Source organism: Triplophysa rosa, linkage group LG4 (genome assembly GCF_024868665.1).
Source record: "Triplophysa rosa linkage group LG4, Trosa_1v2, whole genome shotgun sequence".
In the NCBI taxonomy this organism is placed as follows: Eukaryota; Metazoa; Chordata; class Actinopteri; order Cypriniformes; family Nemacheilidae; genus Triplophysa; species Triplophysa rosa.
In genome coordinates, this window is record NC_079893.1 from 9584639 (window position 1) to 9656727 (window position 72089).

General features: G+C 37.0%; 2 protein-coding genes across 4 annotated transcripts in view; both read right to left on the reverse strand.

Moving 5' to 3' along the window:
- Window positions 1-3692: 3692 nt before the first annotated feature.
- On the reverse strand, window positions 3693-46285 carry mtnr1aa (melatonin receptor 1A a). Of its 2 annotated transcripts, none has more exons than XM_057331704.1 (2): window positions 46060-46285; window positions 3693-5648 (listed from the first exon to the last, which is right to left on the reverse strand). In XM_057331704.1, the coding sequence occupies exons 1-2, from the start codon at window positions 46091-46093 to the stop codon at window positions 4780-4782; spliced, it is 903 nt and encodes a 300-aa protein (XP_057187687.1). In that variant the 5' UTR covers window positions 46094-46285; the 3' UTR covers window positions 3693-4779. The 2 variants fall into 2 exon arrangements, with proteins under 2 accessions (XP_057187687.1, XP_057187686.1); XM_057331703.1 differs by lacking the exon at window positions 46060-46285 and adding an exon at window positions 44202-44514.
- An 18236-nt stretch (window positions 46286-64521) lies between these two features.
- klhl5 (kelch-like family member 5) overlaps window positions 64522-72089 on the reverse strand; it is a 53453-nt gene continuing 45885 nt past the window's right edge. For both annotated transcript variants that reach the window (XM_057331167.1, XM_057331166.1), the window contains 2 exons: window positions 69279-69450; window positions 64522-68644 (listed from right to left, as the gene is read on the reverse strand). In XM_057331167.1, the coding sequence (XP_057187150.1) occupies window positions 68588-68644; window positions 69279-69450 (229 nt within the window). In that variant the 3' untranslated portion in view covers window positions 64522-68587. The remainder of the gene's footprint in view (window positions 68645-69278; window positions 69451-72089) is intronic.

Consider the following 72089-nt stretch of genomic DNA (forward strand, 5'->3'; position numbering starts at 1 on the left):
CGCACATCAATCAGATCACTTTATTTACCTTTCATGTAAAAACTACATTCAGATTGCATAATCTGAATAAATTCAGTCGGATGTGTCCATGTAAATGTAACAACTGACAAATGTAGATAATAAATCATGTCATTTCTTTCACATTTCATTCAATTTAGCTCTAACTCTGCCGTCAATTATTCTAAGGATGCAATTAGACTCTATTTATGGTTAATAAGGATGAATAACTCAGTACAACGAGGTAAACATCAAAGAAATTTACCTCTACTATTCTGCTATACTTGGACAGCAGTGCTGTATAAGGTCAAGTTCAACACGTCACACATCCAGAAACACACAAGCATGGCTACACTGTAGTGCGCTATACCACGTGCTTTAAACTTACCGTCGTGAATATCGATAGTAGTGCTTCAGAAACCGTCATGTCTGAATTCCACAAATGACTTAATTCTCCGTAGCGTTTATGCACGCATGTAACAGGGGAGTTTTTTTATCTTTAAAACACTAGCGCGTTTTCAAAGGTAAACCACAACACAGTAGTTGTGTATGATTTTGTGCGGCGCTGCGCAGTCCTATCAGCGTATGACATCAACTACTGCGAGACTACTCCGTTTCATCGGACGCACGTTCCTGGACCGCCCTTAACTTCCAGTCTGAGTTCTTTTAGAGTAATTATTATTGTAAGCTCAACCTGAAGTTGGTTATATGTACATTTAGAATTGTTATCTATGCCTTTTCTTTGTTTGTAATTGTTAAAGCAATGAATAAAAAAACTGTATGTGTTTGTTTATCGGTCTGGCTAGTGTCTAACAACTATTTATATTTTATTTTATTTTATTTATGTTTATATTCATTAATATTACTATTTTATTGTATAATAATTGTATTAATAAACGATTTGTTGAATTTTGTTGTATGTTCATTTTATTAAAAAAAACTATTTGTTGAATGGGTCCTGAATTTTTGTCGCATTTAACGAAAACGTATGAGACATTGAAATCTAGCAGTTGAGCTTGGTAGTGCAGTCTAAACATAAAATATTAGAGAGACAAGTTTAGCCAAGTAACGGTTGTTCTCGGTTTCTTTTGCTTGTTATCAGAAATAATCTACAGGTCCTCTATTATTTGCGAACGTGTACCGGAAGTTAAGGACAGTCCACGAACGCACGTATGCACAGTAATGTTTGTTTATGTTGTTGCTTTGAAACAATCTATAATTTAGAATCTAAACTTGCTGTACTTTGATTTCATACGTTGAATGGTCTGTGGATCACAGCATGAAGTCGGACTGGTAAAGAGCAGTTGTCAATGGTAATTACACTGAAAAAAGGGTTTCATTCAACCAATTAAAATATTTTAGGGTAAGGATTCGTTTCACATCTATATTTTATAACTTGAGCCAATGAAAAATAAATAACTTTTCTTTATTATTTTTCATTGGCTGAAGTTATAAAATATAGATGTGAATCCTAAGCCCATTGCACATTGAGTCCGAAATTTGCGTCCGAAATTTCCGCACGTTAAAAAATAAATACGACCTCACGTTGTGTCAATCACATTTACACACTGCTTCCGATATTTTCGGACTGTTTGATTTTCTGCGTTTTTCGCATGCGTAGCGTAGCAAGCATTTTGAGTTGCCTTTTTTAACAATTCAGAGACACCGTACAAACGAGCGCCAAATACGAAGAAACGCATACGAAAATTTCGGACTGTATGTGCAAAGCCTTAAGCCTTTTAACCTTTTTTCAGTGTATTTTTTGCCCAGTCATTTTATTTTTATTTTTTAAATTACGTTTCAGAGCTATTGAGCAACGCGTTAACTTTACCAGCATTCAAATTTATGTTAAATAAATGAATTATTCATTCAAGTCCACAGGAAAGCATGCTTTTGTAACATTCTCCATAGTTTTGCTTGGTTTACATATGCTACTTTCATATTATTTTCCAGCAACATGTATGAACTCAGAGATATGCTTGCACTTGAAAGCATTTAAATGTCATTTTACATGCAAAAAGTATCCTATACCTGTCTCCAGCAAACAACAGCAACTCTTAGATAAACTATACAAAATTTTGATTAGGCTACACTTAAGTCATATGAAAATCATTCTCTAGCAGATAGTCAAGTAGCCTACACTAAATAAAGGTGCTTCACGATGCCATAGAAGAACCATTTTTGTATAAATGAAAAAAAATAAACCTTTAACATCCGAAGAACCTTTCTGTCTCACAAAAGGTTCTTTGTAGCAAAAAAGGTTCTTCAGATTATAAAAAGGTAAGAAAGAGATGGTTCTTTATAGAACCTTTGACTGAATGGTTCTTTGTGGAACCAAAAATGGTTCTTCTATGGCATCGCTGTGAAGAACCTTTAGTGAACTAAAAATCTAATCGGTCCAGTGTTCTTTTTTGTGTCAGGCAATTTTTTCCATTTACACAAGCAGGACTGTGTGCAAACACAATATTTTATGTACACATACTAAAACCAGACATCTATCAAATTTTCACAAAGTTGTTTGTGTGGGTGTTGATTTCAATTTTCAACAGAATTTCTTATAAATATCTTGCTCCTTTAAACTACGAAATTTAGCTTTACTGTTTTGGAAATTATGGCTATAATGGCAACCCACAAGATAAAGACAACACACAGGTTGAAAGGAATGTGAAATGCCTGAATTCTATAGTAGATGCGTTTGGTTGCAAAAAAAAACATAATAGACATCTGGGGCTGGTTGCTTAGACACAGAATAACAGAACTGGGTCAAATAATTCTTGCACAGGTGATTCTCCAATGGAAATCCTGCAGTCTAGGAACAGTCCTAATCTGTGTCTGGGAAGGCAGAACTCGTCTGCAAATCACCTCAAATTAAACATACTGTTTCTGGATCAGCTCAGATATCATCAAATAATAACAAAGATAGGCTAAAACCCTGATCAGGCTGTAGCCCACTGTGAAACAGTTCATTCTGTATATACCATACAGCAAATCGACACTTTAAATTGCTGTTCCCAGAAATACACTAAATTACAGCCTTTACCAAATTGAACACAGAGGGTTATAAAATCTCTGGAAGGTGCAGATTAGTGCACATGTATGTAAATCCTGGCATTTTTATGTTGTCTATTCATTGTCACGCAATCTTTTAATCGGTTGGGTTTGATTAAACAGAATGATGTCATCACGCGTCATGATACTCAACTGGACCTATTGCATAAGCTTTAGTCTATAATTCTGCACTTTAATACTTGTGTTTGAGCATTGATAATAATGTAAAGTTCTGCCCTATTTTTCGAATGCAATATTTAATAGATGAAATACAATGATGGTTGGTGATTATCCTTCAGTATTTTGGTTTATCAGTTCTTATTATGTTTCATTTCATGATTCTGTATCCTTTGCGATTTTATAAAGTGCATGAAACACTAACAAAACGATATATATTCGACTGTAGTCGTTTTACATTATAGAGCAAATGTTATATTATAGTTGATTTTGTTTGTATTACAGTATACAAATTGTTTGAATATAAGACTTTATTATATAATGCCACACACAAAATAACATTTTTGTTTAGCATTTTTAAAGTTCTTTTCCTAAAACTATTTTGTTGTTGTTGTTGTTAAAAGTAGTCTTTTATTATGCAATATTATTTTTAGTACACTTCACCACAATGAGCCTAACAGTTTTTGCTTTATTTTGAGTTGTATTTAACCAAAAGAGCAGTTCAGCGTGTGTCACACCCAAAAATGAAAATGCACTCAATCTGTGTGTTTATGTAAAAAATGTTTATGTTATTCAAAAATTATTCATTTTTTCTTTAAACATTTCTCATTTCATTATTTTTAGTTTGCATATGAACTCATCATTGGAACCATGCACACAAAGAACAGAGAGAAGAGAGATAAGGGAAAAGAAAAGGAGAAAAAACAGATTTCTAAAGTGACACACAACAGACAAGAAGAGATTAAAAAAGCAGGTGGAGAAGACAAAGATTTAACAGAGAGCAAAGGAATCCCATACGTTCAAACATATTTTGCAAGGGTTTGTGGGAAAGCAGCAATGCAGGTGTATTGCTACCTCAAATGCAGAGTAACAGTGTCAAACCGGGTGAGGTCATTTCAAAGCAGTAAACTCCATATAGCGAGCTCTTTTGGTAGAGTATTCGTAAAGTTTTGGTCCCATTCATGACCATGATCAACATTGAAGAATTAAAATGCTGATGTTCATGGCATCATTTTGATAGTGTTCTTTCTTCACTGAATTATCAACATCAGTGAAACAATATATGTACAGTATATACAGTACTGTATATCAATCATACCTTCACATATAATAGATAATTCATAGAAAAGCATTACATAAAGTATGTCTTACATAGATTTGTATAATCACTGTAAACATTTAAATTCATAGTACATTTGACCAACAATGAAAAAACAAAGAAAGTGCTTTATAAAAGACATGAAAACATTTTCCTGTTCGTTTGATTGTTTTGAGGCAAAAGATCACAGTTTTAGGACAAGACACATATTTGGTAGTGTTATCAGATTTTTCATCATTATTTATTTTTTAAGTTTGCTTAGCTGTAAGCAAAAATTCATTTTATTCATGTTTTCGTCATCTTATAAATGTGTACACACACATACAAACCCCTGCTTAAACTTAAGCTTTTTTGGAACTTGGCATTTGGTTTCTAGTGGGTCCAAGCTGGTAGACCAACTTGGACCAGCAATGAACCAGTTACCAGTTGGTGTATGCTGGATTTTCCAGAATGGCCGTTCACACAGAGTCCACCTTGACCTGATTGTTGTTAGTCATGAGTGGTGAGGGTTTGCTCTTGAGTCTCTCTTGTGCCTCATTAGAACTTTCCGGAAAAAAGATCTTGGCAGTACATACCGACACCACAATACGCTTGTACTCGCGACGAAAGTTCTGGTTCAGCACTCCGTAGACTATTGCATTGAGGCAACTGTTAAAGTACGCCATGAAATAACTTGCCACAAAGAGCCACTCGGGTATCAGAGGAACCACACGCTCTGGAGAAATCGCCACTGCCAACCCGATGAAATTTAAAGGTGCCCAGCACACGGCAAAGAGCACGAAAACCACAAACATTGTGACGAAGTTTCGTATATCATGCGGCGTGAGCTTGGGCCGATTGTCAGGCTTGACGCGTCGCCTCACCTGTATGACCAGAACCCAGATTCGCAGGTAACAGTAAGTAACGATCATGATGGGAAGAATGAAGTGGAAGAAGACGACGGCGATTGTATACGCCGAGCTAGCCGATTGCTCAAACGTACAGGAATAAACCCGAGGATCATATTGCAGTGAGCCCACGAACAAGTTGGGCACGATGGCGAGCACAGTCAACGCCCATATCAAGAGCACATAACACACTGAGTTTTTGTCACTGTATAGCTTATCATACTTGAGGCTGTGGCATATGTAACAGTAACGGTTAATTGCGATGCCGGTGATGTTGAAAATGGAGCCAATTACGCTGACGCCCATTAGGAAGCCGCTGATCTGGCAATGCATGTATCCAAGGTTCCAGCCCCGGTGAAATATGGAAGTGAGGACAAGTGGATACGGATAGATGGCCACCACCAGGTCCGCCACGGCCAGACTGACCACAAAGATGTTACCTGAGAAAGAGAGAGAGCAGAGATGAGTTAAGGAGCCTTTTTAAAATATTGCCACAACGTTGTGATTGTGGTACGCGAAGAGACCCCAGTGGTACGTGACTCGACAGCAAACTATATATTAATTTAGATATGTGATTTAAATACAATATTTAATGTTTAATATATGATTGATAAATACGGAATACATCTCAGCCTATGTGCAATTTTAAAATAGTTGTATGAATTATTGTTTACTTATGTCGATGTAACAGTTAACACGTGACGGGCAGCTCAAACACAGAGCGGGAGCAGACAGGCGCTTGTGAGTCCCTCTCTCTCTTCCGACGAGCAGGATGCAAATTAAGTTTCTTTTGTATTTCTGCACTTGAACTGCTGTTTAAAACTGTTGTTATTGCTGTTAAGTGCCAATTCAACACGCGTCTGCATCTACTCGAGGTTAAATCAATGAAGCGAGCGTTGCAATGTATTTTTGACAAGAGCCGCTGCAGTAAAGTGTCTCTGTTTGTTACATACAGCTGTTCTCTTGATGTTTAAGTACACGTATATTTATTTATCTAATGTGTTAAATATTCTTTCCGCATTGTTTGTCTTTAATATAAGTTTGTAGTTTTTCTGAAAGTCCCCATGAAGTCAATAAATCCCCCATAAAAGTCAATTACACAGCCCTGTTTACTGCACTACAGAAACGTGTTTTGTGTCCACTACTACTGCTGACTAACTTGAAAAACATGAAAAAAAACATGTTCTTTAGTTTGAAAACAGCTGGTAAATAAAAAAATGTTTGTTTTATTAATAATACATTAGAATCGGAGGACGAGGTGTAAAGATAAAGATTCACAGCTCTTTTTATGTTATCACAGATTTTATGTTATGTTTTATTATGTTTGTGTGACCGGCAGTCGACCGTGAGGGAGCTGTCGGCACTTTACTTTCGTTTTGTTGTTTGTTTATTTTATTAAAAGTGTGGTTGAGAGTTCGCCGGTTCCCGCATCCTTCTTCCCGTTTACTTTGAACATTGTTACATTGGTGCCGAAACCCGGGAAGAAGGAGGTGGGAACCGGCGAAGGTATAAACCAAACTTTTAATAAAATAAACAAACAACAAAACGAAAGTAAAGTGAAGAAAGACAGCTCCCTCACGGTCGACTGCCGGCCACACAAACATAATAAAACATAACATAAAATCCAGGCCTGGTTCTCTCTCATCCTTCACTGCTGTCGCTCCTCCTTTTATGCTTCCGGAGCTCCTCCGTGAGAAATGCAAGACCGGTGCAACGCGCAGCTGAGTGATCGTGCCGTTCCCTCACGGCCCTCGTCCCGCTCTGCTTGTCACAATAGCCTACCAAAACAACGACCACGTAAAAACACATTTCTATTAAATTCAAATCAAAACCACGTGATTGAAAACAATCTTTCAGTGATCTTTTTTTTTTTTTAAAGATTTATTTTTTAGCGTTTTGCCTTTATTTGACAGAGAGAGACTCTTTTCAGAGAGGACAGGAAGCAAAGTGGATGAGAGAGAAGGGGTAGGGTTGGGAAAGGACCACGAGCCGGACTCGAACTCGGGTCGCCCAGGACGCACCGGCGAAGTACCGGCGAAGTATTTCTATTTCAGAAATACCAGATATTTCAGACTGTGGTATTTCATAAAATAAAGTAAATAAAATGATATTTAGGCTATGTAATGTGGTCAGCCATTATAAATCGGGGTATTTTATAACGGCTTAGAAAATTGGCTCAGCCAATCAGAATCAAGGACCAGAACTGACCGTTCTATAATTTTATTTTTGGGTGACCTATCCCTTTAACATTAGTAAATAAATGCATTAGTTAACAAATAAGCAATCATTTTCAGTATTTGTTCATCTTTGTTAATATTAGTGAAGTCAATACTGTTGTTCATGTTAGTTTATTGTGCATCCATTAATGTTAACGCACAGTTTTTCACAACAAAAAGCAGCCAATAGGAGTCCAGCATATTGAAATTCTTTCAATACTGTTTGAAAATCTTCCCAGGTTGAGACCTCAAGGAGCTGGATGATAAAATGCCAAGTTTACAATTTTGCTAATTCTAGGCAAAGGGTGACTACTTTGAAGATCATAAAATAGCACATTGATGTTTTTAGTCACAACACAACTCCCACAACTAACAATTATGTTATTCCATGTTTTTGATGGGTTTTATAATACTAAATTAAATAATTCTGTATCAGATTCAAGTCACTAATGCTTGCCTACTACAGGAGTCGGACTATCACTGGATCTGCACCGGCATACTTTCACACCCTCCTACACTCCTACACCCCATCAAGAACCCTGCGTTCAGCAAACGAGCGGCGTCTTGTATTGCCTTCTCAAAAGGGCAGTAAATCACTTTCCCGCTCATTCTCCTTCACAACTCCTTCCTGGTGGAACATTCTTCCCAACTCAGTCCGGTCAACCACTTCTCTCACAACATTCAAAAAACTACTTAAAACCCATCTCTTCTGTGAATACTTGACAGGCAAAAAAAACACTAACCCTCTCTCTTTCTCTCAACAGGTATTGTTCTGGCTTTTGTGGAAACTAGTAACTTTGTATTAGCACCTATTGTATTGCTCCTGTATGACATATCGCTTTATTGCTCCCTGAACTCCCTTGTAAGTCGCTTTGGATAAAAGCATCTGCTAAATGACTAAATGTAAATGTAAAATGCGGAAAAAAACATAAATAAAGAATGTGTAAGTGATGCTAAACTTTTGACCGGTAGTGTACATCATCTTTAAAGTCTGTAACGTTTTTATTTTTCATTAAAGCAAACACCAAAAAATCAGGCTTCTGATACTGCAAGTCAATGTAAGATACAGGGACATAAACCCATGTTGCTGTGTCAGCTGCCTTGCAGACCCATGTCAACATGTGTCAGAAGTGTTGTCAAAGAGAACAGAAACAGAAGCGCTAATTTGCGGACAGTGCGGTCTGACTTGCGATTAGCTTGTGTTGGCCTGAAGTGGGGCTGTCACTCACACATCCCCTCAAGCACCGATGACACATAAGTGCACACACACACAGGCAATATTCTCACCATTTACACAACTATCGCCCAGGCAAATAACCTTGGCTGTTCTTAAATACCAGAGGTCATTTTTCCAAGCATCCTTCTTCGAAGGCAGAATACAGGGCACGTCTCCTGAGCTCCAGAGGCGGCTGCCACGATTCTTTAAACCATCAATACACGTTCCAACCTCAAAATAAAAACGTATTTATGATTATGACTTTTTCTTTATGAGAAACACAAGGAAGATTGTTAGAAAAACAAGCAATGAAAGTGAAAGGAGACTGAGGCTGACATTCCCTAATATTCTGCCTTTTGTGTTTCTTAGACGAAACAAAGTGCTACGAGTTTGAAACAACATAAGGGTCAGTAAAAACTGTCTATAAACCTATACCTGCATGGACCCATTAAAACATTCAGTAAACATGTCATTTCAGAATCTCCCAGCAGTTATCGCTCGTCCAAGGCTGAGGAACTCAAACGGGGCCATTACAGGTTAAGTCCTGATTCTAACTGACAGCAGAGGTTGCACGGGTTGTCTCCATGACAACTTGTTCGGCACACTTGAACATGTTTGTGACTAAGAGGAAAAGATGATGGAGGCCAGGAAGTCTTCTTTCTAGTGGATGCACGGAGGATTGGAAGAAAGCAAAGACTCGCCCTTGACAAAGTCAAACTGTTAAATCCCTTTAGGGAATGTACAGTAATGTCATCGGCTTAACTTTGCTTTCAATCTGTGAGGTTGGGTTATCACAGCGATTAAAGAAAAAGTTAATCTCAAAATCAAAATTGTGTTATTTTTACTCACCCACATGACGTTCAACATGTTTTAAGACCTCCTGGCGTCTTCGGAACACAAATAAAGATATTTTAGTTGACATCCGAGAGATTTCCAGGCCTCCTCATAGACATCATGGTTATAGTTGTTGTCAAGGTCCAGAAAAGTACTAAAGACATCGTTAAATTGGTTCATCCGCTCATAGTGGCTCAATTGAATTTTTTTTGAAGCGACGAGAATAATTTATGTTCGAAAAACAAACCAAAATACCGACTTTAATCGATATATTCTCCTCTGTCTTGTCAGTCTATGGTGCGTGTTCACGAGAGCACTTCGACGCATGCGCATTCGGTGGGGGCAGACGCCGGCGTTCTGACTGACAACCCTGAAGCGCAACTCTGTGTTTACAAGCAGACGCACACTGTGTGTAAGCTGATCTTCGCAAAATGTCTGATGATTTCGATATTGAGGAAGACTTGCACTTTTTTGCCCAACCGTACAAACCGAATGCGCATGCGTTGAAGTGCTCTCGTGATTCGTGAACGCGCACCATAGAGTGCGCCGCGAGCTCTTAAAACATGTTGAACGTCATGTGGGTGAGTAAAAAATAACACTATTTGGATTTTGAGATTACATTTTTCTTTAAGGTGTCACTCAAACAATTACATGTAGTTTACAGGAAGATAGAACTTTGGGTTAGGAAAATTATTATCCTTATTCCTTATTACTTTTTTCCAAATTCCTCCCAGCATGTTTTCCCTTGTAAGAATATTGAGAGAATATTACCGGAAAGATAATTTTATATTAGACATAAGGGCATTTCCAGTGTAAACAGTTAAGTTGTTTGTGATGGAAATTATGTAGTTTTGTCTCTACAGGGTTTAAGAAAGAAGTCTTCAGGGAGGACCCGACCTGGGACCCGTACGGGTTCGGGTCTATGTTTTATATGGTCAGCCGGGTATTTTCAGGGCGTTTTCAGATTGAGCTCGTTTGCTGCGGTCCGAACTTGAGTGCAATTGTTCCCGGCGCCAACCGCACCGTTGGTTTGATTTCAGACTCAACTTGATTCTGTCGAACCCTGGTGCGTTTGCGTTCGTCTTACATCATCAAAAATGTGCACTGCGCATGACAGAAAACAGAACACGGATCAATATATTGTTTTTATTAATTTGGTGCTATTATGCGCAGCAGAGTAAATGACATTTGGGTTTACTGTATGCGCGTTGCATGCAGACGGCTTTCTGCTGCTTGCAAACAGACTATTTTGAGGAAACGGTGGATTACCATTGACCTGCCGCTCTGATTCCACTCGCAATGCTGAGATACGATGCAGCTTCAGATTCTGCACGGTCCGGGTCCAACTTCAAAATTATTAGACGGGTCCGTGTCGGACCTGTGTAGCACATTCACGGGTCTCTTCGGGTTTGTGTCCACATTTTTGGACCCGTGAAGACCTCTAGTTTAAGGTTCATTAAAATATTCCAAAATGCCTAAAACATTTAATTGTATTTTTAACAGTGAATTTTTGGCAACAACAGTGTACTTTTAACAGAGTTCTTTTTATGAGACTAAATTCCTTACAGGGCTTCTTAAATTCCCGCACACCACTAAACACTTCCAGCCTTAGTGATAGTTCACCCCAAAAAAACTGTCATCATTTACACACCCTCGTGTCATTTCAAACATATATGGCTATCTTTATTCTGCAGAACATAAAAGAAGATTGGTCACCAAACAGCTATTGAATGAACACAAAAGACAAAATCAATGCAATCTTCTTTGGAGTTCTGCAGAAGAAAGTCATAGAGGTTTGAAATGACAAGAGGGTGAGTAAATAATTTTTGGCGGAACTATCACTTTAAGGAAGTCATATTAAAACGTGCATAACATCTTCTCTTAAGCGTCTTCCATCCATTGTATGGAACGGCCATTCTAATGTTAAAGGTCAGGGTTGCCTCAAGCACGGCACATCCCATCAGGTACAATATATCCAATAAATTCTTACGTGTGGCATGTTGCCTCAATTAGGCAGGAATGTCTAAAGTCAAAGCTCTTTTGCAAAGTATGGGATCAACAGGTCAACTGGTTACTGTATTGACAATGTCAAAAACTGATTACAGTCTTCCTTCCTTGCTTCCGGCAGGCCATTATGCATAACCTTCCGGATAATATACAGTATGTTAATGAATGATAAACGCCTATCGAATATGAATATATTTCAATATGTCAAGGCGTGCCATTTTACAGATGCGTCAACAGAGGAGGACAGACGTGTAATTGCAGGCATACATTGCGTTTGCGCACAACTAACCCATGACTAAAATTCTTAATACAGTTTTAGTATACACCTAACCGTTAACATAAATGAATCAGCAAAGGTCTTTGTGCTACAAGCTTGAAGTGAAATGACAATTATTAATTGAGTGGAAAATAGCTAATGCACAGCTTTGAATGTAACGTTCACAATTAATTCAATTATAGTCAATAATTTGAAAACCTTTTTTCAGCTAATTATCGATCAATAAATCTCTCTTTTCAATACCCAGATAATGAAATAATTACAGTCCTTCTAAAATAGAGGGAACTAAAACAAGGAATCTGTGACCGAAATAGCCTTTTAGCTTTTTTCTGATTATCATGTCAGCAAAAGCTGAGGTTATTACATTTTGACTGACACTGATATCATGTTTATGAACAAAAAAGGCAATAATGAAGGGTCACTCTCTCTTCCTCGCTACAGAACTCTGTTTGAAAACAAAAAGATCACTTTGATGGCTGTTTATGAATATTAATAACAGTATTCTGCCACAGAGCTTCATAAATACAGACTAAGGAAAGGAAAGTATGGACAGAAACTGATTTTTATTCAGATGGTAAAGGCTTTCTTTTACTGACACCTCCCCTATAAACACAGAAAAAGAGCCAAGGTCACCTAGCCAGTAATGCACTCAGAAGTACTAACAAAGTGTTACATGGAGTCTGAGTGAAGACAGTAATCTGCTTGGTTAAGTCAGCAAACACAACTGATATGCAAAACATTAGACACACACACACTCACTCACTCACTCACATTTGCGTGACACTGCAGATGGCAGATACTCTGCCTAAGTGACAATATTTAACCTCATCATGGTTCAAGATATGACAATAATGATTTCGCATGAAACGCCAAAGTAAATACAGATGATTTGTAAGAAACATGCAATAGCAACACAATATTGTATTTGGAATGCTGGTGGTGACACAACGTGAGGTAAATTCATATTACGGTACAGGTGATGTCTTTGTACTTATTTTTCATATTCATATTTGCAGATGCACACACAGACACTGACCAGCGTTGAGCCCGAGGCTTTTTCTGCATCAATGGTTTTAAATATAAATTATGCATCTATTTATTCATCTGTGATTTAAATATATAAAATATGTCCCAAACTATGTTTACATAAATATTATTTATATTTTATACACTATTTTACACACATTTTACAGACAGTGGATGTGAAAATAATCTGCAACTGCTCGATTGTTTACATTAGTTCTGAACAAACTCAGCAGACAGATATTATGCATGAAAACATATGTGACCCTGGACCACAAAACCTGTCATAAGTAGCACGGGAATTTTTTTGGCAATAGCCAAAAAAACACTGTATAGGTCAAAATGATTGATTTTTCTTTTATGCCAAAAATCTTTAGGATTTTAAGTAAAGATCATGTTCCATGAAGATACTTTGTAAATTTCCTACCGTAAATATATAAAAACTTTATTTTTGTGAGTTATATGCTATGCTAAAGACTTCATTTGGACAACTTTAAAGGCGATTTTCTCAGTATTTTTATTTTTTTGCACCCTCAGATTCCAGAGTTTAAATAGTTGTGTCTCGGCAAAATATATTTATTCTTTCCAATTTATTCAGCATTCAGATGATGTATAAATCTCAATTTTTAAAAATTGACCCATAAGACTGGTTTTGTTGTCCAGGGTCACATATGATTCCGATCATTACTTAAAAAAAGGGCTTACCCAAAATAAATACATATGGCAGGTTACCAATATTTGTATATACCGTAACTTGTCATTATGATCGCAAAGAAACTGCAGTCGTAACCAGTCACACCAGTCAGATGTCCTACTTCAAATATGATGCGGACCAATCTGACATAATCTCAACTTTGTATCTGTTGCCTTAACAATGATACAACTTAGCATTAATATAGCATTAGTCCACTATCATCAGCATCAGTCAACATACATTGCAGCAACTCCATATGTGTCACTTTCAAAAACGGGTGTACCCAATGTGTATTTAACTCTCTTATAACTTAACGCTGATGTGTCACACCCAAATACCTGTAATTAGATCACCTGGGACGGATCATAATAGGAGGTGTAAACAGTGTCTGTCTGTCATTGTGCACTTGTGTGCTTTATACACCGATATCATCGTTTCTGTGGAAAATGCCAACACCACTGCAAATATTTGAAATATTTTAAGTCACATTTTGTTTAGCACAACTACGAAATGCACATTTGCAATTATGTTTTTTGACCGCAAAAGGTATCATCACATAAGAGCGTGCATAGAGTCTCTGTACCTCTGCAAACTCGTTTCTGTCAATTTGTGATCATTTACAGTACATGTAGTTAAATGTAGTGGGCATTAAAACATCACATCCTGTGACACTGACTCAGTGTTGATTTCAAAGACAAAACTAGCCTAAAAAACACCTTAATTAACCAAATCAAAAAGATTGCTTTTGATCATTGACACATAGCGTTAACATCTCAACAAGACAACCTCAGACATCATATCACGTGACAAAGCAAGTGTGTTCAGAACCATCGGAGACTTCACATCTGTGAGCAAAAAAGCTCATTTTTACTGACCTTTAGACTAAAGACAGACAATTAAAGGGTGAAAGCCAAAGAAAGATGCTGCTTCGTTTGATGTATCATGGTTCTGGGACGCTATCAAGCATTTCAAATCTGAAAAAGACCAGAACTATTCATATCATCTCCCTTCAGTCATGGCTTTATCTTCTCACTCTGCCTCTTGGCAACGCATGCCTTCTTGAATTTAGGGCAGTAGAGATTGCTAGTGTGGACAGTTTTTATATTTACGATGCATGCGCACACAACATCTCTTGCTGTCTCTTTATACTGTATACGATGAATCCAACGTTGGCAGCAAATGTTGGCAAAAAAGCTTGTTGACAATTTAAAAGTGTTGTATTGCCAAAATAAAACTCAAAAGTGCATTTAATCTATACAACGAAACCATTGTCAGGGATCGCAACGGACCACAGACGAAGCTTTGAATTAAACAGGTACACTTTAATTATAAGGACACGAGAAACAGGAGAATATGACATTTAACACCAGACAATGAACAAAGGAACAGGATGTGTATAAATAGAGTCCGGTTGAAGAGGCTGATGGCTAACAGGTGCGGGGATTGCAGATGAGTGACAGGTGTAGGAGCGTGGAGGATTGTGGGAAGTGAAGTCCAGGGAGAGTCAGAGGGGAACCATGACAACCATGACTTTGCCATCTTCATTTAAATCTTTCAATAAAAAGACTACAACTAACACCTGATTTGCTCTTTTTCTCAATGCACAATCACAACCTCACGTTAACACATTCCCACGGATCATATGCGGCCATCGCGAGATTCACGACGTAACCTCGTGAGGGGTGTTATGCCTTAGCTTGTGGGATGGTGTGACGGTACCTGTCGAACAAGCTCAGCATCTCCCCTGAGCGAGCAGAGGCGACAAAATACCACAGGTGGTGTCACACTCCACGTCAGGCGAGTTCAAGGTGAAGTTGGCGAGACTGGAGCTGACAGATCCATGCCGAAGACTCATACGCGCGTATTCACACAGGCGTAGAATAAAAGGTGGGAGCAGATAGATATATGCAGGGAGCCAGTGAGGCCTTCACCTCATTAGATGACAGGTCTGAACCAAAGTCACAGAACACATGAACGCGCATACTCGGCTGACAGGGATGTCAGATCGATTTCACATTCACACGAGTGTTAAGCATTAGTCCGTCCTCTTCAAAACAAGCTTGCCCTTCAAGAGCAAAGACAGTTTGGATGTATTCACAGCTATGGGATGGGAATAGTTAGAAACTGAAAATTTAAGCTCTTAACAGATTTGGTTTCTGGTAAACAATTATTTTAGTATATTTGAGGAAGGTATATTTTTTTGTCATTTTGTCAAACAGTCATTTTGGATAAAAGAATATCTCTGCTGGCTTTCTAAAACCTCATATCTCCATATTTTTTTCATTAAAATATATATATTTTTAGCAAATATCTTACCAATAAAGTGTAAAAAAAAATGCTCATCAACTTAATACTGTCAACACAGTATTTAATCATTAAAAAGTACAGTGTTTTTTTCAATTTTCCGAATTTGGACATCCAAGGTATCAGAAGGAGAGCAATGATATCCATATTAAAATTTAATTTACTGCCCCTAGCATTCTTTTGGCAAATATTAAATATTTGATTGTGACTGTATTTTAAATAAAAATATTAAAACAATAAATAAATAAGAATAGTTACATGTTTAAAATGGAAATCCATATATTTTTTGGGGTTCACAAAGTTTTATTATTTATTACATTTTACATTTAGTCATTTAGCAGACGCTTTTATCCAAAGCGAATTACAGATGAGGGAAACAATGGAAGCAATTAGAACAACATAAGGACAACAAAAAGCATAAGTGCAATAAAAGAAAACTGGTCTCATATAGCCTACCACAGTATACAGAGCTAAGTATTTCTTTTTTTTAAGAGTAGAAAAGAGATAGAAGTCAGAACTGATCAGTCAGGTGTTGACGCAAGAGATGTGTTTTCAGACGATTCTTAAAGATGGCTACAGAATCTGCTGATCTTGTAGCAGCAGGCAGATCATTCCATAAATATTCCATAATATTAAGTTTATGTTATAATAATCATTTGTAAATGTCAAATTTCACTGGAAATGTTATTTTGACATCATTTCACCCACCTACTAATAAGTAAAGCAACTGGAAATTTGGTTTCAAACATACGTGGCGATATAGAGGAAAACGTTACGGTGGTTTAAATTTTTGTATTCATTTTAATAAATATGTCACTTATCAAAACAGAAGCACAACCATTTATCTTAACTACAGTACACCTAAACAACTAGTCATTATATACAATTCATATGGGATGAGATTTGTTTGGTTACTGACATTCTTCCAAATATCTTCCTTTGTGTTTAGCAGAACAAAGAAATTTATACAGGTTTGGAACAACCTGAGTGTGAGTGAAGGATGACAGAATTTTCCATTTTGGGTTTGGAACAACCTGAGGGTGAGTGAAGGATGACAGAATTTTCAATTTTGGGTTTGGAACAACCTGAGGGTGAGTGAAGGATGACAGAATTTTCAATTTTGGGTGAACTATCCCTTTAACTTTTCACTAAGAACAGCAGAAGAATGCAGATTTGAGAACTATTAACACCATAAGCCTACTAACAGCTTTGACAAAAGTCATAAAAATCATTTGGTTATGATATTCATTAGAAAATAAAATCAGTTCCAAACAAGAAGTGATTATTGGTTTTTAAGGCTTCAGTATTGCCTTGCTAGACTGCACTGTGCTAGACAGGAATGTTTACTGGCATAATAAACTTCATTTTCAAAGTGAAGATGTTTTTGTTTATACTGACTAAATTCAGTGTATACAAAAGCCCTGGTTGACAATCCTCATAAAGAGGCAATTTTCCTGTTCCCACTGCGCTAAGTACTCTATTAGCATGTATAAAAGCAAATAACACACAACCTCCAATATAAAGGCCATTCAACAGTTTATTGGATGGAATGAGAGGAGTAGGGAAATATGGGCTGTGCATTTTTTAACTTCTGGTTATATTTCACATCATCACTTTGTTTATGTGTTAGGCCACAGGCTAAAGACTCAAAAAGAGAATGTATTATGAGGGTCAGGTGTTCAGAGAGTATCACATGTGGCTCTATTCAGCACACATTTGGCATTTTACCCCAAATGACTTAAGAGTGCACTCAGGTTACATTTTATCAGACTGTGTGTTGTTACTGCAATGCTCTAACCAGCTGAGCAAAAGGGACAAAATGAACTATAAAAATTGATGTCATACTAACGCCCATAGAGCACACACCTCTATCCTACAAAATCTGACTCATACCAATATATACATTTATTGATATCCACAGATATATACATTTACTAATACTGCAAAGTTTTAAATGAATGCAGGTATTAATTAGATAGATTAAGGGGGGTCCACCACATAACCAAAACATTTTTCTGCATATTTGTAAAAAAATGAATGATTACCAAAAGAATACTACCAAAAATACTTTTTTAATAGAAATGAACACCTTTCTCTTTGAGGACAGCCCTAAAAAAGTACTATTTAGTCCATTTTAAAACAATTTAATTTAATTTAATTTTTTTTTATTTATTAATATAGTTAAAAAATAATATATGAACTATAACATAAAATAGAGTACACTATACAGTACACTAATTTACATGTTTTTTAAAGATGAGGTAACACGCAGTTTCTCCCAATCTTATATTAATCTTGAGTACCTATAGAGTAGTATTGCATACTTCGTATCTTTGTCTTTTATCAATTTGATCAAACTAAATATTCTTCAGATACAGCTGTACGATTATTTCTGGAAAAAGACGAGCATCTGCAGGCGTGCAGGGGGGGTGGAACTACAGCACGAGCACACAATACATCATCGCATTGATTCACCATAAATACGTGTTGTTTACATTATGCACGTACAAGCCGATTGCTAACAAAACACAGACATAGGACTTAGTTTGACTTACCAAGTGCGGTTCATGCCCGGCATCTTTTAGCGCTGAGACCGCGCCTTCTATATGTTTCAAACGATCTCCAAATCCAGCGTTATAGCCACCGTTTATTAGGGCTGTGCAATTAATCGACAATTAATCGTAATCATCAATTTTGGCCTTCAACAATTACAAAAACAAAATAATCGAAGTAAACCGATTATTGTGCCGCATTCCATTTTGCAAGGATCCTCTATCTTTTCTTGTGGTATAAATCCACAGCGCACCCCTTTCCTTTAAAGTGGATCAGCTGTGCTATTTCTTTACATTTATTTTTCAGTTGAATTCACAGTTTAAAAGCCAAGTTCTTTTATTTTTCTATGTTGTTTTAAAAATTAGTGAGTAATCCTGTTAAATAATCGGGATCTCAATATTGGCCAAAATAATCGTGATTATGATTTTTGTCATAATCGAGCAGCCCTACCATTTATATAACATTCATCACCAAAATGCAGTGAGCAAACAAACAATTAAACTTCCCTCAGCCGAGTGAAGTGGCATTGATGGGCGTACTCTTTCTCACGATAGCTGGTTGACACGTGGGCGTGCTCCATCGCTCACTGGATGATGCGTGGGCGTGCTTTTCTGGGAGAATTGTCCAATAATAAGAGCCCTTGTTACGAAACGAGAATCCATGTTCGAAAAAAAACGTTCAGAAAACGTGTAGGAAACCCTGGCAGAGTGAATTGAGCACAGAAATACTACATCATACGTTCAACTCAAGTTGACCATGTTAAGCTTGAGAAGCCAGCACGTTTAACAGTGTAAAGAAGTCTGAATGCATGAAATAGCATGTTACCTCCGCTTTAACTTCTAGTGAAGAATGAACCAAGGTCATGTGAAGTTGAGACACAAGGTCACACGAACAATGTAGTTTCTATTGGCCTTTTGTGTCGATGTGAATAACATTTATGATTTGGGTTGGATAAGGTCCTAGAAAAGCATTAAACACGTCTTTTTAAGCATGGGGCATGATCAACAAGGAAAATGCTTGTTTTCATAACATTCCCTGGTATGAGCCCATGATTTTAAGACAATAAACCTTTATGACGTATCTGACTTAGGGAAAGGTACATCATAACAGCAGTAGAAACTAGAGGTGGAAGGGGCTTAGAGACTGAAAAATGTCCATGACTCCAAGGTACTTCCAATCTCCAGCCTAAACATCAAAAGTTATTGGCTTATGATGTGTTTGCAGACAGAGTTTGTGTGCACATGTAATAAAGTGTAGGGGCTCACAAGACCTGCAAAAGATAGAAATACAATCAGACCCTTTCAGGGTGGTCGTAAAAATTCATGAAGCCCGGGCAGAGTCGTCACAGAGAGGCACAGCCGAAAGAGTTGTCCAGGGCCCTGTGACGAGGGGCGGCTGACTAAATGTGTCCTTGCACTTGAACTGGGTTCTATGAATTGTAGAAGTGACCAATTTTTATCGGTGGTACAGTATGCCCTCCCTTTCCCTAGGTCCAATGAGTAGCCTATACCACAGAAAAGTGGATCTCAACATTTTTTACTTCAATAAAACACCCAATAAAACTTTCTAGAGCTTGGCATTGGCATTGGCAGGAGGATTTGGTAGTATAACCAAACTAAGACATATTTTGATTTTTAGTTGTTTTGTCTTGACTTAAATCATTTGAAGTCATCTTGAGGCCCCCTATTAGTGGGCGCCAGTTGGTAAGTTTTTTTTATATTGCGTAGACCAAAAAGGAGATGTTCAAGCTCCTCTTTCACGAACAATAAAAGTGAATGGTGACTGGTGCTGTCTATCTCCAAAATCACAAAAAGACAATAAAAATACCTTTGTGAATTAAACATGTTTAGGAACTTTATTACTCGGAATGTGAAGGTTATTATAGTCTAACTAAAACTATTAAAACATTTCTGTTCATTAACATTAAATAAAACATTGGTGTAATTTAAAAAAACTTAAATGGAAATTAGAAATGTTGCCTCAGAAATAAACTAAGTTTGATACGAAGTATACTTACATCGCTTCGTTTGTTGATTTAAATATGTACAAGGTGCTGACTTTGTGTTATTATTATTATTATTATTATATTTATTTTTTTATTTTTTATTTTTTCGTACTGTTTATTTTATATTTTACATTTTTTTGGGGGGGGGAGATTGGGGTGGGGGGGGAAACTTTACTGTTCTCCTGTATCTGTATCTGTCATTGTGATAAAAGTTCAATAAACAGATTAAGCAAAAAAAAACAACAACTAAGTTTATGTTAGTTTAATTAAACTTAACTAAATAAAAATAAAAATCTTAAATAGCAAAATAAAAATACACTAATAAATATTTAAAATATCAAAAGCACATAGCAAAGTTATTTAATATTAAACTAAATTTAATGGAAAATATAAAATAAGCACATTCAAAATATTAATAAAACTACAAAAACTATATTTTTGTGTGTAAAAAACATGATAAAGCATGCAGAAAAGGATAATTTCTTTCTTACCTCTACCTCCCTTCTCTTCATAAAATCAATTACCTAGGCTTGGGCTTCATTATGCATTTACATTAACAGTCAATCTGTCAGATGTTACTGATTGGATTCGTGGCACAGATTGGATGAATCCCATTTCTGAAAGCTAGTTTTTCAAGTGCACTACATTTAGGAAGCACTTAACCAGAAACCACTTACAAGTCTTAACAAAGTGGACAAAGGTTCCCAAAGTACCTTCAAGCTGCTGCAAAACCAAAAAGGCAAGAAATTATAGCCTTTTCTTTTTCTTTTATAAAACACATCACTCTTCATTGAAATATTAGTAGCACAGTGTAAACTAAACCGTTTTATTATCTAACAGGAAGAGAAATGACCAGATATACAATCTATTCCACACACTGTAACACAGATTAAACGCTGAGACTTGACCCCCAGTCGTCTGGAAAAATGATAGCCAATGTCTGGAAGTTTACGTTGTCATTACAGAAGGCAGCAACTATTCAGTCGCTGCACAAATCATTTCCCGGGGCAAAATTATTTCAATGATTCAACGCTCTCACAGATGGGTTTTTTCATGACAGGCAGAAATGTGAAATAAATGAAAGTGTCTGATAGAAGACGCTGAAAAAACAATATGGAGAAACACAAACACATGCAGGCATGTGTGAAATTGAGGCCACGTGCGCTGAAACCTTCTATCTCAAATGCCTGTTATGTATTCAGAGGTTAAACTAAACCTAGGGCTGCACGCCTCGTCTGATTGGCTGGCAGGCTGATTCCGTCATTTTTGTCACTCTTTGATCTATTAAGCGGATGCGTTCGGCCTCGGTTGACCTAGAGAGATCAAAGATAATCTGCTTACATTTAAAAAATGCAATGCTGTGAGTGTGTCTGTTTTGTCCCTTACGATTTTCAATTTCAAAAGAATTCTTCTGCGAAGTTGACTTGATTTCTAGATCCAGTGAGACATCACATCTGCGTCAAGGTAAGACAAAGCTCGGATCAGCTGGCTCGACGCAGCCGGGAGCTAAAGAACCGAGACAGCAGGGAGACAGTGCTGTGGGGATGGTTAGTCTTAATAGAGGAACAGTCTTTACAAAGAATGCATTTATATTCTGAAATCACTTTGTAAAGACAACAAATGGCTCGTGGGAACTACAACAGACTTTTTCCTGTATTAGTGACATCATGAATCCCAAAATTTACATTGATCCTGCCCCCTGGAACACAAAAAAGGTAATGGGCAGGACATCTCCACACACACTCTAAGCCAGTGATCGCCAACCCGTCGATCGCGATCGACTGGTCGATCTTTGAGACGTTACCTGTCGATCCCCAAAAGTAGGCTAGTAGGAAAATGAATAGACAAATATATTGTGCCTGATCAATGTTCAGTTTTGCAAGCGCATCTCTCTTTCTCTTCATTCAGCGGTTGTATGTTTTTAAGTTCTGCATGAATCTTTTCATGGCTGTGTAAATAAGGATTCCCTGCGTGAGTTTTTAATGCGACCGTTATCATTAATCACATTTCATTGTGATGCGCGACTGTGTGTGATCGCTCCTCAGTGTTTGTCGGTGGTCAGTGATCACACACAAAATGACTGGCGCATGCAGTGGCGTAACTGTCATTTGGAGGTCACTTGACTGTTGCGGAGCATTACACTTAAAAACAGTTTATTCATGTGACATAAAAATGTCACTGGTTCGTTGGTGTACGCGTTTTTGTGCTTTGACACTGGATGCGCAGGCAAGCGCTGCGAGCGCGGATGATGCACGCATTTCATACAGTCCGCGTATCTGTCTTCGGCGAATATAACTTACGAGTGTGAGCAAAGGGAGATGGTGAGAAAGCGGCGTAACTCCTACAGGAGTTTTAGATGTTAATAGCCCTTAAACAATACACACCTTCCGCAAGCATTTCTTAATTTCTTTCAAAAAGTGGTGGGGACATGTCCCACCTGGCAATTACGACCTATGCCCGCATGTATTTTAATGTTGAGCTTGTCTGAAAGACAACAACAGTCTCTTCACAAAGTTGTAATTGTGAATGATCCGCAGGTCTGTCAGTGATGGTAAACTGCACAGTTTTCAGTACTATCTCATGCGGGAGATGACGTCCCGGCTGACATCCTATTAATGTTTTCAATTAACTAATATAGTTATTTATTTTAATTATTTTATAATTATAATTCAATTAGCCTAATATGATAGCCCATTCCATACTACATTGTCAGACCTTTAGCTATTTTGTGAAACAGATAATTATTACCAAGACATTATTAGACGGGTAAAAGTAAATAGATAAATTATTTAAAATGAATGATTGACATTGTTGTTATTATGAACGCCTATGTTTCACCTGTTTAGCACATCATAAACATAATAAAGACTTTGAAAAATAGGCACGATATTACCCCTTTAAAATTTGTTAGGCTTTTAGTTTGGGGTAAAGTCTGATCTTCAAGGAGTATAAAAGAGGGCGATTCCAGCATTGTGGATGTGACATTTTCATTTAAAGTTTGACCTTTAGCTTTAAATAATATGATTTTATTTAAAACTACTTTCTTGCACCAACAAATATGTGCAGGCACAACTTTATATCTGTCTGCATTGTTTTAGCATTCAATTAAAAAAGAACTAAGAAAATTTAAAAAATGTGCTGAATGCAATATGCACTTTGCAATTCCTTGTATTGCACTTTAGATCCGAGTGCTCATCTGAGTGCAGCAAATACTGCAATCTGACATACTTTACAGGGACTGGATAGCATCATTCCAGCGCTAAGATCCAGATCTCTGAATCGGCTCTTTAAAATGCTAAATGTATGATAGAGTGCACTGCGCATTTGTATATACTTTTCCTGTACCTCAAATGGTCGAGTATTGCATTAGCAGTGCAAAGGTCTTTAGTCTGATCCTCAGGAAATCCACATACTGTATATACCTTAATACACTATAAGTCACTTTGGGTAAAAGCGTCTGCCAAATGCATAAATGTTCACATTCCGAAGCTTTTCCTTCTGTCCATCACATAATACATTTCTGCTGTTAGTAATTTATCAAATGAAAATATCTATTTTATTTTTATTTTATTTGCATCAGGAATTTAATGATCAAGCTGCTACAAGCCAGATTTACATAGAAATGAGGTAAAATGACACAATACGTCATTAATGTCTTTAAATAACCTGATATGTATTTCATTCACAAATCAAATACGGCCTACACATGTTTGACTGCTGGGCAATCCAAAGTCTATTACACACACAGACACGCATAAAGTAACAGTGTAGAACTGCTGACTGTGAGACTCAACTCCTCTTTATGATAAGTGTCAGTGTATCCCTGTTGAACCATGTTTTGGAGGATCTTAGAATGAGATGCGGCATTCCTGTGCGATTTAACAGCATGTTAAATCCACATCTGCAAATCATACACTGAATAAACATAGATCTTTTACTGCAGCTGTGTAAAAACAAATGTGCTGTCTGGAGTATAGTAGTTAATTGTTGAAATCAATCTTTGATGCTTCTAATCTCATATTTAGTATATGAGACTTTAGCCTGGATTCCACAGTAGGGCTGTCAAACGATTAATCACAATGAATCGCATCCAGAATACAAGTTTATGTTTACATAATATATTTCTGTGCACTGTGCATATTCATTTTGTATTTATAAACACATACACATACATGTATAAATATTAAGGAAATATTAACATGTGTTTATTTATATTTACCAATAATTATTAATAAATATATAAATGTTTATTAATTTTTATATTTGTATACAGTATTTTCCTTAAAGCCACAATATGGAATATTTGGACCGCTAGATGGTGCATTTTCGAAACAACAACAAAAGGCGAAGCTAAGTGACGTTATGTAGGCGAGTGGAATTATGGGACATGTCGTTTTCACCATCCAGAGGCGTATGGAGATCGCCCATCATGTTCACGGATGAGGTAATGAATTAATTTTATTTTATGTCATCATAATGAATTAGCTTGCAAGAAACGTGGACTGTCATGCTACGTTAGCCCGCGACTGATATTGGACTTTGTCAATTGATTTGGTAGCGTAATGCTACACAGTTTTACCTGTTTAAAACAGTCATACAGTCATCGTTTAAAAAGTGTGTGTTGCATGTTGCCGTAGTTTCTACAACCGGAAACTGAGGGTAGTGCAAAGCACCGGATATTAAGTCACTGATATGCAGTGTTGTGCAAGTTACTTCCAAACTGTAATACATTACAGATTACTTGTTACTGTTATTTAAAAGTAATCCCTTACCTTGCAATATTACTGTCTCAGAATTGTAATACGTTACATGACTCCTGTATTACTTTTGAGTTACTTTCACCAAAATAACTACAGAAGTAGAACTTAACATTCTAAAATGACAAAATGTCTTTGTATTTTCGTATTTTCAAAATACAAAATACTTTTTGCCAATCAACCTCTTTATTAGACTGCTGATTTCTTAAATTAACTAGGCTATACAAAAATAAATACAAAAAATACTAAGATTAAATGCCTTTAAATACAAAATACTATTACAAAACAATAGTATTTTGTATTTCAAATGGATGTATTTGAAACACTGCCCATCCATGCAGTCTAATAAGGAGGTTGATTGGCAACAAGTATTTTAGTTTGAAAATACAAAAATACTAAGATTAAACACATTTAAATACAAAATACATTGACATTTTTTCAAAGGTATTTAAATACAAAATAGTCCCATCCCATCACTGAACTAGATTATATAGAATTCTAGCTAGTCATCATGTAAACATTAGCATACCTTGTCATTGCTGCTGGTCACAGGGATCTTGCTAACTAGCTTCCTGAAAGCAGCCCAATGAACCCTCAAAACCCCTGCCCAAAATGAGTGAAAACTAGCCCAATTATTTTCCGGTGTCAAATCAAAGTTAACAACTGCCAAAAGACGTTTCTATTGCTATATTTACCTATCTGAAGGGTTTCCTAGGTATTGTATATATTTTTTGTTCTGTTGAATTTAAAAGATGTTTTGTGGGATTTAGGAAAGCAAACAATTCTGGGTCACCTTTGACTACCGTTATAATTTTTTCTGCTATGGTAGTCAATGATGCCAAAGAATGTTCAGTTGCTAACATTCTACCAAATATCTTTGTGTTCAACCGAACAAAGAAATGTATACAGGTTTGGAACAACTAGAGGGTGAGTAATTCATAACAGAATTTTCATTTTTGGATGGAGTGTCCCTTTAAAAAATATCCCATGTGTGCTGGATGCCACGCACGGAAATGGACGATAAATGTGTGTAATAAAATTCAATAAAACGGAAGGAAGAAGGCGGGAACCGGCGAACAATCAAAAGACTTTAATCAAAAATAAATAAACAATAAACAACAGCAAAACAGGCCGGCAGCCCCTCACGGACGACTGCCGGCCACACAAACATAAACAAAACTTAACGTATGTCCGGGCCCGGTCCTCTCTCGCCATATACTCCTGCCGCTCAGCCTTTTATGCTTCCGATCTCCTCCGTGAGAGATAAGAGGCTGGTGTGGCACCCAGCTGACGCTCATTAGCAATCGCATCACCGGCCTCGCTTGCTCCTCCCACGGCTCTCGTCACGCCTCCCTCGTCACAACGTGTTTTCTCTTCGTAAGTCATGCAAAAACTTGCTTAAGAAATAAGCATGGTTAAATATATTGCATATGTATAATGTGTACAAGCACCTCAATGTTTTAGTTGTTCTAGACTGCGTATAGCGCTGCTCAAACGTGATATTTGGCAGCCGGAAGAATCAACTGTTGTACACTCACGCGTGATTTCTTTCATTGTGCAACGTGACATGCACCTTAGTACGAAACATTGGTAAAAACAATTCGGATTGTCTAATACCACCGCTATATTTTCCTCTTTGATTGAGCTGAGCTCCCGCGTCCACTGTAGCCTGCCTGTCAGACGCTCGTTCCCCACACTTCCGCTGTCGCCAGAAGTCGGGATGTCAGTTTTTCGGTTTGCTCTCACACCACGCAAAATGTCAGTGTTTACAAGATGTCTTCAAGATCTGCCAAAAATAAGCATTAACGATGTACACCGCATCGTTGATGCCTGGTCTCCTGCTCCAACAAGCAAGCGGGACAAAGGATTTAAGATCTATATATCGAGTTATATCCACAACTACGAGGATAAGTAGTTTAATCTAATGTGGTGTGCCGACAACTAACGTTTTTCCCGCAACTGCATTTTCAAAATAACTTAGCCCAACTGTGCAGGAAAACCGCGACGCTGGCAACACTGGCAAACAACAACAAAAGGCGAAGCTAAATGAATTTTATGTCATCGTAATGAATTAGCTTGCAAGAAACGTGGAATGTAATGCTACGTTAGCCCGCGACTGATATTGGACTTTGTCAATTCATTTGGTAGCGTAATGCTACACAGTTTTACGTGTTTAAAAGTCATACAGTCGTCGTTTAAAAAGTAAATTGGAACCCACAGCATTTACAAGTAACGTTATTGGCTACATATTTTTGTGCAACATAAATTGTACTTCATAGGGTAACTGCATCATAACTATTCAAATAATCTGTGCATGAGTATTTCATGTACAATAAAAAAAATGTGCTTACCTGTCTATTAAAACATGCGAGAGCGGAGTCTGTGTCGAGTCCAAGTTGGTCGCGAAGCTCTCTCCATTTAGAAAACGCTTTTATTAATATTAAAAAGGATATTAATCCTCGTTTTATTTCTTCGTTTGTTCATAAGCCTGCTTAACTCATTTGGCCTACGTTTACACTTTTTTGGGTTTCCTTTACTCGCCAAAGAGTAATCGTGATCCATAATAACAGAACAACAGATGCTGTGTCCCAGATCAACTTGTTTCGGAAAGTTTTTTGTAATTCTGGATCCCTGTGTCGTTTGTTCAGGGCATTTCAGTGATGGATGTTATATAAACGGTGGATATAACGCTGGATTTAGAGATCGTTTGAAACTGATAGATGGCGGTGGTGCTAAAAGATGCCGGTGACATTTTCATTTAAAGTTTGACCTTTAGCTTTAAATAATATGATTTTATTTAAAACTACTTTCTTGCACCAACAAATATGTGCAGGCACAACTTTATATCTGTCTGCATTGTTTTAGCATTCAATTAAAAAAGAACTAAGAAAATTTAAAAAATGTGCTGAATGCAATATGCACTTTGCAATTCCTTGTATTGCACTTTAGATCTGAGTGCTCATCTGAGTGCAGCAAATACTGCAATCTGACATACTTTACAGGGACTGGATAGCATCATTCCAGCGCTAAGATCCAGATCTCTGAATCGGCTCTTTAAAATGCTAAATGTATGATAGAGTGCACTGCGCATTTGTATATACTTTTCCTGTACCTCAAATGGTCGAGTATTGCATTAGCAGTGCAAAGGTCTTTAGTCTGATCCTCAGGAAATCCACATACTGTATATACCTTAATACACTATAAGTCACTTTGGGTAAAAGCGTCTGCCAAATGCATAAATGTTCACATTCCGAAGCTTTTCCTTCTGTCCATCACATAATACATTTCTGCTGTTAGTAATTTATCAAATGAAAATATCTATTTTATTTTTATTTTATTTGCATCAGGAATTTAATGATCAAGCTGCTACAAGCCAGATTTACATAGAAATGAGGTAAAATGACACAATACGTCATTAATGTCTTTAAATAACCTGATATGTATTTCATTCACAAATCAAATACGGCCTACACATGTTTGACTGCTGGGCAATCCAAAGTCTATTACACACACAGACACGCATAAAGTAACAGTGTAGAACTGCTGACTGTGAGACTCAACTCCTCTTTATGATAAGTGTCAGTGTATCCCTGTTGAACCATGTTTTGGAGGATCTTAGAATGAGATGCGGCATTCCTGTGCGATTTAACAGCATGTTAAATCCACATCTGCAAATCATACACTGAATAAACATAGATCTTTTACTGCAGCTGTGTAAAAACAAATGTGCTGTCTGGAGTGTTGAAATCAATCTTTGATGCTTCTAATCTCATATTTAGTATATGAGACTTTAGCCTGGATTCCACAGTAGGGCTGTCAAACGATTAATCACAATGAATCGCATCCAGAATACAAGTTTTTGTTTACATAATATATTTCTGTGCACTGTGCATATTCATTTTGTATTTATAAACACATACACATACATGTATAAATATTAAGGAAATATTGACATGTGTTTATTTATATTTACCAATAATTTTTAATAAATATATAAATGTTTATTAATTTTTATATTTGTATACAGTATTTTCCTTAAAGCCACAATATGGAATATTTGGACCGCTAGATGGTGCATTTTCGAAACAACAACAAAAGGCGAAGCTAAGTGACGTTATGTAGGTGAGTGGAATTATGGGACATGTCGTTTTCACCATCCAGAGGCGTATGGAGATCGCCCATCATGTTCACGGATGAGGTAATTGAATTAATTTTATTTTATGTCATCGTAATGAATTAGCTTGCAAGAAACGTGGACTGTTATGCTACGTTAGCCCGCGACTGATATTGGACTTTGTCAATTCATTTGGTAGCGTAATGCTACACAGTTTTACCTGTTTAAAAGTCATACAGTCGTCGTTTAAAAAGTGTGTGTTGCATGTTGCCGTAGTTTCTACAACCGGAAACTGAGGGTAGTGCAAAGCACCGGATATTAAGTCACTGATATGCAGTGTTGTGCAAGTTACTTCCAAACTGTAATACATTACAGATTACTTGTTACTGTTATTTAAAAGTAATCCCTTACCTTGCAATATTACTGTCTCAGAATTGTAATACGTTACATGACTCCTGTATTACTTTTGAGTTACTTTCACCAAAATAACTACAGAAGTAGAACTTAACATTCTAAAATGACAAAATGTCTTTGTATTTTCGTATTTTCAAAATACAAAATACTTTTTGCCAATCAACCTCTTTATTAGACTGCTGATTTCTTAAATTAACTAGGCTATACAAAAATAAATACAAAAAATACATTTCTTTCTTACCTCTACCTCCCTTCTCTTCATAAAATCAATTACCTAGGCTTGGGCTTCATTATGCATTTACATTAACAGTCAATCTGTCAGATGTTACTGATTGGATTCGTGGCACAGATTGGATGAATCCCATTTCTGAAAGCTAGTTTTTCAAGTGCACTACATTTAGGAAGCACTTAACCAGAAACCACTTACAAGTCTTAACAAAGTGGACAAAGGTTCCCAAAGTACCTTCAAGCTGCTGCAAAACCAAAAAGGCAAGAAATTATAGCCTTTTCTTTTTCTTTTATAAAACACATCACTCTTCATTGAAATATTAGTAGCACGGTGTAAACTAAACCGTTTTATTATCTAACAGGAAGAGAAATGACCAGATATACAATCTATTCCACACACTGTAACACAGATTAAACGCTGAGACTTGACCCCCAGTCGTCTGGAAAAATGATAGCCAATGTCTGGAAGTTTACGTTGTCATTACAGAAGGCAGCAACTATTCAGTCGCTGCACAAATCATTTCCCGGGGCAAAATTATTTCAATGATTCAACGCTCTCACAGATGGGTTTTTTCATGACAGGCAGAAATGTGAAATAAATGAAAGTGTCTGATAGAAGACGCTGAAAAAACAATATGGAGAAACACAAACACATGCAGGCATGTGTGAAATTGTGGCCACGTGCGCTGAAACCTTCTATCTCAAATGCCTGTTATGTATTCAGAGGTTAAACTAAACCTAGGGCTGCACGCCTCGTCTGATTGGCTGGCAGGCTGATTCCGTCATTTTTGTCACTCTTTGATCTATTAAGCGGATGCGTTCGGCCTCGGTTGACCTAGAGAGATCAAAGATAATCTGCTTACATTTAAAAAATGCAATGCTGTGAGTGTGTCTGTTTTGTCCCTTACGATTTTCAATTTCAAAAGAATTCTTCTGCGAAGTTGACTTGATTTCTAGATCCAGTGAGACATCACATCTGCGTCAAGGTAAGACAAAGCTCGGATCAGCTGGCTCGACGCAGCCGGGAGCTAAAGAACCGAGACAGCAGGGAGACAGTGCTGTGGGGATGGTTAGTCTTAATAGAGGAACAGTCTTTACAAAGAATGCATTTATATTCTGAAATCACTTTGTAAAGACAACAAATGGCTCGTGGGAACTACAACAGACTTTTTCCTGTATTAGTGACATCATGAATCCCAAAATTTACATTGATCCTGCCCCCTGGAACACAAAAATGGTAATGGGCAGGACATCTCCACACACACTCTAAGCCAGTGATCGCCAACCCGTCGATCGCGATCGACTGGTCGATCTTTGAGACGTTACCTGTCGATCCCCAAAAGTAGGCTAGTAGGAAAATGAATAGACAAATATATTGTGCCTGATCAATGTTCAGTTTTGCAAGCGCATCTCTCTTTCTCTTCTATCAGCGGTTGTATGTTTTTAAGTTCTGCATGAATCTTTTCATGGCTGTGTAAATAAGGATTCCCTGCGTGAGTTTTAATGCGACCGTTATCATTAATCACATTTCATTGTGATGCGCGACTGTGTGTGATCGCTCCTCAGTGTTTGTCGGTGGTCAGTGATCACACACAAAATGACTGGCGCATGCAGTGGCGTAACTGTCATTTGGAGGTCACTTGACTGTTGCGGTGCATTACACTTAAAAACAGTTTATTCATGTGACATAAAAATGTCACTGGTTCGTTGGTGTACGCGTTTTTGTGCTTTGACACTGGATGCGCAGGCAAGCGCTGCGAGCGCGGATGATGCACGCATTTCATACAGTCCGCGTATCTGTCTTCGGCGAATATAACTTACGAGTGTGAGCAAAGGGAGATGGTGAGAAAGCGGCGTAACTCCTACAGGAGTTTTAGATGTTAATTGCCCTTAAACAATACACACCTTCCGCAAGCATTTCTTAATTTCTTTCAAAAAGTGGTGGGGACATGTCCCACCTGGCAATTACGACCTATGCCCGCATGTATTTTAATGTTGAGCTTGTCTGAAAGACAACAACAGTCTCTTCACAAAGTTGTAATTGTGAATGATCCGCAGGTCTGTCAGTGATGGTAAACTGCACAGTTTTCAGTGCTATCTCATGCGGGAGATGACGTCCCGGCTGACATCCTATTAATGTTTTCAATTAACTAATATAGTTATTTATTTTAATTATTTTATAATTATAATTCAATTAGCCTAATATGATAGCCCATTCCATACTACATTGTCAGACCTTTAGCTATTTTGTGAAACAGATAATTATTACCAAGACATTATTAGACGGGTAAAAGTAAATAGATAAATTATTTAAAATGAATGATTGACATTGTTGTTATTATGAACGCCTATGTTTCACCTGTTTAGCACATCATAAACATAATAAAGACTTTGAAAAATAGGCACGATATTACCCCTTTAAAATTTGTTAGGCTTTTAGTTTGGGGTAAAGTCTGATCTTCAAGGAGTATAAAAGAGGGCGATTCCAGCATTGTGGATGTGACATTTTCATTTAAAGTTTGACCTTTAGCTTTAAATAATATGATTTTATTTAAAACTACTTTCTTGCACCAACAAATATGTGCAGGCACAACTTTATATCTGTCTGCATTGTTTTAGCATTCAATTAAAAAAGAACTAAGAAAATTTAAAAAATGTGCTGAATGCAATATGCACTTTGCAATTCCTTGTATTGCACTTTAGATCCGAGTGCTCATCTGAGTGCAGCAAATACTGCAATCTGACATACTTTACAGGGACTGGATAGCATCATTCCAGCGCTAAGATCCAGATCTCTGAATCGGCTCTTTAAAATGCTAAATGTATGATAGAGTGCACTGCGCATTTGTATATACTTTTCCTGTACCTCAAATGGTCGAGTATTGCATTAGCAGTGCAAAGGTCTTTAGTCTGATCCTCAGGAAATCCACATACTGTATATACCTTAATACACTATAAGTCACTTTGGGTAAAAGCGTCTGCCAAATGCATAAATGTTCACATTCCGAAGCTTTTCCTTCTGTCCATCACATAATACATTTCTGCTGTTAGTAATTTATCAAATGAAAATATCTATTTTATTTTTATTTTATTTGCATCAGGAATTTAATGATCAAGCTGCTACAAGCCAGATTTACATAGAAATGAGGTAAAATGACACAATACGTCATTAATGTCTTTAAATAACCTGATATGTATTTCATTCACAAATCAAATACGGCCTACACATGTTTGACTGCTGGGCAATCCAAAGTCTATTACACACACAGACGCACGCATAAAGTAACAGTGTAGAACTGCTGACTGTGAGACTCAACTCCTCTTTATGATAAGTGTCAGTGTATCCCTGTTGAACCATGTTTTGGAGGATCTTAGAATGAGATGCGGCATTCCTGTGCGATTTAACAGCATGTTAAATCCACATCTGCAAATCATACACTGAATAAACATAGATCTTTTACTGCAGCTGTGTAAAAACAAATGTGCTGTCTGGAGTGTTGAAATCAATCTTTGATGCTTCTAATCTCATATTTAGTATATGAGACTTTAGCCTGGATTCCACAGTAGGGCTGTCAAACGATTAATCACAATGAATCGCATCCAGAATACAAGTTTTTGTTTACATAATATATTTCTGTGCACTGTGCATATTCATTTTGTATTTATAAACACATACACATACATGTATAAATATTAAGGAAATATTTACATGTGTTTATTTATATTTACCAATAATTTTTAATAAATATATAAATGTTTATTAATTTTTATATTTGTATACAGTATTTTCCTTAAAGCCACAATATGGAATATTTGGACCGCTAGATGGTGCATTTTCGAAACAACAACAAAAGGCGAAGCTAAGTGACGTTATGTAGGAGAGTGGAATTATGGGACATGTCGTTTTCACCATCCAGAGGCATATGGAGATCGCCCATCATGTTCACGGATGAGGTAATGAATTAATTTTATTTTATGTCATCGTAATGAATTAGCTTGCAAGAAACGTGGACTGTAATGCTACGTTAGCCCGCGACTGATATTGGACTTTGTCAATTGATTTGGTAGCGTAATGCTACACAGTTTTACCTGTTTAAAACAGTCATCGTTTAAAAAGTAAATTGGAACCCACAGCATTTACAAGTAACGTTATTGGCTACATATTTTTGTGCGACATAAATTGTACTTCATAGGGTAACTGCATCATAACTATTCAAATAATCTGTGCATGAGTATTTCATGTACAATAAAAAAAAATGTGCTTACCTGTCTATTAAAACATGCGAGAGCGGAGTCTGTGTCGAGTCCAATTTGGTCGCGAAGCTCTCTCCATTTAGAAAACGCTTTTATTAATATTAAAAAGGATATTAATCCTCGTTTTATTTCTTCGTTTGTTCATAAGCCTGCTTAACTCATTTGGCCTACGTTTACACTTTTTTGGGTTTCCTTTACTCGCCAAAGAGTAATCGTGATCCATAATAACAGAACAACAGATGCTGTGTCCCAGATCAACTTGTTTCGGAAAGTTTTTTGTAATTCTGGATCCCTGTGTCGTTTGTTCAGGGCATTTCAGTGATGGATGTTATATAAACGGTGGATATAACGCTGGATTTAGAGATCGTTTGAAACTGATAGATGGCGGTGGTGCTAAAAGATGCCGGACATAAACTGAACGCAATAAATCAAACTAAGTCATAGGTCTGTGTTTAGTTGGCAATCGGCGTGTACGTGCATAATGTAAACAACACGAAGGGATTAATGTGTTGCTTGCTAGTGCTGTAGTTCCATCCAAAACTTGATCAAACTAAATACTCTTCGAAGACTACAGTATAGGCACTCAAGTTTAATATGAGATTGGGAGAAACTGAGTGTGTTACGCGATTTTGCATGTATGCGTATGTTTTTATAAATAAAAATATTAATATGCACAGTACACAGACATATATTATGTAAACACAAACTTCTATTCTGAATGCCTGACAGCCCTGTTTCAAAGACAGGGTCACATATACAGTACAGGTCATGCATTTAACTGGTGGTTCTATATATAAAAATATAAAGCAGGCTACAATAAAATGTGTGTTCAAAGAGTAATCTTTACACAGACAGTGATGACAGCAAAACAACATTGTGTGACACACACACACACACGTCAGCCCACACCACATGATCTCTGTAGAAACTGTTCATTAGACAAAAAGGATATGGATATGACTCATCCTATAGAAACAATAGGCACAGTAGTTATAGTGTGAAGTACTTTCTTTTATTGTCTACACTGCTAACGTTTGTCACGTTTATGGTTGGTTTTGATTCAGTTTCTGTGTTTCTGTTCCCCTCAGTCATTTGTTTCCACTTATTAGTTCACACCTGTTTCTGCTTCTGTTGATTGGATTTCCTTGTTATTTAAGCCCTGAGTTTTCATCTGTTCATTGTCGGTTATTGTTTATGTTTGCGTGGTTCCTGTGTTCTCTTGTCTATAAATTATTATTAAATACCTTTGTGGATTCCTTTTCCTTGTCATGCACTTCATTACAGCCAAAACCCGTAACAATGTTACTCTAATGTTTACATTAGACAGAGAGACCAGAGACAGATAGACCTGAGTCGGAAACCATTTCTTTTATTATAATAAAGTCCATATTTCTTCAGATAAGTCAGTAAAGCACATTACAAAGCTGCAGCCACATGATTCCATTACAAGTTCCCTCAGTGTCTCTCACTCTTAATCTCTCTCGCTCATATGTTTATTTCCCTTTTGTCTGCTTATCTCTGTCTCTCTTACAGGCGTCTAGATATGTAGATGAACGCTGACAGTGACAGACAGGCAAATAAAGAACACCAAAAGTCACATACACCAAAAATGTTCACACTGGACAGAAGTTAAAAGCCAAATTAGAAGAAAGTAACAGTCTCCAAGATAAGATAAGCTTGCATTAATATAATAATATATTTATCTGAAATTCATTACTGCTGCTCTTTCACCTTCTTTGCATTTCATCCATCTCTCTCTCTCTCTCTCATAAGAAATACTTTACCCAGAGGCTGTTTAAAAATGTCACTGTTTCCAGAATAGTTTTAATCATTCCGACGAAACCAATAAGCTCCTTCATCAGCACTAACATAAAAAATGAACATTTAGATTAGTTGGTGAAGAATTGGCTTAATACATATATTTATTCTGTAAAAGACACAGAATACATTTTTCACTTTTATGCTTTAAAATTAGCATACTATTGCTAACCGCTACGAAACTATATATCCTAGCTTTAATATACTGTATTTATTTTTAATAAGCAAAATTGCACTGATGGCACTCCATCTGCATTTCACGTCTGTATTTACATCTGTAAGAAATCTGGATTACATCATTTGCTCATCTGCAATACGTATCAGAGACGTCTGCTGCCAGATGTCATATAGACATCTAGAAGACATCTGTAAGATGCCAGTTTAAGTAAATGATCTGAGAAAACTATGACTCGACTTTACCATACGCACTTTATAACTATAAAAATGATGTAACTTAATTTGGATATTACATTCAAGTTGCTGTCCTAAAAAATTTGACCTTAAATGGGCATGACGCTTCTGAAACCAACTACCTTAAAACTAACAAATTAAGTTAAAATAACAAATATTCATAGTCTATCCATGCAAAAGCATGAGTCCATCCATCTTTATGATAAGTACTGAGGAAACAGACGATAACTTCGGACGGGCCGGTGATGAGGGCCAAGTAGGTCAAAAGAAAGGAAATCGTGCACTCTCTTAAGAATCTCTTAGCATTGCAATGTCTTTGCTAATGGCTTCAGTAATGTGTTTCTGACCTATACAGAAGCTATTAAAAAGCCATAGCATCTTATGGTCATGTCTCCCTAAAATAGAACAAGCTACTGGTGGAAGAGAACAGAAAAAAATGCTGGAGAAGAAAAACACAGAGTCCCTCCACGACAACACATTCACAGGTAATGCATCAGTCGCTGGATTATATGACCTATTTTCCACATTAATTTAGGGCGACTTGTTATCGAGCCACTGAAAATTGTACAGCTTGTGAAAAACAAGCTTTTTTCTCCCTCATACACACACACACCCACACAAAATCGCTGCTGAAGTGACAGGAAAACAAAATAACAAGAACACCAACTTGACAGAAAAAATCAGCGATTATCTTTGTGTTCCTTGGTAGTTTGGATAATTTATCAATCTTTTCTCTTCCTTCTCTTGCTATCCCTCATTCAGTACAAACTGTACGTTTTTAGGATCCAAATCCTCAATGGGTGCTGTACACCATGTGCGTTCCGTGCAAATCCCAGACACAGGAAGAGATGGATAAATGGCTGGATAAAGAGCTAATGAGCATTTCCTCAACATAGAGTCTGTTCACAGGGTGGGATGGATGAGAGAGCCAAAAACGGATTTGCACATGCAGGCCCGGTGCGGAGCATGTTGACCGTGTTTGGTTTAGTTGATCTCCCAGCCTCTGGCTAACCTTGTGAGACATTCCCACTCCCTTACGGACAAAAATTTATGAGGACATGCACATGAAATTTTAAAAAAATTTTGAAGTTAACAAGTTTTCGGGTTTTAGCCTCTTCAATGACAGAAAACTCATTTAACAGTATTTGTGTTAAGACTTGTTAGGTTGATGAGCTTATGAATTGCATTCTGATTAAAAAATTAGAAGATTATGGACTTTTATTTTGCAAGTAAATAAAGTCCATTTTCAATTTGTTGTTGTTATGTTGCCTCCACATGCAACAGAAATTTCCTACTTCCCACTTCTGAAGTTGTAACTACGAATTTATCATGTTTAAAGCAACACTTTGTCATTTTTTTCGACCTTAAAATAATGTCTCTAAAATGTTTTCAGTGCTAGAACAACTCTTAACTCACGATGCTACCTGAGCAGCCTCATAGCGGCTACAACCACACTGTAAATTCTGTGTTCGGGTCGGTACACACAGCCCAGCGCACCCCCTTCCCGCGAAGAGTGCGAAATGGTTTCCAAACAAATTTTTGCATTTGCTGGTTTCATCAGTTTAGTCAACAAATTCACGTGTATTGCGCTGCCCACGGGGAAACTTATACAGCAACATTATTTACGATACTGGTAAAAGACAATTGCGCTTATCAACCACATGGGGGAGCCGTAAGCAAAAATTCAATAGTGTGGCTTTAAAGGGGTGGTGCAACGGTGTGTCATGCATTCTGACTTCTTTACAATGTTAAACGTGCTGTCTTCTCATGTTTAACATGGTCAACTTGTCAAAAAACGAGTTGGGCGTATTACGTAGTATTTCTGTGCTCAATACACTCCCCCAGCGATCGTACAGGTTTCTGAAAGTTTTTTTCGAACATATAAAACTGTTTCGTAACAATTCTTAGTCCCTTATTGGACAATTCTCCCAGAAAAGCACATGGCATGCCCACGCGGCAGCAAGGAGAGCAGGAGAAGGAGCATGCGCAGACGTCACTTTCACTTGTGTGCAGGAGAGAGAGAGAGAGAGAGAGAGCAAACGTTCGCGAAGTTCAGGTGTTTGTTTGTTCACTGCATTTGGGTGATGAATGTTATATAAATGGTGGATATGCCGCTGGATTTGGAGATCATTTGAAACTGATATATGGATCCGTCCCAGCACTAAAAGATGCCGGACATGAACCGCATGCGGTGAGTGAAACTGATGTCTGTGTTTTGTTGGCAATGGATGCGCACATGCTTTAGTTCAGCCTACCCCTCCCCCCCGCACGCGCCGTATGCTTTCGGAAATAATCGTACAGCTGTATCTATCTTTTATAAATGTGATCAAACTAAATATTCTTCGAAGATACGAAGTATGCAATACTACTCTATAGGTACTCAAGATCAATATGAGATTGGCAGAAACCGCTTGCGTTAGGGCCGCTTTAAGTACTGTGTTGTCGTAAAGAATTAGGAATCATAGAGGACAAGCTAAAATGTATATGCGATAAGGTTGCCTTCGGATTCTGACTAAAATGTACTACAGTCTTTCACCCCGCTATAGATAGGGAGCTTGTTGATCATTCTGAAATTTCTGTAAAAAAATATGGATTCTGGAATGTAAAAACATACAGTATAGACGGATTCATCGGACACACACACCTGGCCCGAAGTTAACTGCCGGTCTGTGTTTGTTGATCGGTCTGGCTAGTGTCTAATTGTATTTATATTTAAATGCATTTTTAATAATGTTAATTTATATCAATATTTTATTGTATAATAATTGTCAAAAATAAATAATTTGTTGAATTTTATTGTATGTTAATTTTAATAAATAAACAATTTGTTGAATGGGTCATGTAACTTTGTCGCATTTAAGTTCAGCCAAGTAATGGTTCTTCTACTTGTAACCCAAAATAATACTGGCTAGACATACTTTTAACTTGCTAGCTAATGTAATTTACTTGTTATGTCTTTTACTTGTTTTCAGAATCTACAGGGACTTTTTTCTTTGCGGATGTGTACCAGAAGTTACGTTTGGGCCACAAAAGTGAGCATACACAGTAACCGTCTATACATCAAATTGTATATATATACCTGTATATGTATTTGTATACATAAAAATGCAAATATTTAACGACAAGAATAAGTAGCTATTATGGAGAAAACTTATAAAAATATCAATCACAACAACAATTGGTCTCCCGTCCACCATGTTTAAACCCATGTATCGCAGAAACTCGGGTAGTTAGCTCCAAGTTCACTAGTCGTAAATATGACTTAAGAGGCCGTTCATGTCAAATTCCCTACTAGGAATTTCAAATTTACAATAATTCCAATATCACATGAAGGCAGCATTAACCAAACTGTGATTTGATTTGTAGTGGTGCTTTGGGCTTGACAAACTGGGAAAATGAGTAAGCGAGACTCACTCTGCACTTTGAATATTACCTGAACTAAACTCTTACAAACTAAAACAGCTTGTGGGAGAGAATGTGTTGATGGCAAATGCAATTGGCAGAACCCCTCTACAGGTACGAGGGTGTGCGTGCATGTGCATACAGATTAACTTTCACCATCAGCAGGGGGGCACAGACTGAGTGATGCACACAGACAAAGATGTCACAAAGAATGAGTGCACCCCGACCGGAATATGTCTGAGCGGAAAAAGAAATGGAGAGGAGGGTTCACAAAGAGGTAAAAACGGAGAGAGAGGCGAATAGGCACAGATGGAGAAATTCAGCCAAAAGACTTAGAGGGGTCCTGAGGACAAGTAAACAAGCACGCATGTCGGAGCAGCGTATTTTAAAACGCACCGACAATGTGTTATGCGTGTTGTGCTTTTATAGAACATCAAATCCTGCGATGGCCACTGCAGGCATGAGTGATTTCACTGCCTTTCATGTTGACTGCTTACTTCTTTACGGGTCACTGTCTCTTACACTCTGGCCGCTACACACACAAATTTTCCCTGCTATCACTCTAGTTCAGCTGTATACTGTATAAAAGTATGCACATACACACAAGTCTACTACTGCGCACGCTAACCCCCAACCATTAGCACTCGCTTGCTTGCTCACAGATTCACACACTGCCCCATTAGCTCCAATCATATTATGCCACAGCCATGCGCTTCATTCATTCGTTCAGATCTAGCCAAGTACAAAGCTTAATCGCATCAAGTCTCTGTACAGATTGCTCAAAAAGCAGTAATTATGTAACAGCCATGTTATCAGGAGCACATTAGGAGAAATGATCGCGTTTTTCTTAACAATACAGAGCTAACCAGTAGAATATGGGTCAGAGAACATACACATTAAAGGGATACTTCGGGAGTCAATGGGGGGCAAAATCTGTTTGGTTATAAGCGTTCTTCTAAATATCATTCTTTGTGTTCATCAGAACAAAGAAATTTATAAAGATTTGGAACAACTCAAAGGTGAGTAAATGATGACAGAATTTTCATTTTTGGGTGAAGTATCGCTTTAATCTAAAAAAAGGTCTCACAGGTTTTATTGCATTTATATATTTAAAATGAATTTAATCACCCTCATTTCATTCCAAACACTTTCTTACTTCATCAGAACACAAAAGAAGATATTTTGAAGAATGTTGGTAAGCAAACAACATTGGCCTGTACAAACGCAAAACCACATTTCTCTTATGTGTTCCACCAAACAAAAAGTCATAAAACAGATTTTGAACCTACTATTCGTATTTCAAGCATATTTAGCCAGCCCAGTAACCATGTAAGAATTAGTACACACATAGATAAGACGCCTACATCCATAATGGCGGCCTGCCGGCTCTATGTACACTTCTTACTATCGCTTCTTTTTTCAGTTTTTCAACTATTCCACGTGAAATATTTTCAGGTTTGGTTTAAATATCCAAAACCTTTTTGGAGCCACTGTACTTTGGCTTTACAGTATGGTTCAGTCACCAAGCAGAAGTAGCTAGTGTGCTTCCATATCTGAACACAAAATCCTCTCTCATCATTCAGATCTTCTCCATGCAGTGGGAAGCCAGTCCCCCTATAGACACACACGCACAAGCAGCTGTTTTGCTTTTTGAGTCCATTCCTTCAAAAAAAGACACTAGCATACGAGTGGCAGTGAGTCAAGTCCATTTCATTTCACAGCGGTCTACAAACCACACTGAGGGTCTGGGAATAGGATGATCCAAACATGGAGTGAAGGGAGGCCATCTATGAAGTTTTAAGGTCACTACGTTTATATGATTATTACTACAGCTACTAGTCAGTAACCGTAGTCACAAGATGATGCAAATGCGCTATTCTAATCGAAATTAATATGCAAAGACAGAAAATACAAAATAAGACAAAAATGTAGCACTAGTACAGTATGTTGATGTGGACAATGATCAAAAATACAGTCTAGGGGTCATTATACAATGACACGTTACATTTATGAATAGGCAATGATGCAATTGACCAATCAGGATCAAGTATTCCAAAGCGCCTTACTTTCACATTTGTGCATCTGGCAGACGGTGCATTTAAGGTATACAGTTTATCAGCTGAGTGTTAACAGGAATTGAACCCTTGACCTTGGCGAGCACCATTCTCTACCTACTGACTGAATGTCTTGTGAACTCATGTGAATGGGGGATATACCCAATTTTTTCTGACTGTTAACCTCACACATAGAAACCCAAAATTCTACAATAATAAACATCTCCAGTATGACTGAATCAGCAACGCTGATGTGAACAGAACAATTCCGTGTATACAAAAATCCAAGCCACAATTCAGAACAGATGAACAGAGAGAGTCATACAAACAGTTAGAATCTGCGGCAAACAGATTCTAATAGATTTTATAGTCAGAATATACCAGAGGAACGACAACAACCCAACTTAAAAATGTTATGAATGCAACCCTGTCCGATTTGTACAACCCACGGTTACTCCACTGCCCACTTTACTCTGCAAAAGTAAAAGTGTTTTTGGATGACGGCACCAATCGTAAAACACCGCTGTACTGTAACCTTGAGTTGTGTGAGCCTGTGGCTTGTACAGTAAGAGCTCTTGCATCCTCCCCTGACCCAAAAACAAGGCTCCGGCTGCCCGCTACAAACACAATGACTCAAGTGAGAGATGTCCCAGATTAAGCCTGAGCACCAGCGCCACTGCACTCCACCCCCCACAGAAAAAACCGTCTCTCATTCATCTACCGCTGGAGGACAGCCATATTGCTGCTATAATCACTGGGAATTTCAAGGAGGGACGGTGATTGTGAGCCTCTGTTGTTTCTATGGTGGTTGTTTATCGTGTTTGTGTTCCTCACGTTGTTTCCATGCATTCCTCTGGTGTGAAGCCAGCTCAACAGGTGCAGCGAGGCCGGGGGTCCATGGTAAAAATTTCTCCCTGCGCTTCTGTGAAAAGCCACGTGTGACTCCAACATTCGGGTAGCACTTGCAAAGTACCAACCCATACCACAACATTGACTGAGCGAAGGAAGAGTAATTTGTAAACATGGCTGGCCATTTAATCATACTTTACTAAATACTTTATTTTTAAAATCCCTGTATTTATGCGCTCTATTGCGTAAACGGGTATTTTTAAAAATGAGATTAAAAATGAAATGGAGGATTAAAAAAGTGATAAACAAATGAAAGCGTGGTTCAGAGTTGTCTACGCGCGAGCAGGACAGACCTGTGCGCGCGGAAGTTTGCGCAATAAAAGATGGCACGCTCTTTCTTTCCTCTCTGCGTTTCTACTGTTTATTCACACGCTTTTAATGAGATCCTTGGAAAAATGTCAAATTCCAGCATGCGGGTCAAAGCTTAATTAAACTGACTCAGTTGTTTTTCTAAAGACTCTATATGACTCACGTTTTCCACTACTTATCTACTGTTATTAAGATTTTGGACGGGATTCATGTCCGTGTATTATTTTTACGCTCCGTGTTTGACAAGACATGAGATACAGAGAGTCCCATGGAACTTCATACTGATGTGGACAGATGAATGCCAAGATAAACTGCCACAGATCGGGCACGCACGTCAATCAAATTCAATGAACGTTTTCATTTTTACTAATAGAGTTAAGTAACCCTTCGGTACAGCGCGTTTAATGTTTAGCTGTCAAATGCACAGATAGGTACACAGATTCGTAACAACAAAATTGATTTACTTACAGCAGCATAATGGTGTTTGTAGAATGCACATGGGCATGTGGGAAACACTCAAAATATTCTGTCCACCCAACATCATTAACAGCCAAACAACAAGACAGATATTCTTGAATCATCATAATAATATTCATAAAGTGTATTTACAGGTTAAGATTAATTACACGAAATGCAATATTTATGAAAATGTACCACAGTTATACTCAAATAAATATGTTAAAATATTGTAGTAAAACCAGAGTATCCACAAATTTACCATAACCATAGAGTAACCATTTGTATAAACTATGGTAATACAAATGGTAATCCCCCAAAATGTTTACATTTCATAAGGAGCTGTCATATCTGTCCCCAACAAACCGAAGTGTTTATGTCCTAAACTTGGTTTTCTACTTTTGCTGTTAGTGACATTCATGATGGACTATGTAAATGACACTTTATCATGCAACGGTCGTGCGTAAAAACGCGGACACATCTATAGTTTAAATGTCAAATTTACTCGACACAGTAAAGAAACAAAAGCATTGCTATATTTGAGTTATGCATCGTTATTGTAAACCTGAGACTTTTCTGATAAACACGAGACGCATGAATCAGGGACGGTGTCGCGAGGTCTCCTCGCCGATTCCTGTCAGATCCCTAAACATCAACCTTTAAGCATCAAATGTGAAATAAACGTGACACGCGTGCGGAATGAAAACACACCTGTACCAGCTCGCGCGCGCAACTCACCTGCGTTCCGAAGTTTCTTGTTTCTGTAAACGGAGAATATCACCAGCAGGTTTCCTAAAATATCCACCACTATAGTGAATATGAGGAAACACCCGAGAGTAGTGGTGACCCAGGGCGGCCGGTGAAGAGCTTGCTCGCTAGGGTCCAGTGCAGAACTGTTCAATGAACTCCCATTCATAAACATTGTATATCTTCATCAAACTTTTCTCAATTAACAAAATTGCGCGCGTCTTTCCAATGGACTCTCATCTCTCTGTCAGGTCTGGATAAGTTGTGCGCCCCGAACAAAGTTCCTCTCGGTGCTCTTCGTGTGTAGAGGTCTGCACTTTTATGGCTATGTGTGCGCCCATCACAATGTTGCTGTATGTCATCCACACGCAACTTCAAAGCGCCCATGCACGTGATTCCAGCGGCGTAGCGCGTGCTGCCACCCAGTGGTCACAACAGGCAATGCAGTTGGTTCGCTTTCATTCACTGGTTTCTGCTCTATTAGCGCTTTTTGATTCAAGTCTTCATTCATTATTATTACACTAAAAGATGCTTTATTCAGTTTTTCATAGTTTCATTCAGGAAAACGAGCGTTAGGGATACTACGCCACAGCTCTCTCAAATGTTATTGTTTTGTCACATTATTAATATGTTATCATTAATCATGATAAAAAGGTATTATTTTAACATAACATAACAAACAGAATACTGAATATAATAGTACTGGACAGTGGTAGAGTAAGAACTAGATTCTGTAACAGCACTGCAGTCTCACCCTTACTTCATACATCTTATTCTTAAGGATTGCAGACTGTCTCCTCGCCTTTAGTTAAAGAACCTGAGCTTGTGATGTCCCATCAGCACTTTACCCCCAGCAAGCCGCCTGTCTGCCTCCAGCCATTATAATGCAATTTTAATGCAGCACTGTGCTTCTAATGGCTCCAGTCATGTAAGCAGTTAATTATAATCTGTCTCGCTATCCCTTTGTCTTTTTCCAAAACTGTCAGATGGCCACCAGGGAGTCTTTACTTCATAAGATTTTGACACATTTGCAATGAATAGATTACACGTTAAAAACAATTTCCTCAAAACGTGTGGAGCAAAGGAGATTGGAGAAAAGGATGAATGTTTCACGTTCATGACAGCCATTTGTCTTAATCTCACTTCAGGTCTTTATTAACCCAAACCATTAGAGTAAAACATATAATTAGTTTTTTCATTGATGGGCACTTTTCGGCAAATAAACACATATCTTTTGTTTTCTGAGTCTATAATGCTTTACTACTTTGTATTCTTCACTTTTACACAATTTGCATGCACCACAGTTGTAGTGTTCTCAATTCTGCTCTAATAAAGCTTTTTATAAGTTAGTTTACTTGCTTCCAACGGAAACAAAAGTGAAAAGCATGAAATCTCATGTGAATGTATTCTCACTGCTCTGTCATGATAGTTAAAAAAAACTAGTGAAAGTGTAAAAAGTGAAATTTCAGGAAAACTTCAAATTGTGCATAGTTGAAAAAACTCCTCCAGTTATGATTTGAACATGTATTTATTGGGATGGCTTTTAAGAATCGCACACAAAAGGACAAATGTATTTCTGTTTTTAAATTAGAAAAATTTCACTTTTCTGAAAGCAACTTCTATCTAGAGAATCTATCTAAGAATATGTCCATTTCCATGAGCTATGTAAGACCAGCCTCGATGAAACTATAAATAATACACAGTTCATAGACCACACATTAGACAATATGGGGAATTAAGAAATCCAAAAGGCGGGTAAAACATTTTCTTTATGACTTTATGAAAAAATAGCCTTCCTGCCACTGATTCAAACCAACTCTTTCTTGAATAAAAAACAAAACACACAAACCTGTGCTCCAGCCCTGACCTGTCCTCATCTGCATTACAGAAACTCATGCGGGGTCAGACATTAACAAGCTCCTGGCATCACAAGAAAGAAGCTCATCCTTCATATCATGGAATGGACTTACACCTGGTAATACACGGTACATGTGTACGTCTTTTATATTCAGCAGTTCAATATTTTCAACGTTTCCTCATTGCATTTAAATTAAGATTCCTCACATAACATTCGCCACGTGAGGCTCCCAGTTCACGAGTAATAAATCAGAACAACATGAATAAATAATATCACACCTTAAAGCCACAAAAATGATCTGAACTTGGCCTTAATTCAGATCACATTTGAGCTTCAAATCCACACATTCATACAGTATATTCAAGCCTGTACCTTTATTATCGCAGATGTGTTGTTGAACTCTAGTTGATCTTGATCTCCCAACTTACGTCCGTTCATTGTAAAAACTGTAACTAAAAGTGAGGGCAAAACATTATTTTAACAGAATAAATAATGGTATTCGTGATCATTATTTTTTCAATGATAGAATCATTTATTTGCACAAGTGCATTTTCACAAGTATTAAAAAACAACTGACATGTCTCTCTACAGAAGTTTCACGTTATGTTTGTTACGTCTCTTTAAATAAATATGCTCCAATAGCGACATCTGCTGTATTTAACTTAAAAGTACACTTGCTGTCACCTGAAGGAATTTGAATTGTGAACAGGGTTTGCTTTTACTCCATTTATTAATGTATTTAAAAATACATCCGCAAATAAAAAAAATATATTCATTTAACAGCGGTGAACATCCAGTTAACATTGTTTTTACAGGCGAAAATAGCTTGTAGAGGCCATTGATCTTGCTTAATCTCTAAAATTGGGTTGCAACAGTGCTGTTTCCCCATGCATCCATGTGTCCTCTGTTAAACCTCCCAGTCACAAAGTGAAAAAACCAAGATAGATTAAAATGCATACAATGTAGTAATAATGTAGTAATATTTTCACCAGTTGGTAAGCTTGATTTAACTTATTGCTGTGTTCAAATGCATTTCGTGCGTATTATGCCAGAATGATCAATACTGATTTACTGAAATAAACCAGTGAAGCAGATAGACTTTCCCAAAAACGTTATGCTGTTCACATGTAAAATATCAATAACGTGTGGGGTGGAGGTCATTCAGAGACTGACTAAACAGAAAAGAGAGTTGCAGGAACTCTCATTTAAAATATTACTTTGATAAATGCAACAGTGTACAGAACTATATATTAATATCTTGAAAACTGTGTAATGTCTTTTGTGAAGTAATTGTACATTAGATAGTCCAAGATAGACCAAGTCTAATACTAAAACTTTTTTGTCAATGGTTAATGTCATGAAAGGAACAAATATGATTATTTGTAACCTAATTGAAAATCTTTCTACTTCGTTTTTCATTACAAGGTTTTAAAAACGTTAACATTTTAACAAATTTTACAATTAAAAGTTAACCTCAAAATCTTACATTTTTAGGCCCCCCGTGTACGTCACAGAACCCCCTGGATCTTTTAAATGCAGTGTAAAATATAATGTAATTGTGGTTATATACATAAAATGCTAGCTATGTATATATTTTAAGCAAGACAGAGTCAGCCAATGCATTCCTACAAATTTAATTTTTACAAAATAATGCTATTAAGCACAAAAGATACCTAGTTACTGATCCTTTCCGTCCTCCAACCACAGCTTCCTTATATCTTAACATGTACTCTCTACTGTATGACATCCTGCACTCCAGAATCTACAGTAAGTGCAAACTGTCATATGTTATATCTCAGGTGTTATCTACAGTATACACTGGTTTTCACATTACCTTAATTGGGATATCATTTTGACAGCGGCAGAAGTTGCTGCACTAGTTCAGTCATCTGGATGAAAAATGCTGCAGGCCTGCAAGAAGTCACCAAAGCTCCCGCTTCATTCTGAATCCCAGCATCTCATCTGAACAGCTCTGCAGTTATTTCATTATTCGTAAGAAAACTCAAACACAGGTTTTTGACAAGCTTTAATTTATTTGTGAAGACATTGTTAAATATTTGGTCCTGTGATGCACATCATACAAAGATAAAGCCATATACATTTACATTTAGTCATTTAGCAGTAGAGGCATGTGTAGTGTGAACTTTAGAAAGCAGTGCAACATTAGACACAATGTAAATCACAAATGTTCACCACAGTAATGTTAATTCAAAATCCATTTAAAATGTGTTTCCAGCTGTGGTGTATATTTTAATCTGTTGGTGGAAAAGGGAAAAGCAATTGAGTGATACTGCCAGTCAAATCGCTGTAACTCTAGGATGAAATAAGAACTCTTCTTTGTTCTCTTGCAATGGGTCTAACTTGCCAACCGCCTCCAAGTATGATTAGAAAGCAACAGCTTGATTTAAAATGATAAAAGTGTGGTAAAATGATATTTTATATTATGTTTTTCAGTCTACATATATAATAAAAGCATTATGATCATTTATATTCAGGACATTTGGTAGATACTGAAATCCAAAGGGGTCATTTCTGTACTGGAAAAACTACAATGGTAGTCAATGGTGCCCCAGAACTGTTTGGTTTTCCAGGTTCTTTAAAACATCTTCTTTTGTGTTCAACAAAACAAATAATTATTAATACGGGTTTGGAACAACTTGAGGGTGAGTAAATTATCACAATTTTCATTTTTGGGTGTAGTATCCCTTCAAGTACGGTATGCAAGTTATCACAGTACGTGTTCACAATCTTATGCCACGATACCCCCCATGATCTCAGGATCAATCTCCTCCTAAAACAGCAAGCTATTTTCTTTACCATTATTATCATTTTTAGGCCAAATTCATTTTTATCATTATTATTTTGATAAAGGCTCAGTTGTAATTTTTGGGATGATCTATTGATAGAAATGCAATATAATATACATAGCTATGCCTTCAGAGGTGTATAAAGAGCTTACACAATGAAGCGTTATGTTTTTATTACCTAAGAATGAGCTATGTCTATCTACATACACCGCGGGTCCCCTTGCATGCAATTCGCCATGTTCTGTCAGCCGTCGAAGTGTTTTGAAAGGAAGGGATGGAGTGACCGGTTGGTTGCAATTCGCAACCTTGGAGCTAGATTTCACTGATAGACCTTTAAAGGCACAGTTCACCCAAAAATGAAAATTGTCATCATTATTCAACCTCAAGTTGTTTAAAACCTGTATACATTTCTTTTTATTCTGTTAAACACAAAAGAAGATATTTTGAATAATGTGTGAAACCAAACAGTTCTGGGGCACCATTGACTAACATAGTTCCTTTTCTACTATAGTAGTCAATAGTGAGCCAGAACTGTTTGGTTACAAACGTTATTCAAAATATCTTTCTTTGTGTTCAGCATAACCATAAAATGTATACAGGTTTAAAATAACTTGGGGGCGAGTAAATGATGACAAAACTTTCATTTTGGGGTGAACTATCCCTTTAAAGGTCCAGTGTATAAAATGTAGCGGCATCAAACGTTGAGGTTCCAAATTGCAACCAACGGCTCACTCCACCCCTCCCTTTCGAAGCATTATGGCTGCTGACAAAGAACTAAGATGTCGTCAAGTTTTTGCTTCTTTACCGAAGGAGATACCGTATTTACGAAACGTGCTCTGTAGAGCAGTTTGTCCGTTAAGGGCTACTGTAGAAACAACACGGCGAATTCCATGCAAGGGTACAAGCGGTGTATATAGAAATAGCTCATTCTAAGATAATAAAAACAACGGTTCATGATGTAATATAATTATGCATATTATATTGTATTTTTTATTTACACACTGGACCTTTAAGACTGGATGGGCATGTGAACTCGTGAACATTCTGTTTAATAGCTGGTTTGTGTATGTTTAATTTATATATGTCTTTAGGATTTAGATCACTGGTAGTACTAGTTTCTATAGCGTTTTTTTCACAGTGTGCATTTTTGCAAAGCAGCACTACGCAAAACGTCTTAGAAGGAAAACAGTAAAGTCAACAAAACCGGAAAAGGATTCATAAATATCTGTTAAGATAAGATAGAAAATACAACAGATATGGTAGATGCATGCAGTGATTGAAGAGTCCCATTACCTTCTGGTTGACACTGGCTTCAGATGTGCTCATTACTGGCTGAGAATCTGGCTGAACCGGAGCTGGGATGAGCATCCAGTCAAACTGGAGCTGGATCTGTCAGACTCAGGTGTCCCGAGGATGAAACATGGAAACAAGACAAGCATATTATTGTACAGAGCATTCACATATTATATAAAAATGACACAATAAGACAAATGTTTGTGTTTGTTTCTGTTCAAGCCGACTGAAGCGGCATAAACACGTTTAGGCAGTTAGTTTACAGCTCTACTTAGGTAACAGCAACCCACTAACTACAACATAGTTTGATGATAGTTTGACATGATGTATAGTGTAAAAAGCTGCACTAAGACACAGCTTTAACATTTTTTATAATGTAGGAAACGGGACGTTTCAGAAATGCTAGTGAGCATTTGATTTTGAAATTGATTGTATTTCTGTCTGGTGTTTGCGATTTAGCTGCAAATATTACAAACTGAGATTTAGTACAATTCTAACAAACACCACATTTTAAATTGAGGCTAATAATGTTTAGGGGTATCATATCACTAAAAAATAAAACAAAAAGTGGGATTTCGAGTTTTGAAAAATAAAAGAACATTGATAGTTTAGGTCAGACGTAATAACATTTGTGATTTGTCACTTTGTAGAACTGTCCTGCCTAAAAATACAAACACTGTATTGTTTCTGCAAACATTTGAGCACTTTTTGTATAAATTAATATTTTATTGTATACTAATGGTATTAAATAAAAAAATTGTTGAATTATATTGTATATTCATTTTATTACAGTAAACAAACAGTTTGTTGAATGGATCATGTAACTTTGTCACATTTAAGTTTAGCCAAGTAACTAGACATAGACTAGACATACTTATAACTTGCTAGCTAATGTAATTTTCTTGTAATGTCTTTTGCTTGTTTTCAGAAATAATCTACAAGGACTCTATTCTCGCAAGTTAAGTTTGGGCCACAAAAATAACGTTTATGTATGTTGTGACTTTGAAACAGTATTATAGAAATAACCTATGTGGACTGTGACTTGCTGGCTTTTTTGCTGATTTTTAAGTTTTAAAGCTGGCTGAAAAGCTTTAATGTCCTTCCACAAAAACTATTTCGATTGGTGTTCAGTCAAACATGTAAAGTCAGGGAGAGTTTCAATACAAAGCGACTTACAAGTTTCACCAGTTGTTCAGATAAATAGTACAAAATAAATAAATGGGAGTTTTTAATAAGAACAATGTGAGCATACGATCAGGTCGAAAGTGAAGAATAAAAGGAACATTGTGTTACCGCAGTGTTTTGGATAGGATGTACAAATGTGTCAAGTCAGGGAGAGTATGGCATTGAGGTATGACGTTTATCTTAACTGTTCTCACAAATATGTTTTGTATAAACCTGCTTTACCACAATTCATACTGGCAAACAAACTGAAAATGTCTTTCAACGGAGTCTAGATGTGTGTTAACACCGCTAGACACAGATCGCTGATAAACACTTACTGTATTTCATTTCAGAACTGTCAGTTCCTTTCATTAGATTATAGATTCCCATCTGTACAAGTTCGGTGAGAGAAGAGGAAGTTCACGCAAAACTTGGATTTTTTTAACAAATGAAGTTTGAAAGCCACTGATAGCATTGTATTCAGTTAATCATAATAAATAACAATTTTCGAAATTTCTCATACCGGGGAAATATGAAACATGCTACAGCAAGTAAACAGTTTCCAACTATACTAGACAATCTGAAGAGAGACAGAGTTATTATTAAAGTTATTCTTTTTATTATTCAAAGAAATGGCCAGTTAGCACGATCCTGTTAATGGAAAAGATTGTTAAAATGTTTTAATATTGGGAGGGATGCGGCTGACAGGCCTAAATTTAACATCAGAAAATTATATTAAAAGTTAAAAAGCTGTAAATTGAAAGTGAAGGTTCCAATTGTGGCGAGGCGAGCGAGGTAAAATAAGATTTCTCTAATGACTATGGCCAGGAACACACTGCAAAATTTTCGCATTGACAACCGCATTGAGTGAATCCCTTAAATGAGTGGTTCTCAAAACGGTGGTATGCGTACCACTAGTGGTACTTGAAGAGACCCCTTGGTGGTACGTGACAAGACAGAAAATTAAAAACTCTATATATTAATATAGTAATATAATATATATTTAGTCATTTCATTTCAAATGTTTAATACATGATAGATAAATACGGAATACATCTCAGCCTATTTGCAATTTTAATATAGTTGTATGAATTATTGTTTATTTATCATTGGTCGATGTAACTCAGGCATGCGCCTGAGCTGTTGTTATTGCTGTTAAGTGCTAATTCAACACGCGTCTGCTTCTACTCGAGGTTAAATCAATGAAGCAAGCAACACTACAGTTTTGTGTCAACTATTACTGCTGACCAACTAAAAAACATGGAAAAACATGTTCCTTAGTTTGAAAACAGCTGGTAAATAAAAAAGTATTTGTATTATTAATAATACATTCAAATTGGAGGACCGTGTATAAAGATAAAAATTCACAGCTCAACTATTAATTTGAATGTTTTTTCATATGATTTTCTATGGCATTCATTAGGTGGTACTTGGAACAACTAATTTATTTTATTAAAGGTGGTACTTGATCTGAAAAGTTTGAGAACCACTGCCTTAAATAATCGCTCCACATGTGTACGGAACAGGAGTCACTCTGCATTTGTTATGATTGACTTGTGTAGCAACTGTTACGTCATCATCAACAATTACTGGCAGTTTAGTTGGGTTCCGTACACACTACATAGAATTTCTGTGAATGCGATTCTCATTACCTGCATATATCAGGAGTTCATTTGGCAGTGAATTGGGGTTGTCACTACTGTAAATGAGTGAACTGTAGCTGCTCTACATTAAAGTGTGGAATTCATGTCCCACTACATATAGAGCAGTGTTTCTCAATTCCAGTTCTCTCCCCACCCTCCCAGAATCAGACCTCTTGCTATATAAAACACCTAGATCTAAAACATTCTGTGAAGGGGGGGCACAAGGACTAGAATTGAGATACACTGATATAGAGAAGTAGCATGATCTCCCACAGGCCCAGGGCAGGATAGGTCAGTGTGGGTCCACTGCCTCCCGAATTCTTATACTGTATGCTCTTCTCTGGCTAAACATCTAAAGAAAGAGAAAGAGTAAAATGTAGAGATGCACCAATTGCAATTTTCTTTTACCGATTCCGATTTCCGATTTTATTACAAGTGAAACCTGCCGATTCCGATTTTCTATCCACAAACTATAACCATATTAACTTTTCTTCAATACACATTTTTTTTATTTTCATTGAATAAATGATTGAACATTACAATTTCCCCAAATGCAGTTCTCCAAGCTCCAATGCATTACATTACAGAATCTTCTCTTTCCCAAACAACTCTTAAATTGAAGAACTCTGTGACTGAAAAGAAGTACAAATAATAAAATATAACTAAACATGTCACTTAATTTACCTTTTTCATTTTTGTACTCATCTCACAAAAGTCTAAGATAACAATAAAATACTTCAACTTTATTCTCGTCTGTTTCCGTTTATGAAACTAACATTGCTAATTTTTTCTGAAATGTAAAATAAATTGTCTTTATCTTGTGTCTGTAGTATTAAAAGAAGTGGGTTGATTTTTGCTGCAACTTCAATAAAAGAGTTAAAAATCTTTAGAGTGAATTCTACTCTAAAGATGTACAGTATATGTATTTGCAGTTTTTTGTTTTAGTAACGAACTCAATCAGATATATATCACATATATTGGTTGATTTATTCATTTTTTTATATTTTGGATTTTTAAAAACAAGTAGAAGTCGTGTTGAATGTCATTTTACCTAGGTGAAATGACCACAGTTTTAACGTAAGACAAGCAATCAGATTGAGTGAACGACTTCAACATGAGTTTAGCATGTGTCCGAGTTTAGCATGATGCTAATAGCATCACTGTAGCATACCCCATGTAGAGGGAGCAGCGAGAGATGAACTACAGTGCACCTTCTTGTCTGTACAGTACATGATGCGTGTGCACGTGCGTGCAGTCAGCGGACATGAGAGATGCGCGTCAGTCTATGAGGGGCCGCACAACCCAAAATTCATTCTAGCTCTCTCACACGCTCACATTCTCCTTTCGCACACATACATTTTTCCTCTCACACACTCACATTCTCCTTTCGCACACTCACATTCTCCTTTCGCACGCATACATTTTTCCTCTCACACACTTACATTCTCCTTTCGCACACACATACATTTTTCCTCTCACACACTTACATTCTCCTTTTGCGCACACATACATTTTTCCACTTATTTTAACGCGCACATTCTAACGGTTTTCTCTTATATTCATATATTTTTACTCACACATTTATACATTTTGCTCTTATGTAAACGTATTCAAAGTATACATTTAGTTAAAAAAATTATAAATGTATGTAAGAAGAAAATATATGTATGTAAGAGAAGAATGTATGTATGTGTGAGAGAGTATAGTGAAAACGGAAAGTGTATGATGGAAACGGAAGGCAGGTCAAGCAGACGGCGCTTCCGTGTATCAAAGACGCCGTAAAAATGCGGCGTGTTATATAATAATAAAATCAGCCCCGCCTTTTCTACACAGTCCAGCCCCTCCAATGAACAGAAAGACCTGTGTTGTAGAATTTCGATCTGAATAACGTTTCCTGTTTTTGACTTTATTGCGAATCATGTTTAGACTTTCATTATGTGATATTTTTCCATTGAGCACGTTTTTCCTCCTTTTCGTTTATCATAGGTGCACAAACAGCATCTTTATGAGAGTGTGTACGTTCATGATTCTGTGTACGTTCATGTTTTTAAGCTGTCAGCCTCGGTGGTGCAGTGGACCGCTTGCACGGCAGCAGCACTGTCTCGCTTTTAACGACAGGAGTTCGACTCCGCGGTCCGACCATATTCTTCGTTCCTTTTGAATTGTTTTATTGGGTCATGTTTTTAAATGTCGGAACACTACCCTGTTGCTGACAACTGATTAAATGACAAGAAACGCTTATTAACAAGCCAATCGGTGTAAGGCCTTAATGCATGTAACAGCTGCGGGCTAAGTCTGCTTACTGTACAGTGGCTGTTGTGAGTATGTTTTTATTAATTAAAAATTATTTCCCATACGAACGTGTTTGTTTTGCTATTTACATATAGACTGTACATGCTGGATACATTCGGTATAAAATGCTATAAGCGTTTGACGATCAAAAATCTAAAAATTATGGAGACTGTTCACATACAGAAACAATAAGGGAAATGCTGACAAAAAAAACTGTTGTTACGTTGTTATTATTATATAGATTTTTTTTAGATGACAAAAACGGCATTTTAAAGGAAAATATAGGCCTGTTTTTATAACTTATTTATTGGTAAATACAGAACAACAAGCAGCAAAGGTGCAATTAGAAAGAAACGTTTTCCCCTTCATGATAAAAGGATAGCCTATAGAGTATACGTACAGCCATCTTAAGCTAAATTGTCAATCGAAAATAAAAGTCAATTGATTAGGCTGTTTAATTCACATTTACGGATTCTCAATTACAACGAAACTCTAAATGAAATAAAAACATTGTTCACACACAGTCGGCTAACTGTGCAGAGCGTATATGGTATATGCAACACAAAAGCACTGGATATTTAGGTTATAATACGCTCCATCCACATCGAGCTGAGTTTCTTTATAGAAAAAACACGTGCTTTGTCGAGTAAAATAAATCATATCGAAATGAATGTTTGTTTCTCAGTCTGTTGTCTGCCCTTGATTTTGTTTTCTTTGTTTTGCCTGGTCCTGTCTGTTTCCCAGTCTGTCTTATCTCGTCCGTCTACCCCTTGGTGAGCACCTAGAGGTGCTCATTAAAGGGGGGGCTTCTGTCATGGCTCTGCTTCATTTAGTCATGTTTTTCTTGGTCCTGTAGCAGAGTCATGACAAAGCCTTTGGTTATGTGTGGAGAGAAACATATTATTGTCCTTTTGACAATAATATACGTTCTCTCCAGTGTCTCGTCTCTGTTCCCGCCATCTCGTTTCCTCGTTAACTTTCCCTGAGTGTTTTATCTCCCACACCTGCCCCTTGCTAATTATCCTTTGTCTGTCTCCCTATATATGCCCTCATGTTTCTTTGTCTTGTGCTGTTGGATTACGTTGTATGTACTGTGCTATGTTCATCGAGTTTCTGTGAGTTTTTGTGGTCTGCCATGTCGTGCTGTTTGTTAAGACGTTGTGTCGTTGCTTTATAGTTAGTTTATTTTGTTCCTGTCTTTTGTTTTGCCCCCACGTGGGAAGTCTTTATATATATATATATATATCCTCAGTTTAGTTTTTCCCCATTGTGGGTGTTTTGTTTCTGTTTGTGATTAATTAAAATCTTGTTTGTTAACCCCGTCATTGCCTGCCTGCGCTTGGGTTCTTCTTCCCCTGCTATCTCGTGACACGAACTCCTGTCATTAAAAGCGAGACTGTGATGCTGCCGCGCAAGCGGTCCACTGCGCTACCGAGGCTGACATCTTACAAACGAGAACGTACACAGAATCATGAACGTACACACTCTCAAAAAGATGCCGTTTGTGCACCTATGATAAACGAAAAGGAGGAAAAACGTGCTCAATGGAAAAATATCACATAATGAAAGTCTAAACATGATTCGCAATAAAGTCAAAAACAGGAAACGTTATTCAGATCAAAATTCTACAACACAGGTCTTTCTGTTCATTGGAGGGGCTGGACTGTGTAGAAAAGGCGGGGCTGATTTTAATATTATAGAACACGCCGCATTTTACGGCATCTTTGATACACAGAAGCGCCGTCTACGTGACCTGCCTTCCGTTTCCATCATACACCTTCCGTTTTCACTATACTCTCTCACACATACATACATTCTTCTCTTAAATACATATATTTTCTTCTTACATACATTTATAATTTTTAAAACTAAATGTATACTTTGAATACGTTTACATAAGAGCAAAATGTATAAATGTGTGAGTTAAAATATATGAATATAAGAGAAAAACGTTAGAATGTGCGCGTTAAAATATGTGAGCACAAGAGGAAAAATGTATGAATGTGAGCATCACGGGCAACAGAAGATCGGCTTGGAATCGGCGAGACGTGAGACTGACCGGCCGGTCACCGGTCGGGCCGATCATACAAAAAACCGTCCGATTCCGATCTCTGGCCGGTCAATCAGTGCACCTCTAGTAAAATGACTTAAAACCTAAACCTTAAACTATTGAAATCATCGTGAAGCTAATGCTTGAAATCAAAATTAAGACTCTGGGCTGGATTTTACAGAACTGGGGTCACAAAACAAGACTTCTTGGTGTTTCATGTGAATCCTTTCCGATAATCTGTGTTAAACAGTCCATTACACTACCTAACTTGTGTGCAATATTTCTTTACCTTTCTCGACTCCATTTAACCAGTCATCTGCCATCATCTCCTGCAGATTTACTCTGTGAAGTGAATTTTTGTGCAGGCACTTGTTCAGGAAATCCTGGCATGGTGTAAGAGAATTTACAACAGTTCTTTAGTCATGTATGTTCTCTTCATGTGGCAAACTAATGTTGTCATGTATGTTTCTCACCTCTGGTGTCAAAGGTTAGTTCTTCAGACACTTTGCCCTTTTTGGTCATATAGGGCTCACGTCTTGTGTATCGTTTTATACGGCAGTTTGCAGAGTGACCGGACTGGTATTAATTCGGCATCATATCTGATGCGCTTCATGTGAGCAAGCTCCATGGCTCGTCTTCCTAACACAGACAAGAGATTTTCACAATCTAGCCCAAAGTACATAATGTGCTGAGACAACTAATGAAAATGCTTTTTATAACAATACTATAAAATATCTTATTTTACATGTTTCTGATTTAATAGAGATTTTTTTTTTAATTTGAGCTAAAAGCTTTATTATTTAAAATGTGGCATGAAAACCACAAGTTTGTGCAACATAATTAAACAATTTAAAATTTACAATAATTTAATTACATGGATGAACTCCATATTTTCACATTTTTAGGTTTTCTCCAGATTTTCAATGTGACTTTTGGACCCCACTTCAGATAACATTCATGAAGATCTTGTAAAGTCTTTTCAACATACACATCGAATATATCTTCTCTCTGGCTCCCTGGGTACAACTCTGATGAAGTCGCCACAAAATCTCCTTTGCACATCTTTCATAAAGGGAATCAATTGAAACTGAAAAACATACATAAGGAAAATGTATGTATATATATATATTAGATTCTACACCAAACTACAATCTTCATCCGACACTATGTGAGAAAATATGTGAAGAACTGCCGTGAGATGATGATACCTTTGGTAGGGTGGACTGTTGCTGTTCCTCTGAAGCGAGTCAAACCTTCTCTCGAAAGTCTCTGGGCTTGATGTACCCAAACCATGGTGGGCTTGATGAGCCCGTGGTCGGGAAAAACCTGTACAGCCTATAGCTGCTGTCCTTAAATTTCGCTTGGCTCTTATTCTTCCCAAAAACGTTGGTGTCCACCTCCTCAAAGACCTTGGCATCCATGAGGGCCTGGCAGAGTCGGACGGCTTTGGATCGAGGCACCTCTGCATCTATGCCGACCTTGCTCTGAACGATATGAGGCAGAACCTCATCCACAGCTTCCGAGCCCAAAAAACAATCGTGATAGATTTTCAGATTGTGTCGTCTCCTCTTCACCTCCACCTGCGTCTTAAGGTTGTCGACGACGCTATTCCAGATCTGCGTGGCTCGGTACGGTTTCCAAGCAATCCTGGTGTCTGTGGAGAGATGGATTGGACAGATTCATAAATTATTCACATAGTATGATGTCAAATGTTTAAAAGCATTAAAAGAAAGTGGACCTGCTGAGACGGGTGGAGGCTGAGGTTCGGCTAGCTCGGGCACGAATGGCTTATTTTTTGCTGGGTCCATTTCAGCCAGATGGGATGTAGTCGAAGGACCAGGCTGTGTATCATCAAGCCTCCTGAAAGCCACAAGTCTAGGGCAGGATGGGTCAGGCTCAAAAATGGATGGAGGATGGTCAAACCGATAACTCCCTCTAATGCTCCCAGTGAATATTCTTTTAACTGCCTGCCATTTTCTCCTGAAGAAGGCATTCCTCTGTGGTTGATCTTCTAAAAAGATCTTGTAAAGTCTTTTCAACTTACACATCGAATATATCTTCTCTCTGGCTCCCTGGGTCCAACTCTCATGAAGTCGCCACAAAATCTCCTTTGCACATCTTTCATAAAGGGAATTGTAGCGAGGAAGGCGGGGCGAGAGCCGTGGGGCGGGTAAGGCGGGGCCGGCGGCGTAAGTGGCAACAAGTGTCAGCTGTGCGACCGTCGGTCCCCGCATGCCTCACGGTCGACTGCCGGCCACACGAACATAAACAAACTTAACTGTTTCCGGGCCCGGGTCCTCTCTCTCGATGGTCCGGTCGCTCGTCCTCTTATGCTCCCGAGCTCCCCCGTGAGGCATGCGGGGACCGGCGGTCGCACAGCTGACACTCGTTGCCACTTACGCCGCCGGCCCCGCCTTACCCGCCCCACGGCTCTCGCCCCGCCTTCCTCGCTACAGGAATCAATTGAAACTGAAAAACATACATAAGGATAATGTTAATATATTAGATTCTACACCAAACTACAATCTTCATCCGACACTATGTGAGAAAATATGTAAAGAACTGCAGTGAGATGATGATACCTTTGGTAAGGTGGACTGTTGCTGTTCCTCTGAAGCGAGTCAAACCTTCTCTCGATGGTCTCTGGGCTTGATGTCCCCAAACCATGGTGGGCTTGATGAGGCCGTGGTCGGGAAAAACCTGTACAGCCTATAGCTGCTGTCCTTAAATTTCGCTTCACTCTTATTCTTCCCAAAAACGTTGGTGTCCACCTCCTCAAAGACCTTGGCATCCATGAGGGCCTGGCAGAGTCGGACGGCTTTGGATCGAGGCACCTCTGCATCTATGCTGACCTTGATCTGAACCATATGAGCCAGAACCACATCCACAGCTTCCGAGCCCAAAAAACAATCGTGATAGATTTTCAGATTGCGTCGTCTCCTCTTCACCTCCACCTGCGTCTTAAGGTTGTCGACAACGCTATTCCAGATCTGCGTGGCTCGGAACGGTTTCCAAGCAATCCTGGTGTCTGTGGAGAGATGGATTGGTCAGATTCATAAATTATTCACATAGTATGATGTCAAATGTTTAAAAGCATTAAAAGAAAGTGGACCTGCTGGGACGGGTGGAGGCTGAGGTTCGGCTCGCTCGGGCACGACTGGCTTATTTTTGGCTGGGTCCATTTCAGCCAGATGGGATGTAGTCGATGGACCAGGCTGTGTATCATCCAGCCTCCTGAATGCCACAAGTCTAGGGCAGGATGGGTCAGGCTCAAAAATGGATGGAGGATGGTCAAACCGATAACTCCCTCTGTTGCTCCCAGTCAATATTCTTTTAAATGCCCCCCATTTTCTCCTGAAGAAGGAGAAACCATTCTTCCGTGGTTGATCTTCAAAAAAGAGAGAGTCATCAAAATATAAGCATGATAATCACAAATTGATGTTATTTGTTTCTTACGATTTTTTTTAAAACCATAAAGTAGTTTTAAAAAAGAATGTATAATAAAAACCGTAACAAAATCTACCCAGTGTATCTCAGATTTATGATAGATGATGCAGCATGACATGTAACGTTAACGTTAAATAAGCAGTTGTGCCATTAACTGTTTTGCTTTTAAAATGCCTTCCACATGTCAAAATGTCCATTTTACTTTCATTTTAACTTATATATCATATAATCATAACTTGAAAAGACATGGCGTTGTCTTTTAAAAAACAAGCATTTTGACTGATTTTTACACGACGCAATACAGCTTTCAATGCCTTACCACTAAAAAAGAAAAACAATCGCTATCATTACTTTTCATTTATCTAGGCCATGTTCGTAATATTTTATGATTCTCATCAGACTTGTTTGTAGTTAAGTTACCTTGCAGGCTGCAGTTCATGTTGACCTGAGGGACGGTGGTCTCTTCTCCAGCCTTCTGAGACACGACGCTCGACGCTAACTGGCTGCTCGTGAAGACCACAGCTTTTTTAGTTGAACTCATGTCGTTTATCGTCGATCGTATTTAGCAAAAAAACGATTTTCTGTAAGATTTTAGCCCGTCGATCTGAAACGAATCAATGCTCAGAAGATTATGCTGCTCGCTTACGCTGAGATCGTCAATTGAACAAGCGAAACTAGCCTCGGCGAATACGTCAGAGATGTTATCAGTTTTTCGAACGTTTGGATTGTAATGCGCAGTAAAAGACAAAGAAACAAGAGCGTTTGGTTTGTAATGCGTACTTGCAGTACATGATAATATAATACTTTACATGATAAGTATTTGGATTTTTATTTTATGAGCCAAGTGTCTCGCGCCAAACGCATTAACGTTGTCACCCCTGGTAACTTGTGCATTAATAAACATCTGTTCGACCGATCTGATGACATGATTCAAAGTGTAATATTTTATTATATTGTATACTGTCACGTTCAACAAATAAGAGACGTTTTAATAAACGAAGGGAAGAACCACTTAAGTCATGCAGGACTCCGTCTGCCACTTTACCAGATCGCTTCACACTCAAAAACAGAGGGCGGAGTTTTCCGCAATCCAACTGTACAACTGAACATCCAACACATAAGTGTACACAAGCACTACATTAAACAAGCTTTAAACAATAGCTACTATCACTACTAAACAATAAATCCACTGCAGTAAAGAAAAAACACAACACTACATGTATAGGCCTATGCAATATAGTTTCATTTTAGTAGATTTTGTGCAAACCGTTTGTAAAAAATAAAAATTTACACTGGCAAACGTGCATAGAAACACAACTGAATTTAACAAATTGACAATGTCTAAACTCAATCTTGATCAACATACTGTATAACTTGTCATATCAGTACAGTGCATTTCTTCACATCAATTATTCACCAAATGACAAGTTTTAGGCACCATTAATAGGCATTTCTGTCAACAACAGATTGTCAACAAGTGAAAGTTAACATTAATTTATAATCAATTAATTACCATTTATTATCATACCCCCAGAATTTCCGTAATTGAGGCAGAAGGTGAAGCCCAGCTTTCCCCTGGAGAAAGACATTGACATCTGTCTCAGAAGGCAAAAACATAAACTGTTACCTGTTTAAAAATCTGTGTAATATTGGTTTATATCAAAATGTAATTGAAATAGTGTGATTTGTTTTTTGACGCATTTAACCAACATGGGCATGTAGGCCTACAGTATATGTCCTGCAATGTACTGCATTATTTTTACACTGCTCTACATTGCATTGTGATTCTATTTTTTTCACTGACTTGCATCTTTTTATTTGATAGGTCACTCTAGATAGAACATACAATAACTTTTAAAGAATATTTTAAAAAATCACCTTTAAAATGTTTACATTTCAACATATCTGGCACTTAGCTGGATGCATTAATGAGATTTTCCGCATTAAATACAATAAAATACGAATTCCTATGTTACAATTATTCTACGTGCAAGGTAGAGAACACATTACCTTTATTATGATAATATTTTTGTGTTATTGAATTATGTTTTATATTAAAAATCATTACTGCCATGATGTTTCAATAGTTTTCGTGAGAATGACCCGGTCGCTCAGGGGTTCTTACTTAAATCAGTAGCAGGTGTATCTGCGCATGCTCTAGTTTTCAATCACTATAGCACACAGGAGATGAAAGTCTGGCTAGATTCCCACAAAGGATATGCTATCTCACTGAGATCTGGGAATTTCGTGACAGGAAGTGAACAGGTTTATGCCCTTTTGGCCACTCGAGACGTTTTTATTCGTCTGCTCTGTGAACTACAGCTTCCTGAGTTACTGCAGTGAGGGGTATTTTGTTCTCTCTTCAGGACCTAAAGATGTGAGGTTGGTAGATAAGAATGCTTCCTTTGCTGGGTAGGTGATGTACAGCAAAGATGACTGAATGATATTATCTGGGATTACATCCATTTGAGGCAAAGCTGTGTTTGCAATAATGAAAGAAATTTGATTTTGTCTTGCAGGGATTTGTTTAGTTTGCCTTCTACCAAATAATTGAAAATATTCATTTGTGAATAACAATACAATTTTGACCAGGTAAAATAAACACATTATTTACATTGATTAATATGAAATATGGCTCATGCAGTTATTTTGCTGAAACTGCCTATACATAATGATTTGATTTACATTAGATAATTGTTGTTTCAGTATGAAGAATAGCCATTTTAAACTGATTCAACATGAAATCAAATATCTTTGATAACTGGGTATGTCATGCTTTGTCCATACTGCACATTTTCCAGCCACCAGAGGGCGCTATAAACTATGGAAAAGTCTCATGTATGTACTGTAAACGAATGACGAATATGTGCAATATGCAAATTTAAGTAATACTTTTAACATTTTCTGTTAATTCAAATACATGCCTAAAACATTATTTGATCAATTTAATAAAATAAACCAAAATTTTGCCTTGGCAATAAACTGAAATAAGTTTAAATTGAGGCACTTTAATTGTTAACTGAAAATGTATAAAAACTACTGTAAAACTAAAACTGAAATATTCATATTACAATATTACATCATAATATAATATGTAAATAAGGGATAACATGACAGAAGCACACAGCAAATTTGCAAAAATAAACAAAAAAATAATATGTATAATGTATGAATAATAATATAAAACAAAAAATAAAAGCTTATTTAAAATATTAATTAAACAAAGAAAATAACTGGATCTCTGTGGATTTGAAAAATCCACATAGGCCTACCATATTTCAATTACATTGGCATGACTGACTGACAGAAAGACAGACAGATCCAGAGTTTGTTTCTCATTCTCATTTTTCATTTCTCATTTTTCAACTCCACCTGCTCACAAAGGGATAAGAGAGAGCATGACCCACTGTTTTTTGTCAGACACAATAGTGAAGATGCCTTACTACTGTCAGCCCTAATATTCTTCTGCATCTCACACACTGTTTGGCCTTTGTCTTTACGGACTTGCAACCATTTCACACGCAAACACAAGTTTATGGCACTATATTAGTCAGGGTATCTCATAGACTACTTGTTTTTATAGTGGGCTGTATAGTGATGCTTTCTATTCCCTGACCAAACCTATGAATCTAATCCTAATAAACATCAGTAGATTAAAACATTATGTGGTTGGTTCATAAGCTTTTCTTAAGAAACAGACTCCAAATTTGAGCACAAACACATGCACACTTACATTTGGTGCGCTGAACAAAAAAACATGTTTTTACAGTTTATTAAACAAAAATAATCATAAATCAAACAACTGGAATGTATAAGAAAAACAATTTCATCCACAGCGATTTATATTACACAAAAAATATTTTTTGTTTCATAATTCAGGCGGCTATGTGCACAAGTGAGGGATGCATCTATAAAGATAGTACAACATATACATAACAATATGCAACAATATGCATAACATTAAAGTGAAATACCTTCATTCCTTAAACTGAGCTCTCTGTATTTACAAAAGATGACATAAAAAAACGTAGCGTATTGTATGAATACTCAAGATGTCACACTTGTAACATTCAGATATAACACAGCCTCATGAATATTCTAATATTCTAATCATATGTGTATCCCCAAAGGTATATATAATTGAAAGCAAGCCTCCTAATCCTGCACAGTCGATTTTTACAAATGTTTTACACTTTAGGTTCAATTTGACATTGTAACAATAAGTGTGTGGTGTACAGTACACTATACACAGATTGCATATACTGTGTATAGCAATGTATGGGCTATGTATTTATGATTAGCGTAATGTGCCGAACCTAGTACCAATAAAGGTTTGGCCTTCTTTGGATTTCAACCCCTTTAAAAAAATTAAAGTATTACACCTGACCAAGTACATGCACAGGGTAAATATGATATTTACTAATACGAAATGACCTGTAAACCATTTTAAAACCGTATGTAAAGCTAACAAAAAGAACCAAGACACTATAATCAATATAAAAGTAACAGAATCTGACATTTACAGGTGTAACCTGGATATACTGGTTATCATTTACCTAGCAATGTTTGGTCACCCAACAAACCAAACCAGTAGAATCCTTCCTTTGGAAGGATTGAAATGTCGTACACAAATCTTTCATGTAAACGTATCTCACATTGCATAAAATATCATAACGTAACTACACAAGCTTGAAGCAAAAATAGAATCAGGCATAACAGCATGAAATGACACTAAGACAAAAGTATGAAGTTGAATTCAGAAAAATATGGTGTTACAGCTCCGCTTATTCAGTAAAAGGGTAGTTGACAAATATACTGTACATGTGTCCTATGGTATAACATAGCAAAAATGAATAATTATATTTATATAAACATAAAATAGCATAGAGATTTATCTTCATTGTTAGTTAACATTTTGCTGTCACACCATAGGACACATTTACACTTTATTTGTCCACTACCCATATACTGAATGAAAATCCTGTAGAGTCATTTATTGTAAACGGGATATGTCTCCCTCTCCTGTCATGATCTCCATTGTTTGCCATCATTTCATTCATTCTCTTTATTCACTCATCTGCACTGTTCTCTTTGTTCCATGTAATGCACCGAAATGCATCATGGGAGTTAAAAAAGGAGTGAATATACAGATCAAATACCAAATCTGTGTTCAATGTAACATTTCATGCTGCACTTTTACTCAGCATGAGGTATGAATGTGACACACACACACACACACACACACACATCAACAACATGATGCTCGCCCATCTCTCTCTTACAAATACAGACACATACACACATAAGTGAAAAGAATAAGGAGAGAAAGAGGAACAATTTGACACACTGAATGGAGAGAAGAGATGTATCAGCCTTGCAATATGAATGTGTGCACCGAAGCCATGAAATGGGTTTGTTTGAAACTCAGTTCTGCTTCTAAATTCTTTGATTTTTCACCTGCACACAAAAACATTTTATTCAACAATATAACATAAAAGCACTATACAGTTTAACAAGAATAGCTATATCAGGCCATGTGGGTCTAATTTTTCTTAGCTTACAACAATTTGTTAAGATTCATGCTTAAAACAAGAAACTTTTTGTTAATGGTTTAAGAAATACTAACTTTTAAAAGAATAACCTGCAGGTAATAATTTTGTAAAATAATATTCAAGAGTGGACAAATTTTTACCACAGACCCATAATGTTCTTGTCTCATTCTATTGAGACTTGCTGTTTAAGAACTGTGTATTTTTCCATACAGATTTGTTGCTCGCTGAAAGGGAGATGCATCTAAACCATAGTAATCTGGCCTTTGTTGACTTTTTCTGTTCCCTGGCAGATTTTATTTCCATCAAACGGACACGGACCCAGAATCCTGCTTTTTCAGAGATGAATCACAGTTCAAAAATAGAAATAATATGAATATAACATTGAATGAGCCATTAAGAAACCTCCCACAATAACCATTATTTACAATGCTCTTTTGCCAAATACTGTATGGAGGAATCCCTTGACACAGAAGAGAGGAACTGGTATAGAAACAGCATCTCAGTTTGTGCGGTTTACTTCCTCCGCTTCATTTTTCAAAGATCAAAAAATAGAAACAATGATTCAGAGAATCTGAATATGCATTAGACCTCATTATGATCGTCTTTGAGCTTAAAGCGTGTTGGGGAATACTCACGCAGTGTAAAGAAGCTTGTGTTCCTCGCTTGTAGGTATAATTATCATATTCACATGTGATATTGCTGACGTGCAACAGGACGACTGTCTTCAGGCAAATCAATTAAATATAAACCGAAGACATGCCATGCACGCTTGCAATGGACTGATAATGTGGAAGTGGATTTTATTGTCAGCATGCATCAATCTCTCGTCTTTCTTCTGTTTCCTTTTCATTACTTAAAAATAAGAACTGAAAAGTACCATGGTATTTTGGACAAGTATCATACTAAAGTATTCCAAGAAGTACCTTGGAGCCATACAAATACCATGGTTTATGAATTCTTTTACAATGCAGAGTGCATGCAGCGTTGCCAGATCTTAAAACGAAAAAAGCCCAAAATTGACAAATAATTCCAGTTTTGTTTTAAAATAAATACAAATATGTTACTTGCAATATTACCTGCAACTTCCTGCTTTATTTACTTCCTTAAGTATGTAAGAAAAATGGGAAAAAACAACACAAAAATGCTACATTTAATGAGACCTGGCAACACTGAGATGTATCAAAGTACCATGAAAGTACAATTTCATACTGTAACTGAACCACAATACCACCGCAGAACTTTCTCATAATCAGATGTTCCTCTTTTATCTCGTCTCGTTGAATTTGTCAGTCTATAAAATTAAAGTCTATAAATATAAAATGAATATGAATTAAGAAACTTCCTATGAGGAATGTAGGCTTGGTATTCAAATGGAAGGACATACAGACACAAACACACACACTTTTTTCTGGTTCTCTCTCCTCATCACCCTCCTTCTGTTGAGACTCTTAACTGCACTCAGGCTGTTCTTGGATGACAGATGATTTTTAGAGAACACTTGGCTCTGCGTTTTCCAGTTAAGAGTATAAATTGACTCCACATTATTTGTTTGAGCATTTCCGCTGTGTCCCCTGAGGGCACACTCTTATTCTCACAAATACTCACAGTTCCATCATCACGGGAATATGTGAGGACGGAGGAGAACAGATGCAGGGATGAGAGAAGAAATGATGAACAGATGAATATGATTCAATAATGTTAAAAGTGTAGTTCTTGATGTGCACAGTAATGAACACTGCAAAACGTAAGTTTCATAATAATCATCGAGTCTTTTCTCAAAAAAATCTAAACATCTTTTAAACAAGATACATTTTCTTGCAAAGCAAAAGAGTTTTGCTATCCCCATTGGCAAAATGTTTTTCTTGTTTTAAGCATAAACCACTATATTCATGTTTATAAAAAGAAAAAGCTATTTGTTGGGATAGAAAAATAAATGTAATGCATGAGATCTAAAAACAAGTCTAATAATATTACGCAACTTAGCTTCGTAAGTAAATGCATCTTGTTTTAAGTATGTTTAGATATAGTAGAAAAGGAGACATACTGATTAAGAAAATAATATTTTGCAGAAGTACACTGCTTGCAATAGACAAATACATACTAGAGGCATAACAGGCGTCCAACATTTGAGGATTCTGCTGTGTTTGATAGTCTGTGTGTTTTTTATTCTTTCCTTGTCAGCAGATGCTCAGATCCATCCAGATTCACTGCATCAGGACCACTGTAGGTTTATGCACTAGGACAGTCGCCATGGAGATAACTGACGGCATTTCAAAGCTTCACGGCGACCACACAAGCTCCCGCTCGACCTAAACACAACGGCGCCACCTATAACAAAATCAGAATTAGGATTCAGTCTGCAATGCATTTATTAGATTAATGTTGTCAATGATGAGTTAATTTCTTCTGTCAACACACACAGGCCGTGTTTCTCTACATCTCACACACACACACACACACACACACACACACACGCACGCACACACACACAGTTACATCTTTTGGAGTTTTGTTCCTTGCCACAGTCGCCTTTGGCTTGCTCATTGGGTGTGTACAGATAATAAATATTTTTATTCTGTCACAGACTTCTGAAAAAAGCACTACAGAAATAAATTTACCACACACACACACACACACACATCCTGTAGGTTTATTTTTTTTACAAATGAAACAATATGAACTCTCTGCATGCGGTCAAAGAAATGCTGCCTAAAAACGCAACGGGAAATGAAACCCGGGCGAAATAAGGCGGTTGCTGTAGCAAGAGGTAATGACAGATGCTGTGATGCAGAGCAGAGCTGTGCCTGTGTCAAAATGATGGAGGCCCAGCATTTACATAACCAACTAACAGCACCATAAACAAACATCCCCGGGAGGATCAAGACACGCAGGCGTAACAGAAACGAGAAGGAGAGAAGATACGGACGAATGATGTCAATACAGACAGATAGTGGGCGTATACCTGTGTCCACTCATTGGTTTGTGGGTCGTAAGCCTCTACGGTGTTTAGGTAAACCTGGCCGTCATAGCCACCCACAGCATACAGACGGTCTCCTAGAAGACACACTCCCACTGCATCTCTGCTGAGGCTCATGGGAGCTACCGCTGTCCACGTGTCTGTCTTTGGGTCGTATCTGAAAAAGCAGATAAACATGTTCATGAACTGCCATGCCTATTCACAATGAATTAAATTCATATGCAAATTTGACAGTGATGCGATATAATGGACACACATGTAGAACACATATTAAAAATATATAGCACACACATAGATTGCACAGTTATGTGATATACTTATTCAAATTAATCCTGTCAAATCGATTAATCACAATTAATTGATTCCAAAATAAATGTTTGTGTTTATATAATATATGTGTAGGTGGTGTGTCTATTTATATGTATGTATAAATGCACACACATACATGTGTAACACATATTTACATAAATATATAGAAATGTATTTTTAAATAAATAATACATATTGAAATATGAATATATATTTAACTCATAATTCTTTAATAAATGTACGTTTGTACAGTGTATCGCTGCTGTCTTTCTGAATCCTTGTATCTCCATATTTCATTATTTAAATTTTTTGTCATAAATCATTGTTATTAATCACCCTTTATGTTTGTCGCTGGCTTTTGCAAATATCCAACCAATAAAAAGTATCAACTTTGACAATACAGTATTTAATCATTTAAAAAGTCCAGTGTTTTTTACATTTTCTGAAAAACAGCAAAATTGGACATTCGAGGTTTCAGAAGAACAGCAACGATATGTAACTATACTAGATACTAGATAGATGTATATGACACATTTGAATAACTTGAAGTCCAATGTCACATATATTTGAAAAAATAGCGTTTTAAATATAGCAATTATTTTATAAATACAAGTACATTTATTCCTTACGGAATATTTTTAATATACAGATTTTATGGTGGCTACTCATTGCGAGGCATTGTGAGAAAATAGAGGTCAAGAAAATAACGCTTAAAGTTTAAAGGGTGTATGTTTGTAAAGTCAAAGAAAAAGACTGTACAGCTTAAGAGACGTGCAGGTAGAAAACATGCAAATGCATCTTTGTTCTGCGCAGTGTCAGGGCATCGACAGTGAAAACACTTGACTGACAAGACCAAACTGACTGGGAAACGCAGTCAGAGTGCAAAAGATGTTTAACAGATAGACAGACAGTAGGGCATCTCTTTTAAACAAAGATGCAACAGGAGCAGAGAGAGAGAGAGAAACAGCGTGAGCGACAGCTCTTGAAGATGAGTAAGAGTCAGTCACACAAAAGATCAAAACATTTTCAGCACATGCAGAGTTTCCAGTATATGACCAATAGTGAGACTGACAAGAAGTGACATTTAGAGACTCACTACCCACTCTGGAAAAAATGGAGTCCCTGCGGGCTGACATTTCAAAGCAGCTCATAAAAACTAAATGTTGTGGACCACAGTGGTCCTCCTTTCAGTAAAAGCCTTTATCTAATTTATTTATATTGTGAGGTAAAAATGTGCTTGCTCACGTGGTCATTTATAAATCAAATCGGGAAATCTCTTTAACAAAAACACCAGCTCTGGTGTATTGAGGGAATAATTAATTACCAATTAATTATATTATAATATAATTCTAATATATGAATATAATATAACTTATTATATAATATTATATACATGTTTATATACAATTATACATTATATTATATTATAATTATATTAATTAAATTAATTTATGTTAATGCATGAAGTGGTTGGCTTCACCCACTATGAAGTAGCTACTGCCTGGATCAATAGACAATCACATGTGCATGCAAACTTATAAAATTCAACTTGATCAATTATTAGAATGTGTCTAATTTTAAACCGGTCTGATCTGTATTCCTTATCTCTTTAAATCTCATCAAAACCACAACACAGGTAACATTACATTGTTATGATCTCAATTTGATGTATTAATGACAGGATAATCTTGTTGGGTTCTTCATACCATCTGGATCTAATCCCATTTATTTACATAACGTGGCATTAAAATCTATTGCAGTTGACAGTTTTTATTCCATCGCAAGGGTGTACACTCAGCTCTATTCTCAACTTTTACAAAGGAAAAAAACTCTATTTCAAAGATTCTCTATAGGGACTCATCTCAAACGAACACTTTGATGTAAATGCAATTGTTCTGGGATTCCTGTATTGTCTGTTTAATGTTCTCCTTCAGTTTTGAGACCAAACCAAACCAAAACAATGATTTTATTTTAGCAATATATCCTGGTATTCAAAACTAGCATGAGATGAGAACTTTCCTTGCCGTTCTTCATAAATGTTAAACAGCAATATTCTCTGGAACCACTTTCCACTTTATGTTGTGCTACAACAAACCGACTTCCTATTTAATATCCTCTCTCTTCACAAGGGAGGAATTACTTTATATAGTCGTACATTATTTAGAGACTGAACAAAGTCATGGCTTAAGATGCACATATACCACATTACATAATTATTCTATTTGACCAAATGATCGGTAAAATATGATTCATTTTCTGTTCAAAGCGAACAAAAACAATAAATGACATATGAGAACTATTAAGCATTACTCCATTTAGCCCCCATTCTTTAAAGTGATAGTTCACCCAAAGATTAAAATTCTGTCATCATTTACTCGCCCTCTTGTCATTTCAAACTTGTATGTTTGTGAAAAAAGATATTTTGAAGAATGTTGTTAACGGGCCCCCATTCACTTGCATTGGTTTTGTGTCCATACAAAAGAAGTG

Coding starts and splice junctions, on each gene's coding strand:
- mtnr1aa (XM_057331703.1), bottom strand. CDS start 44,385: ATGTTTATGAATGGGAGTTCATTGAACAGTTCTGCACTGGACCCTAGC. Junction 5,649..44,201: donor CAAGAAACTTCGGAACGCAG/GTGAGTTGCGCG, acceptor TCTCTTTCTCAG/GTAACATCTTTGTGGTCAGT.